The sequence below is a fragment of the Glycine soja genome, chromosome 19 (genome assembly GCF_004193775.1).
Source record: "Glycine soja cultivar W05 chromosome 19, ASM419377v2, whole genome shotgun sequence".
Classification (NCBI taxonomy): domain Eukaryota; kingdom Viridiplantae; phylum Streptophyta; class Magnoliopsida; order Fabales; family Fabaceae; genus Glycine; species Glycine soja.
The window spans coordinates 36033967-36106055 of NC_041020.1; the positions used below are offsets into that span (position 1 = coordinate 36033967).

A 72089-nucleotide genomic window follows, 5' to 3' on the forward strand; every position below is an offset into this window, starting at 1 on the left:
AGTAAGAATAATAACATGAAGAGGTGATAATACTCAATTGAAAACTTGACGAGGAGAGAATAGTTAGTGAAGACCTAAAAAGGTGACAATACTGGCTTATAGCAACTTGTAAAGGTTTGAGAATAATATTGAGTAGCCTAGATAGGCTTGAGAAAAACATTGTAAAAGCCTAAGGATGCTTAAGGAGACAAAATATCCTTTTGTTGTTGGTGTAATTCTTAGTAGAAAATCCTACAAGTGGTAAGGACCGGATATAACCCAAGTTTGAGGGTGAACCAATATAAATTTTCTATGTGTTACATCCTACCTTTGCTTTTTGTACTTATTTGTTGCTTGTGTGATTTGTTTTTGAAAAACCTTTAGTTTGAATATTAAATCTAATTAAAACTAAGTTAAAAACAACTTTCAAGTTGTTTTTACACTTTAGAAGCATCACGACAATATGATAAAACTTAAGATCAAATTGATGATCAACCTCAAAGAAGATGGTGATCAACAAGGATGCAGTGTTTGATGAGTAATCCAAGCTATATCAGAAAGATCAGCTAGTGCCCGTTACAGGTGGAGCTCCTTAGCTCTGTGGAGGTTCAGGTGGACTTACAAAAGTTGCCAAAGATTTCTGAGAGGGCATAACCATGTAGTTTGAGACCTATTCCTAAGACCACTTTTGAATTTGGACCTATGGATTCAGGGGGTCATAAGAGCACACTCTTGTTTGAGATAGAGAACGTCACACTGTCAAACCTATTGTGTGATATGGGTTTGAAGAGTTAGTTACTTTTGCATTTCTCACCGGTTATGGGAATCTGCCTACTTTAATTGACGCTATGAACCTTCAGGAGAAGGACAAATGGATGGGTATCATGGTAGAGAGATGGAGTCTTTGCATAAGAATCATACATGGGAGTTAATTGAGCTACCTTTAGGCAAGAGAACCATAGGTTGCAAATGGGTGTATAAGAGGAAACCTCTGGTAATAAAAAAGGAGAATTTTTCAAGAGTTTCCTATTTGCAAAAGGGTATTCATAGAAGATGGGGATTGATATGATGAGATTTTCTCCCTAGTTGAGACACATTTCTATCAGGGCGACGCTAGCCTTGGTAGCCAGTGAAGACATGCACTTGGAGCAGATGGATGTGAAGACAACTTTTCTTCACGATGACCTAGAGGGGCATATTTACATGAAGCAGAATTTAAGGTTGCACAATGGAAACTGTTGAGAATTCGAAAGGGATAAACACTCGGGAGATCTTCACTAATGGGTCATGAGCAAACCATACAAGTGAACTTGACGTTACACTTCAACTAAAAAAACTTAAGGCATTAGATTTATGGTTTCTTCTCGTATATGTTACTTAACTTGCCCATTCTACCCAATGTGGGACTTTACCTTCACATTTACACTCTGACAATCTTCCTATCATGTGTCAGTCTCTTTCATATGGTAGTCTCTCCCTCAAGCAGAAGTCTTTTTCATCAACGTGTATACAGTGGTGCCCCTTAAAGCTTAATCGTGGTTTCTCCACCAACATATTGTCCGTCATTAGGCCTTTAGAGCTTTAGCCATTGAGACCAAGATGCTCTAGCTAGTACCTTGCACTGTCATTCAACCGTTTCGTGGCCATGGGACATGTCACCTAACCTCCATGTTACTAGGAAGACTTTTGATCTCCATATGTGGATCCATCATCAGGAAGACTTTCGATACAAGGACTGATCCTAATGCTAGGATCCACCGCCAATTCTGTTAATATACTCGTCTAAGTCGATCACCTAGTCAAATCATCACTCTGATATCAATTATCGAGAATTTGAAGGGAGAAAACACTAGGAAGATCTTCACCAATGGGTCACAAACAAATCACATAAGTGAATTTGACACTACACTTCAACTCAAAACCTTAATGCATTAGGTTTGTGGGTCTTTCCACTTATATGTTAGTTAATTTATTCATTTTACTCAATGTGGGACGTAACCTTCACACTTGTACTCCAACATTGATGTATATCAAAACTCAAGTATTAACAAATCTGTTTTGAGAAGTTTTTTTTATAAACCAAATATAATATAGGCAGAATCAACTATTTGGTTCTTTTTTTTTATTTTTTGGTTCAGTTTGATCATTTATCTTTTAAAAAGTTTAATTTGGTCCTTCATCTTAATTTTTTGGTTCAAGTTACTCATTTATCTTTTTAAAAAGTTTATTTGGTCTTTTATTTTATTTTTTGTTCAATTTGACCCTTTATCTTATTTTTTTGTTCAATTTTGTCCTTCAGTCTATTTATGATTGATGTCATTAATCATTTAAAAATGAATTTTTTTTTTGTTCAGTTTTGTCCCTTTCCCCTCTGCTTAATTTAACAAAAAAAATTATTCTTAATGATTAATGATTTTAATCTTAAATAGATCAAAGGATTATACTAAACAAAAAAATAAGATAAATGATCAAAGTAAACTTTTTAAAAGATAAATGACTAAATTAAATCAAAAAAATAAGATAAAATACTAAATTGAACTTTTTAAAAGATAAATGATCTAACTGAACAAAAAATAAAATAAAATAAAGAACCAAATAGGTCATTTGGCCTATAATATATTAAAAAATAAGGCGGTACCAAAATTACCAGAATCAGATACAATAAGACATCACAAAGCTTTCCACTTTCATTTGGGATCAAGGTGGTTACCTCCTCTTTACAAACATACAAGTCATAAATAGAATATAACCACCTCCAATGCATGACCGCCCATTAAGACCACTAAATACATGTTTGGGTAAGCGTCTTAGAAGTACTTCTAGGAGAAAAAATAAATAAAATGAGATTTTCTATAAGCTAATGAACTCTCTCATATAATTTTTCTAAAAGATGAGAGTTAGGACATATACAAATTAGCTAATGAAGAACTAATTTTATCTTATGGAGAAACTAAATTTTTTTCTTCTTATTTTCTTATTTTAGAAGTGTTTCTAAAGAAACTTACCGGAACATGCCCTTTGAGAAGAAATAGCTTCTCATAGTAAACTTAGTTTGTAATTTATTGTTTTACTTCCAAGTTTAAAGAAGGATTGCCTTGCTTCTAACATAATTCTAGTAGCCAAGAAAAAGCTTGAGCAAACAATAGCATAAGGTTGTGTGTGTTTTTGTGCATAACAAAGCAATATTTTTCGAGAGTTAATATTTAATCCCTCTTCTATCGTGACTCTTTGGTCTACCTCAAGCTTGAATTAACATAATGATTTTTACATAAATCTCAAAACATGGGTTCGCAAGGTGCCTTACTTAATACACAGGACGATATATATTACTGTAACTATGCTAGGTTTATAGAAATGTGAAAATTTCATAAATACAAAACAATATCAATATCATGCGGAAGCTAAACAATTAACTATACAAATATACCATACATTTTATATAAGGAAAAATCCAGAATAAATATGAATAATTTTAAATTGTTAAAAAAATTTACTATTTAAATTTTTATTTTATTCTTCCCGGGAATAGTTCCAAGTCTATACATAAAACCAAAAAGATTATTTTCTAGACAACACAGGTGGGAATATCCCTTCCCCTCGTCCTTCACTCTGTATAAATAGCTAGCCTGGTGGGTGTTGTAGTACAATTGTTTGTGACACAAAGGCATATTTGTGTTTAGCAGTGTGACTCAGTGAAGTGTGTGAGTTAGTTATGCCTGGCGGTAGTAGGAACCCTCTTGTTGTTGGGCGTGTTATAGGGGAAGTAATAGATCCCTTTGAAATTTCTATTCCTTTCAGGGTCACCTATGGTAATAGAGAAGTGGGCAATGGTTGTGAGCTTAAACCTTCCCAAGTTGCCAACCAACCCAGAGTGAGTGTTGGTGGAGATGACCTCAGGAACTTCTACACTATGGTAATTAGTTACATGAGTTAGTTATCATATTATATTTACATATATATAGTGCTTTGCTAAACAAAATTCTGTTTAATTTCGTTTCTTCTATCAAAGGTCCTGGTGGATCCTGATGCTCCTAGCCCAAGTAACCCTAATTTCAGGGAGTACCTTCATTGGTGAGTACATACCTTGCATACCGTTAGATGAACCAAATTTACATATAAGAGAGACTTTAATATTACATTATAACTAATACCCTTCCCTCTATGGATTTTCTATAGGTTGGTGACTGATATTCCAGAAACTACAGGGCCTAATTTCGGTGTGTATATATATAGTTAATTTTACCATTCATTTAAAATATTACAAATAACTCCCTTGAATTATAAGTTAATTGTAAAAAGAATATTGAGAATTATGATTATCTTTTTATTAGTCTAACTCGTGTCTATCAAAAAATAAACTGTTAGTATAAATATTATTATGAGTGTATATATAATAAAAATGTGATACATTATACTAACACTTATATATTGATAATATATATTAATTTCTATACTAATAAAATTGTCTATTAATATGATTTGTCATACTTTTAATACAGACTTCCAATATTAATACTAAGGATTTATTTGTTTGTTAGTCAAAGATTATATATACTAACATAGATTAATCCAATGTCGTATCCTATAAGAAAATAACGTTTCTTTTTATAGTAAATTCAAACAAGTTCTATATATTTATTTATCTGCTAGATGTTTAATTAGTTTTAAATTACCCAAACCGGGACAAACATTAAATAGTATAAAAATATTTGCTAAAAAATAACTTAATGGATAATTATTAGTACGTCTAATCATGCTAAAAGTCAGCGTAGCTACGATATACAAGCATTGTTAAGCCTTTTCTTTTTGTTAAAAATTCCCTTGCACGTTATACTTTTCTTTTGAGGCTTTTTCATTGTGTTAAAGTCCCTTTATATTTTTTTCCTAAATAATAACTGAAACTTTCGTTTAGAAGATAGCGGAAATATTACAAGAAATCATATAAAACAAATGGCAAAATACTTAATTTTATAAACTATATTACAAATTAAAGCGTGAAAATGTAAATGAACTTTATAATATTAAAAATATTTGTTTTCTTATACCAAATTAGTTACTTTTGTGATGTCTTTAAAAAAAAGCTACATAACTCTACTGCTATATATCATGTACAAATTAGATTAATATTATAGAGATTTTATATTTGTACAACATTTTTTAACATTAATACTGATTATTATTTTTTATTTATTTCACTTTTTATATTTTGTTCGCATATCACGTCACAAGATCATAAAAAGTGACATGAATATATACAACACCCAAATTATATATTCAATTTGAATCTGCTATTGGTAGTTTGTCGACAAGTTTGCGTTACCACAATCCGATTTTGGAACCTATCACATCATGCGCGAAACACTAGTTTCAAGAAAATCTCTTGTCGTGCAGGGATTGGAGTATAAAAGTATTGGAATCATTTATGTGGCCAACGTTTCTTGATATATACTTGAAATGCAAATAGGGTTTATATGATGATACATAACATCTCATGCAGGAAATTAAAAATGATTCCACGAGGCATCAAATTCTAAATTACATGCGATGAGACAAATGACTACATGTCCCAAAAGATATATAAATATCTAATTCCAATAATAAAAAATATGTCTAACACCAAAATATATGCTAAATTTTGATACACGTTAGTAGTATCTCAGTAGTTTATAAATATATATATATATATATATATATATATATATATATATGCTAATTACGAGTTTGCATGATTTGCACGTACGAAGGTAACGAGGTTGTAAGCTATGAAAGCCCACGACCCACGATGGGGATTCATCGGTTGGTGTTTGTGTTATTCCGTCAACAGTTTAGACAGAGGGTGTATGCTCCTGGATGGCGACAAAATTTCAATACCAGAGAATTTGCTGAACTTTACAACCTTGGATTGCCGGTTGCTGCTGTCTTCTTCAACTGTCAGAGGGAAAGTGGCTCTGGTGGTAGAACATTTTGAAAGCTATCTCTTCTGTTAATGTACCAAAAGTGCATATTTAGTTAATGAATACTACTATATAGCACCCAAATAAGAAAGGTAATCTACATATAATAACACTCATGGGTCACATATGAATATGTAACCGAAGCACTCATGTGTACCGCTTTATGTTTTTATATATGTGTACTTATATCAATATAAATATAGAATATTAAACATTTGACTATTAGATCAATTCCCAGATCCTCCAAGTGGAGCTTTGAGGGTGAGTTTAGTTGTGTTAGGAGAGAAAATGACCGAATGAGAAAGAATACGTAAGAGAAAAGAAGAGAAATAGAATAAAAATAATAAGGATTTGATTGAAATAGAAGAAAATAAAAGAAAAATATTTAAATTAAAGTGATTTGATTGGCAAATAAAGAAGAGAAAGAAGATAAATTAATATTACCGAGCATGAGGTCCACAACTTTTTTGAAAATTTCCCCACTAATCTCTCATACCAAATCATCAAGCTTTTGGAATTTTCCCTCTCTTCCCTTCTCCTCTCCTTTCTCTCCTTCATATCAAACCAATGCTGAGAGTTTGTCAAGTGTCACCAAATGATTGGAAGTATGACTTGTCTTTTATTTAAAAAACATTGTGACACGGATATATATATATATTCAAAAAGTTAAAAAGGATCTAATTCATTTAGGCATTACACCCCTTACTTGATCGTCATAATTGAAAAAGACATTCATGATTCAGTTATATTTAAAAATAAATTAGTAACTTCAAGAACTCTAAATCATCAAGTGAACCAAATCATCTATAATTACATCCCATATATTTTAGATTCCTCTTCATGATATTGTGGAGTATTGCTTGAAGAAGTAAAAAATTGCTATGAACAAATACTAAATCTTCCGCTCTATGTGGTGTCATCTTGATAATTTGAAGATAATTGATAAATGAATAAGTACTCTGATTCCTTTCACAACATGAAGATGAACAAATGTTGTGTTAGTAATTTAAGGTTAATCTTTTGAAGTATTAGAGCATGAACACTATGAACAGGCTACCAAGATTTTGGACTAGTCCTATAAATTAAAGAATCAAGATCATCAAAACCTTATCTTCCATCCAAGAAGTAGAAACTCTATATTCACTTTCTCCTTACATCTAAATCAATAAAAAACCTTATGAAGCATTTAACTCTTTCATGAGTGAGTTCCATGTCTTGATTTGGAGGAACCTGATTACAATTTTTAGTTAGTCATTCATTACTATAATTATATAATATATGTTTATAAATTTATGTAATCCTAAAATAAAATACAAAAAAATTAATCACATTGGAATTATAGAATGAGCTAGACAATGGAGAGGTGTGCTACTCTTAGTGTATCAATAAATTAATATGGAGTTAACTACTTCTTACAAGGTTGATCTTTTACTTTTATATATATAAGGAGGGATCTACTTACTCCAAAAGTAACTCCAAAGAGAGTTACTTCAAATCTTGGCCCTTCATTTTATTTAAATCCAATGGTTCATATTAATTCACTTTAAGTTGTCACATGAGAGCTTCTTCCGGCTTCTTCTAAGATGTTTATTCCTCTGGGCTACGACTCTTCTTCTTCCCATTCTCAGAAATTCTCTGCTACTAAAGGTAATGTCAAAAGGAACATGAAATAGTGAGGAAGGGAGAAAGGAACAAGCATGAGCAACCATGCAACCCAAGGAACACCATTTGCGTTTCAAAAGAGAGAAAGGAACAACTGAACAAGCATATTGAGAATGAATGGGAAAAGGAAGAGTCATTCACGTTACGAGAAGGAAGGACCCTCGTGTCTCATGTGACTAGGAATTAGTGAATCAATATTGACCGTTAGATTTTTTTTTACAAAAAAAAAAATAAAGGATTAGGATTTGGAGTAACTCTACTCTTGAGTAAATGAATCCCTCATATATATATATATATATATATATATATATATATATATATATATATATATATATGGAACAAATTCCTATTTTTTAGTATGAGTGTATTAGCAAACTACACCATTAGTGTATTTTAAGATAATCTCTAGTTATAGCTTGCTAACACACTCATACTAAAAAAAAGAAGTGTGTATGTTAACAAATCTCGCGTGCGTGCGTGCGTGTGTGTGTGTGTGTGTGTGTGTGTGTGTGTGTGTGTGAATACTTTGTATCAGTAATATGGTAAAAAAAATACAAGAAAAAGTCACACTTGTGGGTAATTTCGTGTGTGTGTGTGTGTGTGTGTGTGTGGTGCGTGCGTGCGTGCGTGCGTGCGTGCGTGCGTGCGTGTGTGTGTGTGTGTGTGTGTGTGTGTGTGTGAATACTTTGTATCAGTAATATGGTAAAAAAAAATACAAGAAAAAGTCACACTTGTGGGTAATTTCTTTGATATTGGAAAAGAATACCATAATGCTTTATGACTTCAATCACCAATGACTAACAGAAAAATTAAAGACTTTAATTTTGATAAATTATTAGTTTAAATATTTTTACACTCTTAATATCTTTAATGAATTTTAAAGCAATTATTATGAATGTACTTGCTTAGAGGTATTAGGGTAATTTCCTTCACTCCGATGAGATGTTGCTTCCTCCTTCTACTCCGTGAGCTCCTTCTTCTATGCAGCGAGGCAGGTACCTGCAAAGACACTCTGAAACTCAAGTCAAAGTTCTCCTTAAATATAATAAAAGTGAGTAATAAATGAGTAGAATGAATAGTCTGTGTTATCTTGAGAACCTCACCCTTTATATACACATATTAATGGATCTTGGATCCATGGGCCTTACCTTCAAGGTTATATTATCTTTAAGTAATCTATTTCCTTAATCCTTAATGAGCCTTCTTGTATTATCATAACCGAGGGTGCTTGGTCCTTGGCTGATGAGGTGTTCGACCAAAGCCAACAAGTATCTTGTTATAGGCTAGGATGCTTAAGTATGGTCGGAGAGATATCTGACAATGTCCGAAGGGTAGCTTACTTGGCTTGGAGATCTCACCCTTGCTTGGGGTGGTTAGTTGCCTTGAGGGAGTGCTTGATTCTGGCTAAAAGGGTGTTTAACTGTCCCGGGTCATAGATCGATCCTATGGGTGAATACAAATTAATAATCTTATTATATATATTTATTTATGATTAAATAGTAGTATAACAAATATGTGCACCCTCTATACATTTAAATTAAATTCTATTAATAACACAATTAGAAGGTTGTTTATGTACATAAACAACCTTCTAATTTACCACAGTCGTTGTTAAATGGTTGGCGGTGCTCTGGGGGAAGTTATCTTTTTGCCATGGTTGTGTTGCTTATCACGACCGTTATCAAGTGCAGAGTCTTCAGATTTTCATAAAATCATGCAATTTTCAACTCTATCACTCAATTGAGCAGTTATACTACTGCAATACAAAACTAGTGCCCAAATGTGAGTTCTACCAAGAAAATGCATGTAAATGACACAAAAACTCACAAAAAATATTCCTAAAAAATGGTATTATGCAAAAGCCTTACCTTACCAGAAGGGCTACGTGATGTAATCACGGTCGCGAAAGAAGGGCCACACGATGGTTGTGAGAAAAGGGCAAACAGTGGGCGGCACGGTGGCAGACAATAGGTGTAATTGCTTTGTTATGCGATTGGGTAGACAGTTTTATTGCTTTGTTATGCGATTGGGTAATGCTTTTAGACTATTGAAATGGTAAAAAAAATGAGATGTTACCATAGGATACCTAGGTATGGTTAAACTCTAAAGTTTTTAAGCTAAAGTCTAGAAAGAATAAGGATAATTCAGAGAAAATTCTCTGGTCAAATAATGGTCAACTTATTAATGACCTAGATGTTAATAATCGAATTTTGGTCTAGAAATAGAAATTAGAAGCTTGAAAGAAAATTAGTAATTAATGTAAGTAAAGTTAGATATTAAGTGGGGATAATTAAGGTTGATTAATGGTGATCTAGATTCCATAGAATTATAAAAAGGGTAATTAAGTCATAAGAGTTTAAAGTGGAGGGTATTTTTATTAATGACTATATAACTAGTTTAAAAACAGAATTTTAGTTTAACTAGTTGGTGACTAATTAAAGTGTCTAATTATATGATGTAGAATAATTAAAATAAGTTAGAGTTGTAACACCCTAAAAAATTACAACTCAGATTGACAGAGGAAACTCTGTGTTGTTTCATTTGTGTATGTATGAATTTAATTTCAATAGTTATATGTTTTTAATCATAGAATTTTGTGTTATGTATATGTGTGTGTGTGTGTGTAAGAATTGCATTATGTATTGAGTCGCAGTGTAATTTGTCTCTGTCTGAGTGGACTCAGTGTAAGGTTTACTCTAAGTACACATATCCCAAAAAAGGTTAGAACACTAATCTAGGAAGTTAGCACACTAATCTAGAAGATTAGGATAAGATTTGCTAGTTTTTAGCAAAAGCAATTTTACCATTTTGGCAAAACTCTACTTTATCCTTTTATAGTTAGTTTTTTAAAAGTGCAAGAAGCCATATAAGGCAAGGCTAAGCTCGTGGAGAGCACCTCAAGGGATGTCCAAGCTACCAATTTGTCATATTAATGGTCATTCAAAGTGCTTATAATAAAAAGATAAGGATTAGGCCTTGCAATTCCATTTGTCCAAGCATTTCACCTACAATAAGTGTTGTTTTTTAAAAGCCAAAACCTAGGTCAGTTCTCCCATTTTGCTGAAGCTTTTTGGAGAAAAAGGAGACCATATTTTTCTTCTTCTTTCAAGTTTTACCAAGTGTTCTTAAGTCCTTCTTCCATCAAGCTTAGGTAAGTGACCTCCATTTTCAACTCTAAGCTTGATTTTCACTTCATTTTCTTGCTCTATTCTCACTTGTAGTTTCAAAACCTTATTTTGTACTCTTGAAGGCTGGAAACTTGAATCTAAACTCCCTAATTCTTTCTTCTAAATTTTGTGGAACCTACAAGAGATAAGGGGGGTCTCTCCAACTCTTGAACCATATACTTGTTGTTGAACTTCCTTGAACATGATGTTGCTTTAAAAAAAATTTTGAGCTTGCTTTCATGTCCTGAATCTTTGTGCTGAGCTATTTTCCTTGAATTTTTTATGCCAAAAATGAGTTCTTTGCATGTTAAAACATAGAGTCAACCTTAAATTTCACTTAAATCGGAATTTCCAAATCGCAACTAAAACAAGTTTAAGGACCTTTAGTAAAATGAAAAATTCGTCACGAATTTGGAATGAGAATTACAGAAGTATGGACTCTTTTTTATTGAAGTTTTGACCTAAAAAATGAGTTTGTTAGGTTTGAAAATATAGGGTAACATATAAAATTTTTGAAAATCTGACTTCCGAAACAATGAGCGCTAAAAGTAAGTTAGGAGCAAAACTCTGAAAAATTGAGCAACAAAGCGATTTTAGACAGTAAATAACTTAACTTTGGAATTCGTGCCTCCATATAAATTACCTTAGAATTATTTATGCATGATGATGTATTTACTATCATATTGTTGAGGTAAATGTAAGATGAGATGGTTGATGCATGTTCTAAAATTGTGATAATTCTCTGCTGATAAAATTACTGAAATGTGTGTCTATATTTTATTGTGATCATCTAATGATAAGAGCAGCAAAGTGTGAACTCCAACAATTATATTTATGGCATGCTAATTTATTTCTAGTGTATGTATGTATGTATGTATGTATGTATGTATGCATATTATCATTTTATTCTATAAGTGTTGTGGTTTGGGTTCAGGGGTGTTTGACCCTCAACAAATTGTTTGTTATGATTGAGTAGATAATTATAATTACAACTGTTATGTTATCCAATTTTTTTTGTGGCAAGTGGTTTCTACCGCTTAAGGGATCACGATTGGTTCCCTGAGAGTAGTACGTAGGCTTGAGTCTCATCTCTCTTTCTTGTTTGCTTGTTTGTACGCGTTCGCCGATGATCATGGTATGAGGACTATGCATGCGATATGGTGACAAGATTCAAGAGGCTTGGCAGAGAGTAAAAGAACCAGTGGTTCTATTTCCTTCTATGATAAGGTGAGGTTGCGTTGAGGAAGTGGATGATGGAAAAAAATACACTGGGGTGTAGTGGGCGGAGGGGTTCGAAGAACCTTGGAGAATTAGCGAGTGGTGATCACTCGACATCTGGTGCACTCATTTAGCACGGGTAACTCGCAGACCTCACTTTGCTACTCCTGACAGGCTCTAAGATTATGTTTTTGAGTTGGGAGATGAGGATCGGTGTACGATGTATCCGTATGTAGCAATCGCTCCCGACTGTCATCCACATGATTTTAATAAGCCCATCAAGACCTGGGAGGATTAGTGGCAGTGATTGGGCCTTATTGTGAATTAATTGTAATAGTTACACGCTTAGGATGCGAGAGTATTGTCTGTTTAGATAACCACATGTAGTGGTTACGTAGATTGCATGTTTTAATTTTGTTTTACTATCATTTGTTATTTGTGGCATTCAAGGAGTGTAGGACTCACCCCTAGAACCAACAACTTTTAGCCGAGGCATTTGTGGGCTTAGTGTAGCTCGCAAAGAGAGCGAGTATGGCCCTGCACCGTAACATGGACTACATGTTACACATGCCATACTTGAGTCCATGTAGTGCCAATTGATAGACTGGATACAACGTGCATCGAGTACACCCAGTGGAGGTTACAGAGGACCGAGGTGACCATTCGGACATGTCTTCTGAGGATATGAAGGAGTACTGGGAACTACTGAGACAGTTGGAACTGACAACTGAGGAAGAGAGTGGCGATTCTTTTGAGGACACTTCTTAGTTAGTTCTGTACTTATTGTGTGATAAGTGGTATACTTTGGTCCTAGTTTCTGTATTGTTTTGATGTATTTTGAGAGATATTTTCTCCACATACATGTATTTTGTTATAATAGGAATGAAAAATGTATTTTATTTGTTATCACACTATTATGGGTTGTATCATTTCTTTGTGACACTACAAGTTTTATTTTATTTATGTATGGAAACTGAATTACTCTACATTATATTTGCATTTATTTTAATTCGATGCAACTATTTATCATTTTCAGACTATCGCGTTTTGTTTTAAAAAAAGTGGAGTGTATTTCTGAATTAAATTAAATTTAAGTGTTTTCAAGTAATATTTTGAGTTTAAAATTTGAGGTGTTACAACAGGCTCGAGGGGCAGGCGAAGGGGCAACGACATAGTGAGCTCGAGAGGGGGTAGAACAAAGGCACAAAGGTTCAAGAGGGGGTTTAGAGAGAAAGGGTTAAGAAATTCAAGTGAGCTCAAGTAACAAAGAGAGAGGGTTATTATCAAAGAAACCTGAACATCGGTTTTTTAAAAACCGATGTTGACGGAGCACACACAACATTTATTTTTTTTAAAACTAATGTTGAAATAGAATATTAACATCGGTTTTTTTAAAATCAATGTTAAATGAGTATTAGTAACATTGGTTTTTAAAAAATCGATGTTAAGATTCTCATTTCAACATCGATTTTTTGAAAATTGATGTTAATGATGATATTTTATTTACAAAAATGTCATTGCTCATTTTGTAACTTGGTCATGTTAAATCCTATTTTTGTAGTAGTATGTAGAAATCAATTAATCTACCTTAAAAAAAGAAAAAAAAAAAGGGCTAGGACCCTACTTAAACACATTTTTCTAACACACATTTTTGTATTGATTAAAATATATTAGAAACTACAAAATTAAGAGATAAGTACATTAAAAATGATATCAAGCCCATGAAATTTTGTAAAATTTAATAAATTTTAATAAAAAATGTGTAATTTAAAGAGTGTATTCCTACCAAAATTTTCTTTAAAGTAAGAGCTTCCTTTCTTTCTTCTTAGCTTCCTTTCTAATCTTTTTTTTATTTAGAAATGGTCTCTAATATACTATTTTGAGCACATTCTTTTTATTATGCGATTCTACTAATTTATTTTTTGACCTTATTACAATTAATTTTGATCTAATAATGTATTTTCTTTTACATATATAAATTTTAAAAAAATCATAGGTTTCATAAAAATTCATATATATAAACATATTAATTATTATATCAAAATTAATTGTCACAAAATTTATTATCTAAATTTACATTAGCATTAAATATACATTAGAAATTTTAGTGTTATATATAGCGACGTTAATTATTTTATAACATAATTGATCTATTAGCTCAGTTGTTTAGAGCGTCGTGCTAATACATAAGCCTCATACAGATTGACCAATCCGTGTGAGGCTTACAGATTGCCCAATTCGTATTAGTTTTACAGAAGAGCAAAATAGGAATCATGTTGTTGTACTGGGTGCACTAGCAATTATGTGCACGTAGCAACACCCTAAAAAAAAATGGGTGCACATAGCAGCACCCTAAAAGAAAGTGGGTTGATCAAGTGAAATCAGGTCCATTAAGTAAGCTTTGAATATTGTGCCAAAGTGCATTTTTGTTAATTTTACTGATAATTCATATTGTTTGCCAAATCACTTTTTTATATAGAAATAATATTTTATTTCTTTTGCAGCAGTGATGCAATCCTACCCCCCAAGGGTATTGGATAGAAGACTTCAAGAGGATTGGGCTAGAGCTACTAAAGAAAATCCTAGGGTTCTCATGAACCTCAGGGTAGATTTCTGAGCTCATGGGCCAAGGTTGAATCCACTCTTATTTGTAAATATTAGAATAGGTTTTCCTTCTTTTGGGCCTTGTATTTTGGTCATTCTGGTAGTATAGGTTTTAACCTTGTATTTCATAGCATTTTGAGTAAACTTTGTAGTAAGGACTTTTTTTGTATTTTCATGTATTTTGGCATGGGGTGAACTTAGCTATTGGAGGGGTGTGTGTAGTCCCCCCTCTGGCTTCTAAAAGAATATGCTAAGATGTCTTTGGTATTCTTTCATAAGCTAGAAGGGGGACTACACACACCCCTCCAATAGCTAAGTTCACCCCATGCCAAAATACATGAAAATACCAAAAAAAAAAAGTCCCTCAAAATGCCCTAAAATACAAGGTTAAAACCTAAACTACTAGAATGGTCAAAATACAAGGCCCAAAAGAAGGAAAACCTATTCTAATATTTACAAATAAGAGTGGATCCAACCTTGGCTCATGGGCTTAGAAATCTATCCTGAGGTTCATTAGAACCCTAGGACTTTCTTTAGCCGCTCTAGCCCAATCCTCTTGGAGTCTTCTATCCAATATCCTTGGGGGTAGGATTGCATTTTGAGTAGTATTTGTAGTAGGGACTTTTTTGTATTTTCATGTATTTTGGCATGGAGTGAGCTTAGCTATTGGGTGTGTGTAGTTCCCCCCTCTAGCTTCTCAAGGAATATGCTAAGATGACTTTGGCATATTCTTAGAACATTTCTTTGGCATATTCTTGTGGCATATTCATTTTCCATGTGCTAGAGTCACACCTTCCATTCTTGTGGCATCTAAAGGGAATATGTTAAGATGTCTTTGGCATATTTTTGGAATATGCTAATATGCCTTTGGCATATCCTTGGAATATTCCTCTTAGATTCACATGAAATGAAAGTGAATTTCATTTAGTTAGTGACCTAGGCTATAAATAGAAATATTTGTAACACTTGTTACAACTTTGATGAATGTGAAACTTATGAGACACACTTCAAAGTTCAACTTCTCTCCCTTTTTTTCTCTTTCAATTTCGTGCCCCCCTCTTTCTCTCTCATTCTCCTCCTCCATTGAAGCTTCCTCTCAAAGCTTCTTATCCAAGACACTCTTGGTGGTGAAGCTCCTTCTTCCATGGCTTATTCCCTAGTGGATGGCACCTCCGCTCACCTCTTCTCCTTTATCTTTCGCAGCAACTCCATGGTTGAAAATCACCATTGAAGGACCTCATTGAAGTTCAAAGATTCAGCTTCCATAGAAGCTTCTCAAGCAAGCTTTCATCAAGCTTGATGAGGCATCTTAGCATATTCCTCCTTCCATGGCTTATTCCTTTGTCATATTCTTGAAATATGCCAAAGAAATATTTCAAGAATATGTCAAAGGCATCTTAACATATTCCTTGAGGAGCTGGAGGGGGGAACTACACATACCCCTCCAATAGCTAAGCTCACCCCCATGCCAAAATAACAAAAAAAAGTCCCTACTACAAAGACTACTCAAAATGCCTTAAAATACAAGGTTAAAACCCTATACTACTAGAATGGCCAAAATACAAGGCCCAAAAGAAGGAAAACATATTCTAATATTTACAAATAAGAGTGGACCCAACCTTGGCCCATGGGCTCAGAAATTTACCCTGAGGTTCATGAGAACCCTAAGGCCTTCTTTAACAGTTCTAGCTCAATTCTCTTGGAGTCTTCTATCCAATACCCTTGGGGGGTAGAATTACATCAAGTAGGGAATATCTTTTGCACCTCATAACAACCTCCAATTATTTTGTTGTGCAAGTACATGCATAAGTACATATATAGTTATAGGACCTACAAATAAATGAATATATGCATGAATAAAAATTAATCAAGTTTGAATTTCTGACACTATTATAATATATATAAATCCCGTGTTAAAACAACTCTATTTTTTTAGTGAATATTTCGGATTAATTTGATTTTCATTTCTAGAGTACAAAAGTGATAAATATGAAAGTTTAGGCTTTGTAATTTGATGAAGACAATGCTTGGGTATTGGAATTGAGGTCACTTTACATCATCATTATTTGAGAATTTTAGAAGGCCATGTAACACAATTCTTTCCAGGAAATGCATTTTATTCAAAAATGTATTCCGCTTAGTGGTGGTCTTCACATTTCGAGTAGATCAGAAAATTAAATAAAATGAAGCCCATCTTAAAATTTCACTTGTGAACCAAAGTCAATCGGAAAAGCAAGAGATTCAAAACTTTGATTAAAAGGAAGAGGTGACGAAAGTCAAGAAAGATTCTGCTAGAAGATACGAAAACTATTTCTCTTTTTTATTTTCTGATCAAAGTCCTGCTCAAATAATTGGCTTCCATATTCAAGATCTACTCGAAATGTGATGTAAATGGTTCTTCTCTCTATCCTTCGTAAACAAAATGCAAGCATGATAATCCATAGAAGGGTACCGAAGTAGATGTTGCATGTGGTGCAAATAGGGATTTTGTGATACTTGTGACGAATCTTTAGTCTAGTTAGGTTTTCATTTTGATCAGCAGTTCTGAGGTGTTATACTTACTTTTCATATGTTAAGAACCTATTTGATAAACGAGAGAGTATAAGAATATGATAAGAACATTAAAAAGTATGATATATATATATATATATATATATATATATATATATATATATAAGTTTTAATGATCATTTCAAATGTTTGGTGCACACCACATAAATAATATGCAATGATCATAGTAACAATGATGACAATGATAATGATGGTGATTATGGTGGTTACAATTGTAACATTATAGTTTTTCTTATTTGTGTGACCAGGTGTTTAATTAAAATACAAGAGGAAATAAAATTTAAATTTATGTTATTTAAATGAACTTTCATTGTTTTGTGTATTTTGGTGATCTTTTATGATTATTGGGCTTGATTTTGTTGGCACGTGTAGGAAGGATTGTGTATAGGAAAATGGCCTAGATGGGTAGTAAAAGCCTAAACACAATCCAAAAACCTTTTCCAAATCTCTTATATGTTGAAGCTTCTCTTCTCCTTCTCATTTTTTGATTTTCTTCTTTTTGACCCAAGCTTCTCTCCCTCAATAGAACTAAGAGAGTAGAGTTATACACAATTAGAAGTCTTTCTTCTTGTCTTGAGCTTCTTTGGGTGCTTATTGTATTGGTAGACCTCTCTTCTCCCTTCTTTTTACCTTTTTGTTCATTTTTCTCTACCCACCAAGAAGCTAGTGAATGGGTTTCATCTAAAATTTTGATTAATGAATCAAAATTTGATTAGACTTGTTTTGGTGTTAATTAGATACTCCTCTAGTTGGAGCTACAACTAGAGTTAGAAAAGAACTCTCTTGGATCACCAAATCCCTCCTTTAAAATTCTTTCTCAAGAAAGTTGCAAAATTTTAGGGTAATTAAGGGAAGCTTTAATTAGTTTTGATGTTTTGATTGTGCGTTTTATACTTAGAATGATGTTGTTTGGCATGGAATAACCTATATTTGTTATGTAAGATGTGAAATTTGAATTTTAGTTGGTTTGGAAGCCATAAGGGAAACTATGCAAATTTTTCAAAAATTCTACAAAACCCACATGGCTTAAGCTATAGGTATTCTAGCTTCAACGATGGTAGTGTTAGAGATAGGGGAAGTAACATGAAGACTAAAGCTTGAAGCTTGGAGAAAAGCTTGAAGCTTGGAGAAAAGCTTGAAGATGTTTTGTCGTTTATATGCCCAACTCCTTTGAGTGACATTTGTTTTGGTTGTTATATTGAATGTTCATCTTAGTCCATATCATATATTTTATGCATCATGTATCATCATGAATGAGTGAGAAGAAAGTTTTTGAAGTTAGAAAAGTTCTTCAGAAGGTAAAACTTTCTGTTTTAATCGATTATAACCTTATCGTAATCAATTACACAAGTTGTCTTAAGCTTGTAGAGTTATGTCTCGTATTGGTTTAATCGATTATAGCCTTATCGTAATCGATTATGCAATTGTTTTTGAGACAATGACTAATTTATTCATGAGTCTCTGCTTTTATCGATTACCATGAGATATAATTGATTACTTCTCTTTCTATAAGTGTTTCAGAAGTGAACAAGGACACTTTAATCAATTACTTTGAGTATCTAATCGATTACATTATTCTTGAGCTATTTCCAAGTTTAGGAAAGAACAGTTTAATCGATTAAAAAGATAATTTAATCAATTACTTCATTGAATTAATCGATTACCTTGTAGATTTAATTGATTGCAGGTGGTTATAATTGTTTTCTCTATAAATAACCAACTTGTGTTCTCTTCGAGAAAAAAACAACAAAATAAGCTTCTGATTGAACCAAGATCATGTGTTGTTATTAGTTAAAGAAAGAAGAAAAGAAAAGTGCTTAGAAACAGTAACCCACAACTTCAATGAATGTGAAGATCTTTAGTGATAAGTGAGTTGTGTTACTTTCTTGAGTACAAGAAGTCACCTTACTTAGTCATGCAAGGTTTTGCGGAAAGGATTGATCAGGTTGTATCTATCTTTACTCTTGGTTTTTTGTGTATGATCTTACACAAGTGTTTCTAGTTTAGGCTAAGGATAGGTTTCTCCTAGGCTCTTATTCACAGAGGATCCTAGTGTTGGGTGCCTAAGTCTCTTTTTTCAAGGTGAGAACTATAGATTGCTTGTAAGGATTCTATATGCATAATGAAAATCTAATTTGAGTTTTGGATTAGATAACTGGATTAGTTTTTCTAGTGATAGAGAATGAACCGGTATAAAAAGGTTGTGTACTTCTTCTCTTGATCTTATATTTCTTTCTCATTCTGGTCTTAATCAATTTACAAAAGGTTCAAGAAAACATCTTTTTGAAAGAAAGAACTTTAACAAGGATCTTGTGTAAATGGTGGATTGATTCAGTATTTATTGAGTTCGGGTTATGAAAGTTTTTGTAACTCTGGTTTTAAAACTTCGTTTTGTTTTAAAAACTAATTCACCCTTTCCCCCCTCTCTTGGTTTGTGAGTACCATCCTCTTTTTCAAGTAGTTGACAAAAGGCAAAATGGTTTTTGTCAACACTGGAGCTTAAGTGAGGATATGTGTGGCCTAAGCGATGACTCGCAGCTTGAGCGATGATGGTTATGACTTAAGCGATGTAGGTGACAAAATTTGAAATTGCCTTTGTCTGCATTAATGCTTAAGCAATAGAATGTATAGCTTAAGCGATGACCGATAGCTTCAACGAGAAATGTTATGTCTTAAGCGAGGGTAGAGTTGACGTCAGGATAATCACTAGGAGCAAAGTGGCTTAAGCGATAATGGATGCGGCTTAAGCGATGATACTCTTCAAAATGCTATTTTAAGTGGTTTTCAAACTAATTCCAACTATTACATGCGATGATGGTTATGATGTTGTATATTACATGCGAAAATCTTAGGTATTTTTAAATGACTATAATAGATTTATGGATTGTATTAGTACAATAAACATGTAACGACAAAGGTCAATTATTAAAGCCAAGTTCATAATTAAGTATTCATGCTCTTTGAATACTTGATTCACTACTTTTCATAACGAATTTCTTGATTGGTAATTATTAAATTATACAAATGTCCTCTTTCTCGAAATCCATTTGCACCCACGGATCTCGGTTCCCCGTCTCCAACAATCATCATCCAAGGACCAACTAATAGCATACGCGCAAAACTCAAGGCTAGGTCTTAGTTCACATGTAATTACTACACATGACAGTAAATGACAATGAACATAATCACACATAGATGGACAAGTTCTCTCCTTTAGAGGTATGACTCATTTTCTAGAAACATTTATAGCAAAATCACATTAAAGAGCATTTATCACAATTTCATTAATAACATTTATTAATATATCAACATTTTAGCTCATAAAATACTAAAAATAGCATTTCAACTCATAAATTTATCATAATTAACGGTAACACTTCCCATCACATATAATCCAATATAAAAATTCCATAGACCCAAATTCACTATCACTAAAAATCATCATTTTGAAAACTCCAAAGATACTTAAAAAACATATAAATTCAAAATCTTGTGCAGAACTAACCTCAACATATATTTTTTGGAGACTGTTTTAGTAACATGAGTTACATAATAAAATATTACAAAGAATTTTTATTAACATTTTTACTAACTGTTAAAAAAAAAATATTACTCAAGATCATATATATATATATATATATATATATATATATATATATATATATATATATATATATATATATATATATATATATATATATATATATATCACATTTTGAAGGAGATTAATGTATATACCACGAAATAGAACTTACATAAGGATTTTAAAAAGGTTTGCTTAAGGATAGGGAGGAGAATAAGATTCTATGAAATGGAGATTTGTAGTTCACAAAAACTAGGAAGACAAGGTATTCTAAAGAATGAAAGAGACGTGCAAAAGTTCATAAATTCTCATTTAAATTCTGTCTTTCCTTCCGAATATGGACACAGAGATTAAGTCGCTTTCCGGACTTACATTTAAGGGGAATATTTTTGCTGTGATTTGGTTTTAATTAGGAAAAGAATACGGTATTGTAATGAGTTTTGAAAATGAAGAAAAAAAATGAGTTTTGAAAGAAACCATTAACTATTGTAATTTCTAAATGTAATGAATGAAATTTTTAAACTGAAATTTTAAAGGGAATTAGTACCAACACCGTTTTGTAAATGCACTTAGTCGCTACCACAGAGAATTAGTAGCTACATCTTTCTTCTCCTCTAGCTACTCTTTCTTTCTTCCTTTTTTTTTTTTATCTTTTCTTAATACTTCGCAACCGTGTTGTAAAATGTCCCCTGACATGTAAATAAGAAAGAGCAGAAAAAGACCTTTTCTAATTAGCATAAAGGTGACTAGATATATATATATATATATATATATATATATATATATATATATATATATATATATATATATATATATATATATATATATATATATATATATTGGAAATATCAATATTTGACTGTTCGATGTAAAATGACCACAAAAAATTGTTAATAGCTGCACATTTTTGAAAAATAAAAAAGAAAGAATAGTAGCACTTTTTGGAAAATAAAATTTATGACTAGAATTAAGTATACCTTAATATATAAGAGCTAAGTCCAAAATTATCTTTTTTATACAAATTTAAATTAAAATATCATTGGGGGAAAACTCTCTAATATGTTTTTTTAATACTCTCTTTTATTAGTTAAAAGTTTTAAAATAATCAAATAAAATTTATTAAATAGAGAGTGGTCCATATTAATTCATAATTAATGATAAATTTCAACTAATAATAAAAATAAAAAATGATTATTACTAATAATGTTAAAAGTTTTATACCATTATCTAATCATAACTCACTATGTAAGATAAGTTTATTGACTTTTATAATAATTATTTTAAAAATCATATTAACAACGAATTATAATTGGACAACAATGTAAAAGTGTTAAATTATTAGTATATAATCATTAAAATCTAATAAAAATATGTTTTTTATGAGTTTAATATTTATACATTAACAGTATAAAATAATTTTATGTATTGTTATCTAATCATAATTTATTATTTAAATTATTTTAAAATAATTACTTTAAAAAGTCAATAAATTTAATATATGATGGATTGTGATTAGATTAGGTGTATAAATTTTTAGTATATAATCATTTTTCTCTATTTTTATTTATGTCTATAGCTTAATTGACCATGCACCAAGGGAAAGAAAAGTGGTACTAGTAGACCACACATTTAGTTTATCGGAAAAAAGAAAACAATTCATTGTACGATATAAAGAATCGACCAATCGAGGACAACTGATCAGGGTAAAAAAATGAAGATCGAATCTATTGATGCGATAGAAGCAAAAGAAGATGCTAAGGAGGAAAATATATATATATAGGGATATGATGATACGATGTATAGTATACATAATTAATTGCAGAACACCAAACACAAACAATATAGTATCTAACATAAAGCATGGCACGGGAGAACCCTCTTGTTATTGGGGGTGTGATTGGGGATGTTCTCAATCCTTTTACAATCTCCGTTTCTTTTACTATTTCAATCAATAATAGGGCGATTAGCAATGGCTTGGAACTGAGGCCCTCTCAAGTTGTTAATCGCCCTAGAGTCACTGTTGGTGGTGAAGACCTAAGGACCTTCTACACACTGGTAAGTAGTAGTGGAAATTAACTAGCTATATATAGTGGATACTTGAAGTCTTAATTAACAAATAAGCAGTAGTGGAAATTAACTAGTGAAATTAACAGCTAGTTGCATGCTATTTACATAAAAATTTATGGTTGAATATCAGGTTATGGTGGATGCAGATGCACCTAGCCCTAGCAACCCTGTCTTGAGGGAATACCTTCACTGGTGAGTTATCTTGATATGCTTCTTTTTTTGGTATTTTTGTTTATCATTCAATGTTAGTTGTTAGTTTTTGTTCGTGAAAGTATTCAAATCCATTACCTTCTCCCCCTTTCTTTCCTTTCATCATCAAGTTAACCATATAATCTCTCTTAATTTGTTTCTTTCTCTGAATTTCTATCTGTTTTTGGTAGAAGCACGGGTGAAATTCTAAAATTAGCAAAAAATATTGATGTTAATTTGTATTTAAAGTCTATATATAGCTGTAGAGCCTAAACCTAAATAAGTATATAAATGCTGCTCAAATTTTATAAATTTTTTGTGACTTGCTTACTAATATATATTCGTTTGTTATCAATCTTCTCTCTTTAACATTGGCAGGATGGTGACAGATATTCCAGCTACCACAAATGCAAGCTTTGATAAGTACAAATATTCTATGTGCTGTTCATAAGCTTGTATGTGAGTTGTTCTTCAAGCAAGTGTTAAAATGGGTATTGATGTTTCTATCAATTTGAACTTCACCTGCTGCATGCATATCAATTGATGAGGAAGGGTTAGTATTATTATTAATCCCTCGATCGTTAAGTTATTCATTTTAAATTCAGTCCCATTCACGACTTTATATTAATTTAATTCCCGTTGATCAAAGCTTAGAGATTAAGGTGTCAATTTAGAAGACATTCATTGGAACAACTAATAAGAAATTCATTCAAGGTTAAAAAAAGTAGACTACAATTTTTGCAACTATTCTAATGATGATTAAACTTATGTTATATAAACACTTAATTAATTAAGTTGTTTATTCAAATATATCTTTAACCCTCGATCGTGAGAAGAATTTGAGCTGAGGCAAATTATAACTATTAAAGAGCTAACTGATTAACGGAAGTAAATTGGATGAATGAATGATATATTATAAAAAAATTATTTTATTGGAAAGTAAATCAGAGTAAGGATAAACATACAGTGAAGGACTTAAATATATCTTTTTCTGTCAACAAAACTATTATTTCTATAATTACTCTGCAACTATGTGCCTTTTTATTTTTATTTTTTGGCAAAACCCCGGTATCATGTACAGTTAAACCATTGTGCATATCGGTTCAGAAATGTAATTGTCAAAAAAAGAAAAGAAAAAGTCTGCGTGATGCATGTATGTTAAGCTCGACCCCTCGTAATGAGACGAAATGTATAAAGATTAAACAAACTGATACGTTTTAAATATATAGTTTGTCAAACAGTATGCACAATTGCACATGACCATGAGTTTATCCATTTTCACACTTTTAATAAGCATTTCGGCTAAATTTCAAATCTATGAATATGGCAGGTTAGGAAAATAACATTTTTATTTTTTTTATAAATCACACATATAGCAATTACTTTTTTTGTTAATTATAGTCTCTTATATAATTTAGAATGTGTAAGTGAACACAAGAACAATAATCCCATTGTGCTTTGTGTGTGGGTAGGTTTTTATTTTTTTTTTCATCATTGAACTAATTAACGGTATTGATCTTCAACCAAAAGGAACAAATTATTATATCCTTGCAAAATTAGAAATTATCAAAAGGAATTTTGTCTCTTCTAACAATAAGAAAATTTCATACACTGTTGAAAATTAAAATCTAATTCAATATGTCTAGGAGACTCGCTAGTTATCTGAACAACTATATATTGGACTTTGTAGGTTGTGTGTATATATATAAGATTTTGCATTAACTTATTATTTTCTTATGTACAATAATCATTTTTTTTACAGAATCTAGAATATATATATAGCAACTCAACTATTTCATAAATTTATACTTATTTAAAATATTCTATTTTCACACAAGATGGACATAATAATTACTTATAACATTTTATACGCCAGTTTAACCAATCATTATTTTCTATATATAATTTCTTGCAAACATATATCTTCCATTTCTAATTATGCTGCTTATTCACTTTGTAGCACAGATTGCATTTTAATGTTTATCTATACGGTGACATAAACATTGGACATATTTATGCAGGGAGAGAGGTTGTGTTTTATGAGAGCCCGAACCCTTCAGCAGGGATTCATCGACTTGTGTTCATATTATTCCAGCAACTGGGCAGAGACACTGTCATCACCCCAGAATGGCGCCATAATTTCAATTCCAGAAACTTTGCTGAAATTAATAACCTTGCACCTGTTGCAGCAGCTTATGCCAACTGCCAAAGAGAGCGTGGTTGCGGTGGAAGGAGATATTAACAAGTTCAATGAAGATTTTTTTGGATGCCTCTACTCTAGCTTATACTTAGAGAAATAAAGAGAAAAGTGAGAGAAAATAGAATTTAATGTCTATGCCCTTTGATCTGATGATATAAAATAATCATTATCTAATCACAAATTATTATTTAAATTATTTTAAGATAATTATTTAAAAGTTAATAAATTTATCATATATGATAAGTTGTAATTGAGTGATGTTGTAATTGAGTGATGGTATAATTCTTTTTCTTAGTAATAAAATAGTATCACACCACTATCAAATAAGTTAGAAGAGTTACGGAGAAAAAGAAGAAATTAGTATTAGAAGTAAATAAAATCTCTCATTTTTTTTAATAATAATTTAGAGAGAAGGGTGTCATCTTTCAAGGCTAGAGCATTCAGAAACTTCTTCAACAGATTATTTGAAATAACGCTTGCTTCAATAAATTGTTGGAAGCGCCCACGTTCACGTTCCAAATCTTTTATTATTTTGGAACATTTAGTTATTTTGAATCTGGTCCATTTCTCGTCCACATTCAACCCATATCTTTGCAACCACCTTCAGTAACAAATCACATACCCATCATTTATCTCATCTCACGTTCTGATAACAAGTTGAGAGCTCTGTGATTGACAGACTCTATAAATAGGATCGGGTGCTCTCAGTTGTATCACCAAACCCACTTCTCTATTCAGAAAAAAAATGCACCATCTATTCAGAGTGAGTAAGGGTCTGGAAGAACAAAACTCAAAACTATCTTTCAGGTTTGTGTGTGCGTCGCTTCCCGTTCAATTTGCAATGGCTGAAGATACGCTCGTAATATTTAATTTCCACTGTTTGATCTCAATATGCTATTTAATTGATTTGCATGTTTAGATCAGTATATATATATATATATATATATATATATATATATATATATATATATATATATTTGGTATCAGAGCCACATAATACCTCTGCCTTGCCTTTATTATGTTTTGTTCAATTAAAGAAGAAACATGAACATTCAGCGTTAAGCAAAATTTTTTTTTTTAAATATTAAAATTTTGTGGCTGAATTTAATATTTAAATATTAAAAGTTTGAACCTCTTTGAGAAAGCGTAAAAGGGAAGCGAAGCTAACTTTTACATATTAAATAATCTGATACGCTGAGAGGATGAAGATCTACATGCGCATGTTTACTGATGTGAAATTGTTAATATATATTGTTTTCTGAAAATTCTAAACAAAGCATGACTTGATCTGGTGGTTGATGTGGTTAGTATTACCTTTCTGTTGTTGGGTTCGAATCTCATTGCTACCTTTTGTTGCTTGTTTTCCTTTTAATTAATTAAAAGGAATGTATAAATGAAATGAAAACACCTTGGGCTGGACTTGAACCCTTGCCCTGCAACATGAAAGGACTCCCTTTGCCGCTAAGCTACTACAATTTAATTGTTTATTAATTGCAGTTCAGGTGTATTTATAACTTCTAAAGGATAAATCATTTATGCACAAACGGTTTAAAATTGTGTGTCTCTAAGTTATGCTGAACATGCAATATTATGTTAAATACTGATATGCATTGGATTTAATCCTTTAAAGTTTATTACATGTTGAATGAATATACGTGCAATGTTATTTTGAATTGGTATACATGTAATTTTTATGATTCAATATTGAGCACATTTGCATTATTAAGTATGTTTATGCAATGATTATTTTTGAATGTTAAGTGATTAATATAATTTTATTAAATTAGAGAATAGCCACAGCATCTTTAATTGAGTAAAATTATATGCTAAATTTATAATCACATTAGAAATATTAATTGTGATTAATCATATGTAATGTGATGAAATCTACCCACAGGAATTTTGTTATATTTGTATGATTAATTAGGATAAAATATTAAATTATATTTCTTAATTTACCCACAGGAATTAAGAAAAAGAACATGATTTAATAGTTTTATCATAAAGTTGCATGATGAATCTAATTGAGTAGGACTTTTTAGCCCACAGGCAAGTTTTGTGTCACTAGATTCATATATTGAGACATGATTTGCATTGACAAAACATGGCATTTGTTTAGTCTCAAATTTTCTTAATGAGCATGTGTGTTTGTTTGCAGTTTCACAATCTATGAATATTTCTTGTGACCTTCCCATTTTGAAAGGTGATAATTATAAGGTTTGGAAGGAAAGAGTTCTCCTTCATTTGGGCTGGATGGATATTGACTATGCTATAAGGAAGGATGAGCCACTGGCTATTACTGAAACTAGCGAACCTAATGCTGTTGATCTTTATGAAAAGTGGGAGAGATCTAATCGTCTCTCCGTTATGTTCATAAAAACCAACATATCCGCTAGTATCCAGGGTTCAGTTGACCAGCATGATAAGGTCAGAGATCTATTGAAAGCCATTGATGAACAGTTTACGACCTCTGAGAAGTCGCTTGCTAGCACACTCATTATGCAATTCTCTTCCATTAAGCTTACTGGAACGAGGGGTGTGCGTGAAGATATCATGCGCTTAAGGGACATAGTGGCTCAGTTGAAAACCCTGGAAGTTACCATGTCTGAATCCTTCCTGGTACATTTCATTTTGTGCACCCTACCTCAACAGTATACACCCTTCAAAATTTCCTACAACACACATAAGGATAAATGGTCTATTAATGAATTGATGACCATGTGTGTTCAAGAAGAGGAGAGATTGATAATGGAAGAGGGTGAGAAGGTAAATTTGACTACTTCTACTTCTGGAAAGGATAGGAAGAAGTCTGTAGGCACCAATAAAGGAAAGATTCTGACTCAACCAACAATTAAAAAGGAGTCAAAGTGTTTCTTCTGTAAAAAGAAAGGACACATGAAGAAGGACTGCCCCAAATTTAAAAGTTGGTTTGAGAAGAAAGGTACACCATTTGCCTTTGTTTGTTATGAATCTAATATGATTAATGTGAATCATAATACATGGTGGATTGACTCTGGTTCTACAATCCATGTTTCTAATACCTTGCAGGGTATGGAAAGCCTAAGGAAGCCAGTGGGAAGTGAGCAGTGCATCTACTCAAGGAGTGGGATGAGCTCACATGTAGAGGCCATTGGAACGTGCATCTTAGTTTTAAGTAGTGACTTTAAATTACATTTGGAGAAAGTTTTTTATGTTCCTAGTTTCTGTAAAAACTTAATTTCTGTTTCTAAACTTGCACCTTTGGGATTTTATTTTAATTTTACAGACTTTGGTTTTAATTTACCAAATAAATCTGAAATTATTGGTTGTGGTCAATTGGTTGATGGTCTTTATTCGATTGAATTGAAAAACGATGCTACTTCTATGCATGTTTCTATTGGGTTAAAACGATGTAATGTGAATGAAGAATCCTCTATGTTGTGGCACCGGAGATTAGGACATATCTCTATTGAGAGAATCAAGCAATTAGTAAATGAAGGAGTACTTAGTACTTTGGATTTCGCTGATTTTGAGACTTGTGTAGATTGCATTAAGGGTAAGAAAACTAACAAGTCTAAAAAGGGTGCAAAGAGGAGTTCTAATTTATTGGAAATCATACATACAGACATATGTTGTCCAGACATGGATGCAAATAGTCCGAAATACTTCATAACCTTTATAGATGATTATTCACGATATATGTATCTCTACTTACTTCATTCTAAGAATGAAGCTTTAGATGCCTTTAAAGTTTTTAAGGCTGAAGTTGAGAAACAATGTGGAAAACAAATTAAGATCATGAGATCAGATAGAGGTGGGGAGTACTATGGTAGATACACAGAGGATGGACAAGCACCAGGTTCATTTGCAAAATTTCTTCAAGAACATGGGATTGTTGCCCAATACACTATGTCTGGTTCTCCGGATCAGAATGGTGTGACAGAACGAAGAAATCGAACCTTATTAGACATGGTGAGAAGCATGAGGAGTAATGTAAAGCTTCCTCAATTCTTGTGGATTGATGCTCTTAAGACGGCTGCGTATATATTAAATCGAGTTCCAACCAAGGCTGTCTCAAGGACACCTTTTGAGTTATTCAAGGGTTGGAAACCAAGTTTGTGACATATACGCGTTTGGGGATGCCCGTCTGAAGTAAGAATTTATAATCCACAAGAGAAGAAACTAGACCCTAAGACTATTACTGGGTATTTCATTGGATATGCTGAAAGGTCTAAAGGGTATAGGTTCTATTGTCCATCCCACAACACTAGGATTGTGGAATCAAGGAATACAAAGTTTCTTGAAAATGACTTGATTAGTGGGAGTGATCAATTTCAGAACATTTCTTCTGAAAGGGATCACTATGAAGCTGAACCTTCTGGGACAAGTAATAGGTTGGTAGTCATTCTCACCCCTCAAGTTAAAATGGGTGTTAGACAACCAGTGATTGAAGTTCCACAAGCTGTTGAAAGTGATCATGTAGATCAAGTTGTTTGTGAGGAACAACATGATGATACTAAACAAACTGGTGAAGAACCATTTGAACAAGTTCCTCAGCAAGATGACCAAACAACATTAAGAAGATCTACTAGAATAAAAAAGACAGCAATTCCTAGTGATTATGTAGTGTACCTACAAGAATCTGACTACAATATTGGAGCCGAAAATGATCCTGAGACGTTTTCACAAGCCATGAGTTCTAAGGAATCAAATTTGTGGTATAATGCTATGAGGGATGAGATGGATTCTATGGCATCTAACCAAGTTTGGGATCTCGTTGAGTTGCCTGTTGATGTAAAAGCCATCGGATGTAGATGGGTCTTCAAAACAAAGAAAGACTCAGAAGGCAACATTGAGAGACATAAGGCAAGACTTGTTGCTAAAAGATTCACTCAAAGAGAAGGAATCGATTACAGAGAGACATTTTCCCCTGTATCTAAGAAAGATTCAAGTAATTTTGGCATTAGTAGCTCATTTTGATCTTGAGCTGCATTAAATGGATGTGAAAACGACGTTCCTGAATGGTGATCTAGAAGAAGAGGTTTACATGAAACAACCTGAGGGATTCTTATCTAGTGTTGGTGAGCACTTAGTCTGCAAGCTTAATAAGTCCATCTATGGATTGAAACAAGCCTCCCGCCAGTGGTATTTAAAATTTCATGAGGTCATTTCTTCATTCAGCTTTGAAGAGAATGTCATGGATCACTGTATATACCAGAAGGTCAGTAGGAGTAAGATTTGTTTCCTTGTATTATACGTAGATGATATTCTGCTTGCGACTAATGATAAGGGTATGCTATATGAGGTGAAACAATTTCTCTCAAAGAACTTTGATATGAAGGATATGGGAGACGCATCTTATGTCATAGGCATAAAGATCCATAGAGAAAGATCTCGAGGCATTTTAGGCTTGTCTCAAGAAACCTATATCAACAAAGTTTTAGAGAGATTTAATATGAAAGATTGTTCACCAAGTGTAGCTCCCATTGTGAAGGGTGACAAACTTGCTTTGAGTCAATGCCCCAAAAATGATTTTGAGCGGGAACACATGAAAAATATTCCATATGCTTCAGCAGTTGGAAGCCTTATGTATGCTCAGGTTTGCACTATACCTGATATTGCATTCGCTGTTGGAGTTTTGGGAAGATATCAAAGTAATCCAGGTATTGACCACTGGAAAGCTGCAAAGAAAGTGATGAGATATCTTCAAGGAACAAAGGATTACATGCTCATGTACATACAAACTGATTGTCTGGAAGTGATTGGCTACTCCGACTCAGAATTTGCTGGTTGCGTTGATTCACGAAGATCAACATCTGGTTATATTTTTATGTTAGCCAGTGGAGCTGTATCTTGGAGAAGTGCCAAACAAACCTTGACTGCTACTTCCACTATAGAGGCTGAGTTCGTTTCGTGTTTTGAGGCTACCTCGCATGGTGTATGGTTGAAGAGTTTCATATCTGGCCTTAGAGTTGTGGACTCTATTTCTAGGCCATTAAAGTTGTATTGTGACAACTTTGCTGCGGTGTTTATGGCTAAAAATAACAAAAGTGGAAGTCGAAGTAAGCACGTCGACATTAAGTACTTAGCCATAAGAGAACGTGTTAAAGAAAAGAAAGTGGTCATTGAACACGTCAACACTGAGTTAATGATTGCTGATCCTTTAACTAAAGGCATGCCACCAAAGAATTTTAAGGATCATGTAGTACGAATGGGACTTGGTTCCATGATGTAATTTCATTGTACGTACATTTGTTATTTTCAATGAAACTCTTATTCAGTTAGATATTTTCTCATATGGTTTTGAGCACATATTTATTTATTTCAAGAAAAATCATTCGGTTTAGATATAGAATAAACATATGGTTTATTCATTAAGTTGAGAGCTAGTGTTGAGAGACTTGATATATTGTGGTACATGGAAGATACTACTCATCATCAGAGGACCTATCGCCATAACTCATATATTATGTTTCTTGTTACGGTTGATGTTGGGTTAAATGGACCAAGCGGGAGAATGTTGGAAGCGCCCACGTTCACGTTCCAAATCTTTTGTTATATTTTATTTTATTATTTTGGAACATTTAGTTATTTTGAATCTGGTCCATTTTCCATCCACATTCAACCCATATCTTTGCAAATATATTTGCAACCACCTTCAGTAACAAATACCCATCATTTATCTCACGTACTGATAACTTCTTATCTCACGTGCTAATAACTTCCTATCTCACGTTCTGATAACAAGTTGAGAGCTCTGTGATGGACAGACTCTATAAATAGGATGGGGTGCTCTCAGTTTTGTATCACCAAACTCACTTCTCTATTCAGAAAAAAATACACCATCTATTCAGAGTCAGTAAGGGTCTGGAAGAACAAAACTGTCTTTCAGGTTCGTGTGTGCGCCGCTTCCCGTTCAATTTGCAATGACTGGAGGTACACTCGTAATATTTAATTTCCGCTGTTTGATCTGAATATGCTATTTAATTGATTTGTATGTTTAGATCAGTATATATATATATATATATATATATATATATATATATATATATATATATATATATATATATATATATATATATATTTACATAAATTACATAGAATATTATTAATAACACTTGACCCTTTCAACTTTATGATGTCTTTTTCTTTTCTAGCTATCCTTGTTTTATATGCATAAACTTTAACGTGTTTTATAAATAAAAAATAAAACATTTCGCTTTATTTTGTTATGAAATACATACAGTTTTCAGGTGAATCAATGAAAAGGTGTTTCTTACAACTATCTTCACGTTTAGATATTTGCTTTGCTATTGTTTGTATTTTAAAATAATTTTTATTTTAACAATTGTTTACGCAACTGAGTTAGGAGTAGTTATCAGGTAAATTCTCTGCAAATAAATAATTTAATTTTTTTAATATTAAATGTAAAATTTATTTAAAAAATTAATACTATTTCTCTTTAAATCAAATATATGTTGGCTACTAGAGTAATAACAGTAATAATAGAATAATACCTCGCAACTAAAACAAGAGATGAGAAAAATAAAAATGAACACACAATATTTTAACTTAAAAAATTTTCAACTCATAAGGGAAAAATTATGGATAAGACTAGAGAAATCTTTTAATTAAGTGGAAGAAAATTACATTGTCTTTTTAATTATAAGCAGAGAACAACTCTCTTATAATATCTCATTCAAGGACTCTCTAAGAATGGATATACAATTGTAGTATGATAATCTGATGAGCAAAATGGCTTGTTATTTATAGGCAAAGATAGCAACAAGTGCATTAAATGTCATGGAATAATTTCTACCCTTCCAACTAATTTTACAGGCCTAGTTATGTAGAGGTAAAATATTCAGTCCTTTTTCACTTGCATGCCACAAAAGTAGCTTGTCTACGACTTCATAATCTCCCACTTAAAGTTATTTTTGTGAGCTTTCAAATTTCTCTTTACCTTGTCATTGCTTATGTTTTTGATAGGTCAAACGAGGATCGACACCATGCACACTTGTTTGCATTGATTGGTTTTGTCATAACATCTACTAGATTATCTGCATATTTACACTTCTTTCCTCTATTACTTCTCTATACTACTAGAAAATAGGTTTTTAATATTGATTTTTTTCAACTTTCAACATTGATTTTTAACTGATGTTGAAATCACTGGCGTTAACAAACTCAATGTTAACATCGATTTTCACAAAACCGATGTTAACATACAGTACATAACATCGATTTTTAGAAAAATCGATGTAATATAATAAGCAATAAACAAAAAAATGTAAAATATGAAAAAAAAAATTATATCGCTTTTTTAAAAAATCGATGTTGTGATACATAAATCAACATCGATTTTTAGAAAAACTGATGTTGTCGTACACCTGACAACATCAGTATTCTTGAAAATCAGTGTTGTCGTGTAACCAGAATATCGGTTTTTCCATAAATCAATGTTGTGAGTGGACCACAACATCGGTTTTCCTGAAAAACAGATGTTGTTAAGCATAGGAAAATTGATGTTGTCAGGCATAAAACAACATCGGTTTTTCAGAAAATCGATGTTGTATTTTGTAATTTTTTTTAATATCCTGTTTATTTTTTTAATATTACTCAAACCTGCAAATTAAAAAATAGACTAATCCAGGTAGTTTCACAGTACAAATTTTTATATTATTAATGAATAATTACTATCAATTATAAGAAATATTTAAAGAAAACAATGATGTCAATACATAAAATCATTTATTGAAACCAAATCTAATTAAACTATGTATACAATTGTAAAATTCCTTAAACACTTAGTGTTTCATTTTTAACTTTGAGATGAAATCTTGCCCACTAAATGTGAATTGTCTGTAATCTCTATGGTTCCAATGGTCTTAGATCAGTAAAATACTACATGATATAATAAAACATAACTTAATCAGTATAAATAATAACAAGTATAACAAATGAAATTAGTTTTGAAGTAAACAATTGTCATTTCTCAATTATCCTTGAAACCTCCTAGGACAATGCATCACTTAATAGCCGCACTCAGTGCTTTCTCTTTGCTTATTACACTAAATTCAATAAGATATTGAAAGTTAATCGAAAATCCATTAACGCAGTAATAAAATATAATTTTTAAGACATCAACCATTGTTTAAATGACTTACTTTAACTGGAATCCATTTAACAGTACCCTTGGATTTACTTCCTTGAATATCATTAAATCACTTCAAAGCACTGGTTAAGAGAAGCATTCATGCATATTGTACAATTAAAATATTAATCTTACAAAAGATAAAGTAAATGTCTTACAAATTATAACTGACCTGTTAATAATTCCTTTCAAGTAGTTGTCGGGTTTCTTGTGCAAGGAACAAAATCAAACAACAACATTGTCCTTAGGACATATAACGACTAGTTGCCAATGTACACTGCATTGGAGAATATTAAGTTGTTATAGTACATAAATTATTTAAATTAATTTGTTTAGTTTTACTTACACATTCAAGTAGGCTCTTAGGTAGACATCTCTCTGTGAATTATGCATTCATTTCTTAATATAATCCTCATATTCAAATTATGATTGCCCAAATTTATGTGTGAATTGTAGCTCAAGCAATCCATACACAGAGGCATTCATTGATCGCAGACTTAACTCATTCGTATGCCTATTATTGTTAAAATAAAGTAAATTATGCATCAATTTAAAATAATTAGTTATGTAATTGATTGTAATATAAAGTGACTTATAGAATCTACATTTGTATAACAAATATGTTGAGACATTGACCACCGCGCTATTTCAAAAAGATCGTTTATAACTTCTAAATATGAGTTATTTTGATGATAAAAATATGTTAAAAATATCTTTAAAAATATTGATTTAGCAATTATCTTTGGCTTAAATATTAAGATTTGATATTCTTCTTATTTATGGCTTGCAGATATGAAAATGAGGGATTAAAAGAGAAAAAGATCGAGAAAATATCAAAAAAATATCAATTAGGAAGATTTTTAGCATTAGGCCCAAGTCCACTCCAACAACTATAAAAGGAGAGTCAAGCCAAAAGGAGACACACAACAGACAACCCACACTCTGGGTCTATCCCTTACGGAAAACCCTCTCTCTTTATTCATCCATCATCTTCTTCCATTCATCCATCATCTTCTTCCATCCACCTCAACCCCTTGTAAAAGTCTCTCATGACAATGAGTGGTTAAACCCCTAGTTAGGGTCTGGCAGGCCTAAAAGTCAAGCAATGTATGATGTACTCACTATTTATCAATGCAAAGGTGTTTTCTATTCTATTATCTTTTCTGCTTTTATCTTACATTATTCATCTTTATATTCTGTCAGGGGTTAGACACTCGGGAGAGGGTAACTTCTAAATAAGATTTAAAAAAGGTATGCATGCATTGGTTTTAGGGGTTAGACACTCGAAAGAGTGTAACTTCTAATAGAACAAAAAGAAAGAACTTCATAGGAAAATCATTGCTAGACATAGAATGATTATTTTATGCCCATGCATTCTTGCAAACATCTATAATTCATACTTCATGCATTTTATTTGTTGAGTCTTTGCAAAGGAATTTCGAAGATAGATAAATAAAATAGGCTTGTTATCGTGAGGAATCAGGGGTAAGTAATTGAACAGATGTGGGTAGAATAGAATCACCTAGATTGATAAAGAAAAATCATAAACTCATACATCCTAGGCAAACAAGGCAAGTCAGGTCCCAACATTATCACGTTCTGATTTTATTTCTTTTATCTTCTATTTTTATCTTTTATTTTTCTTATCTTATCTTATCTTTTCTTATTTTTATCTTAATCTTTTATTTTTTATCTTTTACTTTTATTTTCTTATTTTCTATCTTTGTCTTTATCTCTATCTTTATAATCTTTTAATCTAAATCTTTTATTTTTTTTCTTTTATTTTGATCTTTAAATATTTATCTTATCTCTTATATTCTCTTATCTTTATTTTAAATTATTTATCTATTGCTTTTAAATTGGATTTGCATTAATCTAAGTAAAAACAAAGTTCCTATGGATTCGACACTCGAACTTTCGAGTACTTTACTACTTGTGACAATTTGGTACACTTGCCAACGAGTTAACAATCGTCATGCTTTATGTACAAGGGGACGTCATCATTATACACCCCAAACACAGTTAAATCTCATGACACTTGCATAGGCTTAAGGAAAAGCTGCAAGATCTTTAATGTCATCTGGTATAGGGGGTCGTCATCAGGTTTCGGCCTATCTACAGATTTCGCCGGTCTCCTAGTTACCTGTTTATCCTACACAATTAATAAACATAAGTCAATGACAGTCAACACTTTATTTGTAACAAATCTTTTTTTAATAATCACAAATTCAACAAAATGAAATACTTGTTTTGAAAAAGGTTGTACAAGATGTGTCAGCCAAGCAAGGAAGGTGTTAATGGTTTGCCCCACTAGCTAAACCTCTTGAATGGGTACAGGGATGCAAACATCAACATCTCGAACTACTCAACACCGACTTTCACTTGATCATTGCCCAAAGGGATGTTATGGATGGTTGTTGATCCCTCATAAATTCTTCCCAGGACAATCAGTGCAATTGGTTAAAGAATTATAAAGAAAAAAATTATTGTAAAAATATAAGAAAACGAAAAAAAATAGCAAAATTCAAAAAATCATTGATATTTATTTCATTTGCGACATTGGACTCTCCACACCTTTCCTAAACGGATCATATTAGGTATTTATGTTACCAATGTAGTAGGTGGTAAGGAGGAAATTCATAGTTATGAGTTATGTCCCACAAACACAAACTAAAACAACTGAATATATCACTATTGAAGTCCATATCTCTATTATCAAATCATATGTTTCAACCAACATTGTTTTTATATCATTATTTAAACCAACACTGTTTTTATTTGTTCATATGTTTCAACCACAACCTTTTTTTTATTCAATGTGAAGGATCAAATACAATCTTGTATTTTTTCATAGCTAACTACTACAATGTGGAATAGTTATAACATAGAGTTTTCAATGGAAAAAGGAAGGAAAAGATTACTATTAATTCTCACTAAATACCATAGAGTTATAGCACAAAGCTTTCAATAGAAGCACCAAAACTCAGAAAGAAAAAAATGGTAAGAGAAAGATAGTGTTGCCAAAATCCAATGTAGTTAACCAAAATCCAATAAATAAAACTTAATTACAAGTTACTAAACATGGAAGAAAGGGAACCCTAACATAGCATTGAAATTGAAGTTACCAAAGGTAAGAGAAAGACATACCTCGTCACCGAGGCCGACACCGAGATTGATCATTCTCCTTTCGTACACTTGTCGTCGCCGCGAAGAGTGATCACTGAGAGCTAAAGCATGACTAAGACCAAGAGTGGCTGCGAGTGGGAGTGAGAGTTGTCGCGAGCTTCAAACCGAGAGAAAGTACGAGCGTTGAGACGAAGGAGATTGAGAGTACGAGTACGAGTGCGACAGAGGAGACTGAGAGTACGAGTACGAGTTGCAGCACCACGTGAAACACCCTTTTTTGTAAAATAAATTAAAAAGGGTTTTATTTAAAAATAAATAGTTTTAGAAAAATAATGAAGTTTTTGTAATTAAATAAATAAGAAGAAATAGTTTTATTAATTAAAATAATGTTTTTAAGGTAAATAAAATAAATATGTGTTTTTTTAGGAAATGAAAAAAAAAGATGTTTTATTTATTCATTTGATAAAGAGTAAAATAGAGTTCATTTTAATAAAATAAAGAAAAATAGAGTAAATAATAAGCTAAGAATACCCTAACTATAAATAGAGACATATTAAGTCATTTTTTACATTTACAACATGTCTCTCCACTCTCTCCACTCTCTTCCTCTCAAATTCATTTTCTCCTTCTCCCTCTACCAAAACCCTCTCTTTTTCTTGCATATACTCAAACTAGTTCCAGTAAAACTTGATCTTGGACTCGTTTATCGTTGGATCATCGTGAAATTTGAACACCAGGTTTGGAACCTACCTTTGCACATCCTCACCATTGTAATTTTGAAATAATATCTATGGTGAGAGAAATATTCCTCGCACAGAGCTTTCTTTTTTTTGCACACACCTAAATTTGTCCTAGTAAAATTACAATCTTGGATTCATTAACCGTTGGATCGTAGTGAAATTTGAACACTAGGTTCGAAACTCATTTTTGCACACCCCTACCGTTGAGATTTGTGAAATAGTGTGTGTGATTAGATAAATATCCCTCACATAGAGACAATGAAATGGAAGCTTCAATCCATTCTCCTTCTCTCTAACGGTTGGAAACCCTAGCAGAGCAACTAGAGAAAAAGCTTAAGAAATCTTAGGGAACCACTAGAGATGTTGCTATCACTGTCAGACTACACATGTGAGACCGCTTAGAGGTAAGGGATGATTTTATCACACTTGAGGTTAGAATGAACATGTGTAGGATCCTTAGAGGATTAAATTGGGATTTATTTTTGGATGTTTATTGAATTATAATTCTTCTTTTACGATTTTAATTACAATATTGTTGTGCTTGAAGGACCAATTGATGTTTTGATGCGAATTGGTTGATAAAATTGAGTGCTCTTGGTGTTTACGTGTTTTTGACCTATGATTTTAATTCCTTTGATTTTGACATGATTATGTGAAATTGTTTGAGGGGTTTTACTCACCATGTTGTGAGAAACATATTTGTATAATTTGTTTGTGTTGGACAAGATTTACTAGATTAGCATGATAAATTGTTATATTGGGATCATGAAATTGTGCTTGAAATTGTGTTTAAGTGATAAATTAAATATGTGATGAATTTTGAGATACATGTGTATTGAGATATTATATGTATTGAGTTGTGAGCTATGAACTGTGCAATCACACAATTGTAAGTCCCTTTAAGGGTGACGAGTTTATGCGCGATAAGTATTGTGATGGAAACCATTGTGGGAACCCGACAAGTTTAATCACTTTAAGACACGACAAGATTAAATTATTTTGAGAATAATTGAGGAGTTGTGTGTTTTGTACAGTTCATAGATAGAGTCTGCATGCTAAAATATTTTTTGGGTTGGACCTGAATCAAGAGGGAGAGGCCCTGACGAACTCTTCAAAGTCTAGGCCTTGGGGGTAAATACACCTGGTTTGAGTACTCCTCTGAGCATGTGTCGATCTCACATGGTTGGAGCATTCTCGCAAAACAGCGTGACCCTGACTGGTCTTCCTATGATTTTACCTAGTGAGAGTGACCTAACTTACCAGTGTGTGGTCTATCTTGTCATGTACTTCTAAGCGCCCGACGAGATTTTTCACTGACATGGTACCACATTATATATAGGATTGAGTCTTAGTGTATTTGTTGCATAATGCCTATGTAATGACTATTGTGACTCGTTACGTGATAGTGGATAATGAATTATGTGAGTGTGAGACATTGTGTTGTACTTGAGATGTGTTGTTCTGAACACGTGATTAATGTGAAGGTGTGATTGTGTGATTAAATCCTTGGGACAAGTGATGTTACACAATGAGTGGTAAGATGAAACAAATTGTGCTAAGTTGAGTTTGTTATACTTATATTAAATATATTTGATTTTGTTTATCTCTATCTGTTTAGGAATGTGATAACTCACTCCATGTGTGCTGCTTGTATTTGGATCCTGTGATGATCTCAAACCTTATGTTCATGGGAACAGATGGTTAGGTGGATGACTTTGAAGAACCTCGTGTTAGAGGATGTTGGGACACAATGCTCTGATAAGATGTGACATTTGGGGCATGAGTTTTTATTTCAATTGCATGATGTTCTGAACATGTTTTTTTTTTTTACTTTATTTTATTTCACTACTTAACTTGAGTTCTTTTGTAAACTTGGACGACCTTGTTTTGAGACAGATATGTTTTTAATAAGTTTTATTTGGTAATAATGAAGCAAATATGATCATTTTACCCATGTGAATTTGTTTACGAGATTTGAATAAAATTGGTTTAATTAAATTTCATTTTTTTATATGTTTTTCTTATTTATGCATATGTCGGGATAAAGGATGTCACACCACAGAAGTGACAAGGTCAGGGTGAGAGTAAGGAGACTGAGAGTGGACGCGAGAAGATAACCAAATTCAATTTTATATATATATACACACACGCGCGCACGCGAAAAACAATGTTGATTTTTATGAAAATCAATGTTAACATCAAAACAATAACATTAGTTTTTGAAAAATTGATGTTAATGATGCATGTTAACATCATTTTTTTAATGATGTTAATGAAATAATTTTATTTACTATTATATCACCATCTTTTTGTTAATATCGATTTTATCGAAATGTAAAAGGTCTTTTTTCTAGTAGTGCTAGTAAAATGGTATTGAACAGCTATGTGCTTTGTCCTAGATTGAAAAGCTGGATTCTCTGTAATGTGCAAGGTGTAACATCTTTTGAGGTGTTAGGTTATAATTTGCTATAGCATGTTTGCGTATATGTGCTTCGTTGATGGTTTGGTGTGTTTATGGAAAGTATTTAATTTTTTATATAGTATAGTTATTATTGATGTTGTTAGCCAGCAAATAGTATAATAAGGCTTATGAATAAAGAACAATATCTTACGTCAAGTACCCGCAATTAGTGATTTTATAATCACTAATATCTATAATGAAGACTAAAATATTTTGGGACTCGTTTAGAGTCAAAGTAATCAATTAAAGAACATAATTTCTATCTCCTAAAATGATTCAAATTCTAAAATTATTATATTGAGATCTTTGTGCAATCTCAATAAAATCTAAATTTTATTCTTATTTTCCTAGTATATCCAAATTAAATTTCCAGCCCTCAATTATTGCTATAGCAATTCCTATTGTTGTTCTATTAATTTCATTCTCTAAAATGATTGCTATATCTATTCCTAATATTTTTAAACTACTACCTTGGTATCCAAATTTAAATTGTGATCATAAAAATTACATCTTACTCTTTTTTATTCAATTAAATATATACCAATTTCATTCTTATTACCCTAAATTTCTAATTCAATCCCACATAAGGGTGGGAATAGGTCAGACCAGACTTTGAAAGGTTTGAACCTAGTCTACGATGAATTTTTGAGGCTTGAGCTTGGTTTATAGTCTATCAAAGACTTTTATTTTATTTTTGTTCGGCCTGACCTTTTTAAAAGTCTAATCTGGCCTGATAGCCTTTTTAAAAGTCTTCTTTATATTAAATCTATAATATTCATTTCCTATGGATTAGGAACGTAATAGAAAAAGTTAAAGGAAGAGAAAACCAATAAAAATGATGAGGAATATAAAGGGGCACATGACTCATCTATAATTAAAGTATTACTTGATTATAGGAATATAAGTTATGGAGCGAGTGTAATCAAAGTCTGATATTTTTTAAAAAAAATTAATTATCCAAAAAATAATATAAGTATATATATATATAGGCCAGTTTATCAGACTTATAAGACTTTCTAATAAGTCAAAATCTGATCTATTTAATTTAATAGATTTTTAAAAAAATCTAAACCTAATTTTTTAATTAAATAAACCAATTCAGACCACAAATTTTACGTAAACCAGTCTTGTAAGGCGGTCTGCCCTAATCCCACGTACCACACCCTTCCCCTAATTCTCTCTCTGTTTCTTTAATAAAACTTTTCTTTCTTAAAGCCTTATATACTCCCACAATTAACAATTACCCATTTCCTTATAGCACGTGATATTCCCCTTTTGTAAATCAGCAACCAGTACACCCCACACAACACTTATCACTTACGATCCTAAACACCAAGCTTCCCTCACGAGTTTGATGGCTTAGCACCACTCTCTTTTCCTTAATTTCTTTCGTCGCAGTGGATGTTGTCGACACCCACAGCAACAAAAATCATCATCACCTTGTGTTCTTGTCTCTTAGCCATGGACCCTTTAACACCAAAAGCTTGATCTTTCTTCCCGTTACTCAAGGTAAGACCACGTTCATAATTTCTCCACCAAAATCTGATTTTTCCTTCTTGCATGTAGAAAATAATTGTGGTCTCACCTCTAGAATCTCAAGTACGAATTCTTTCTAGGTTACCAAGCACATCCTTTATTCCATTTTATTTTGGTAGTTTTAAATTTAAATTTCCTAATCAGAAATTCGGTTCTCTTAGTGCTCTTTAATTTGACAGTATTTTTGTCCTTATGTTTCCATATAGTGTTTTATGTCGATTAAGGGTTAGAGAGAAAGTTCTATACGCAGAGGACATCGTCTTATCGTACTCTTGGAAGTCCCTGGAAAATCTCAGGTAAGGGAGGGAGTGAGAGCTAATGTACGTTTTGGTGTACGAAGAGGGTTAGGAGTTCCCCGCTCTTAACTCTTTTGGGGTTTTATTGTCGAAGAGTCGAATTACGACTCGCTGTAAGACGCATATACTCGCTGCCATGGTTATATATAGTAATTAATCATGACACTGAGAGAATGATGTTGCTCTCTCGCTGTCTGGCAAACCCCAACTCAAAGCAATTGATCGAATTGCTTAAAGAGCACTTTTTGAATTATGTCATGTGATGATTATGTAATTTATGATTATGGTGATCAATGTAGATGGTTACACTGCCTTTTGAAATCTGATTCATAATGCCTTAATCGATTTAAATGCTTAACGGAATGAGTTGTGATTTGCTAAGTAGAGAATGTAGGGATGAGTTATAAATAAACTTTATGCTAAGTATTATTGATGATTATGCTTCAATTACATAAATTGTGGCCATTGAAACTTTGTGTGTGTAATTGCTTTGAATTACGCAATTTGTATTGATGTAATTGTTTCCAATTAAGAGAAATATACTCAATCAAGTGCTGATTATATTGTGAGAGAATGCAATTGTATAGTTAAATTGTGACTGGTGAGTTGTGAATGGTGTTTGAGAGATGCTTACATTATGTATATGGTTGCTCTAAGTGAATTGAATTGTGGTGCAAAACAGGATGTGTATGGAAGTGCAATTAATTGGTGTGAGTTCTAGATTGACATATGCTTTTAGTGTGTTTATTAGGTGACTTGTAGATTCTGAGTTTCTGATTTTAAACAAGTAAACTACACTACATTTAATGCTATATGCTAGAATTGTGAGACAGCACCACCCTTGTGTTATGGTTTGAACAGTATTTTCCACAGGTCTTTGTTTTTTATGCCCTTTTGGTAGTGTTGCAGATTTGTTTGTCCTCTTCGTAATGCTTTTGGTCCCATGTCATTTCAAATTTTGTATGATTTTTAGTGATTTTCACACTGCAGACTGCCCTGTTGATTTTGATTCTACGAAGCTGTGAGATAAAAAATAATAAACTGCATTGTTTGGCATGTATTGATGCTTGCTATGTATTTTTAGTGAGAAATAGACTTGATAAGGATCTTGAGGATTTGGAATCGGTGGATTTTCATTTTAAGGTAATTGATTATGAATTTTATAAGATGAGTATGGGATGGAATAAAATTATGTAGTTTGTTCTTCTTTGGAGATGAAATGAGACTTGATTTGAGGAAGTTGTGGTAGTTGAAAAATTATAGAAAATATTCCAGTGCTTTCTTGATACTTTGAGAGGTTCTCTGTAAATTCTTAGTCCTAATGAGTTTTCGGTTTTTGAGATTTTTCTCACCCAACTGCCTTTTATTGGTCTAAATTGTTTTCAAGCTAATGTATGGTTCTTAATTGTAGCTTTTGGTTTTAGAAAATTTTATACTTAGTTCCTTCAATACTTCCTATCTACATCTATATCTAAATTTATATGAACTTATAATCATATTACTTAGTATAATTTAAATCCAAAATCCTTTACTTTTAAAATTCGTATTTGATGTTTTAACTAGTCCTAAACACTTCTTTTTTTGAAGGCTTATGATTTTGCTTTATGGGTGAGATAAAGACTTGTCAAATGAAAATGGAAAGATTTACAAATGAGGGGCAAGTGTTTTCTTGGAAAATTTATTCCATATGCCTCATCTCTAATGTGAAGAGAAAGAAATTGAAATAAACCATGCATCACTGCATCCCAGGACTTACTGGCACACTCCAGGCTTAGTGTCACCCAGACTTGGTGATATCCCAAGCTAAGTGCTACTTCAAGTTTCTGGGATATTCCATGGCTTAGTGCCAAGGGTGTCATATAAATACTATTGGGGTACCCCATGTATGACATTATAAATGGAAGAGTAGTAATGACTAACATAGGAACATGCATCACACTCATATAGGATGACTAACTTTATGGGTTGGTGATTGTTTGATATATGGGGATTGTAATGATTTCAAATTGTGTGATGACTAGTGTAAGTACAAATACTTTGATTGAGATATATGTTTCTATCTGATATTGACTGTTGGCATACTTGTTTGTTATATATAAAATGTATTTTGTTAGTCATAAAATATGATGTGCAACTCAATAGGTGTATATATGTGTTAAAGAACTTAGGTGTTATCTGTATGCTTATTCTCCCGCCTTTATCGTATTTTACTACAAAGTCTCATTCCTCCTTGTTTGTGTTTTCTTGATTTTGCTTGGTTTTAAGCATTGAACAGGTGAGAAGGATCATAGGAAGGCCACAGTGGTAGGGCAGATGGTTGTTAATTAAACACAACAACCGAGGGTTGTGTGCTATTATATGTTTTGCTTGTGTTATGTTTTGTTTTGTATAGTGTATTTGTGGGAGCTAATGGCCTAGGCCTATTTCCTATTCCCCTTGTTGTAAATATTTGTGACTTGTTATAGTGGGTATTCTCATCCCTTCTTTTTTTGAAAAACTTATGTCTCCCAAATTTGTATAGTTGATGTTCTTAGTACCCACGAATAGTGAAATGTTATGTACTTGAACTTTGTCCTACCATATTCTTTCTTATAATGGATATATCCTACTCTATATGGTCTTCAATCAGTATCCAAGATTTTGAGTGATCTAATGGCTTTGGCCTTCTGCTAGCCTTATTACGTTCTACTTGAATAGTATAAACTGTTACTAACAACTAGATATACTTGAACCATTATTCGTATTCTATTGTTCAAATTACTCAAATTCTTATTCGACACAAGGCACTTTGACTGTCACAATACACAGTAGTCTTATGCTGTAGTAGACAAAGACACAGCAAGCTGTAATTTGGATAACCTGCTCACTGACCCTCCTTCCAAGTGTAAACACATAGTCAATAGTAGATTTTCTCTTATCAAGATCAGCTGCATACTGAATCAACATAGCTCCTAACAATAAATTCTGATCTTTCAAAACATAATGCAACACCTGAGGTTCCATTGATGTATCTAAAGATCCTCTTAACAACATTCCAGATCTCTTTACCAAGATCTGCCATGAACCTACTAACCGCTCTCACTGCTTGTGCAATGCCTGGTCTAGTACAAATCATGGTGTACATAAGGCTTCCCACCAGTACAAGAATAAAGTGTAGATATGCAGAAGATTCACACTAAAGATAACCTAGTAGATGTTATGGTGAATCCCATGAATGCAAACAAGTTTGAATGGAGTCAATCCTCATTTGGCCTATCAAAAACGTAAGCAGCAAGGAAATGACAAGGTAGAGAGGAATTTGGAAGCTCACAAAAGTAGCTTCAAGTGGGAGATTGTGAAGTTGTGGACAGTAAAGCAACTTTAAGTAAAAAAGGAACGGCTGAATATTTTGCCTCTACATAGCTAGGACTGTGAAATTAATTGGAAGGGTAGAAATTGTGCCATGGCATTTAATGCATACGTTGCCATCTTTGCCTATAAATAGCTAGTCGTTTTGCTCATCAATTGTGGTATCCATTCTTAGAGAAAGTTCTTTGAGTGAGAGTTGTATTCTCCTATTATAAGAGAGAGTGTGTAATTGTTCTCTCCTTATATTTAGAGAGAGGTTGCAATTTTCTTCTATTTAGTGAAAATATTTCTCTAGTCATGCATGTGATTTTTTCTTTATCAGTTGAGGGTTTTCCACTTTAAAATATTTTAGGTCCATTCTTACTCTTCTCTTATCTTCAATTTTCACACAATATTTACTCCCATTAAACTTCTCTATGTTGTACTTTGTTGCCATGATTTCACATAACTTCCACCGTTTATGGTACCACCTACTGTACAGAGACGGTGACTGTGAACTAGTACACCAAGTAAGCTTCCAGGAAAGAGAGGTGGGTCACCAGCAGCACACTTAAATACCAAATTTTTCCTTAGTCAGAACTTTCCCAGACATGCACTTTCATACTACCTCACTATATATCCAGGAACAAGAATAATTCTTTTTTGATGTGAAAGATCAAACTAATTGCAACCATTGAGCATATTAAAAATTTTCTCCGGCACTAGATCAGCATGCCAACGTTTATTGCAGTAGAACAATATCAAAACCTATTGGCTCTAATACTACTATTGAATACCAAAGTAACAAAATAATATCTCGTAGCTAAAATAAGAGATGAGAAAAATAGGAATGGACGCACAATATTTTAACATAGAAAACCCTCAATGGATAAGGGACAAAGCACGAACAAAACTAGAGAAATATTTTCACTTAATGGAAGAAAATTACAATCTCTCTAAATATATATATATATATATATATATATATATATATATATATAACAATTACACACTTTCTCTTGTAATAAGAAAATACAACTCCACTAAAAGAACTCTCTCTAAGAATGGATTCTACTTGTAATGGGATAATCTAATGAGCAAAATGGGTTGTTATTTATAGGCAAAGATTGCAACGTGTGCATTAAATGCCTTGACACAATTTCTACCCTTCCAACAAATTTTACAAGCCTAGGAGCTATGTAGAGGTAAAATATTCAGCCATTTCTTTTTTACTTGCATGCCACAAAAGTGGCTTTACTGTCCACGACTTCACAATATACGTGCATATGGATTTAATTTCCATGGAAACAATGGTGCTTAAAAAGTAAATGAAAGTACAATTTGTTTGTAAGGATTAAAAAGTTATCTTATCTTATAATAAAAATACAAGTTTGAATCTCACAAAAAATATGTGAAAATCTATAAATATTTCTCAAAAAATATTTTTGAACATTAAAACATGTCTTAACTTCGATGTGCTTATGAAGAAATTTAACTCAATTGAACTTTTATAAATCGACTAAAGCAAGTGTCTTTAAAATGATATATGGTAGGAGGGAAAATATATATAGTTGAGAACCACGAATTTTGTGTATCAATGCAAGAAATGGTTAAAATATATTTAGTTAGCTCTAAACATTTTTTGAAATTTAAACATGTTTCTTGAAAATAAACAAATTCCCGTACTTAGTTTCAATAGAACATTTTAAAATAGATATACGTATTTTTTTCTAAAATTATTCTTTGGGTTAAATAACTTTAATATATACACGTTTTCCTTAATCTTATGTATCCTTGAGAGTAATGAAAAATCAAAGTTAAGTAGTCTTATAGGTAAAAAATTGGATTGATTCATATTAATTAAAATATTATTAATATGAGAAAATATGAAAGAAAGTCATTATCTTTTAAAGAAAAAAGTAGATATAATTATGTGATCATAACTCAAGTGTTCTTTAAAATATAAGGTTCTTATAATACCCAAATAGTAAATACTAAATACTAAATAAATCAAAAATTGTATCAACAAGTCATTAGTCCGAATGATACTGAATTTGATCTTAAGGTCTCATATTCGAGTTTTGTGGATGCGAAAAATACCTTTGTGAGGAGAGACTCCATTAAACCTGTCAAAGTTCTCCAATAAATATTAGTCATTAATAAAACTAATACATACTCTGCATCAATATCATAGCGATACAAAAAAAAACACATAATTATCCCTAACAACTTATTTTTTATAATTTGGAAAAGTTAAGAATTATTACATCATCTTTTTTTTATTGCTCAATATATGTTATTAGTTTTTGTTAGAATGTTAGTAGGATGATTCAAACTCACAATCTCTATCTCTCTCTTCTCCCTTCAACTCTTAGGATATGTTCGATTTAGAGGATGTAAATGGAAAAGATGAAAATAGAAGTTTTTTTTTAATTAAAGGGACATGTAGGAGGTGTCGAACTCACGAAATTTATTTTCTATTTCTCTTTTCTCCCCTTAACTAAACACGGCCTTAAATGTCTTTCTTCTCAATTATTAAGTCAATCGTATAACTCACATTATTAAGTCATTATGACTTGAACATTTTGTAAAACACAAGCTTATGTGAATAATTACATAAAAAGTAAAGTCGAAATGGTTATTACTATTAACCTTTTTTTAGAAAATATTTAGAATGTGCTTGTTTTACATATTAAAAGTTGATTCCTTAAAATGTAAATACGGGAATGATATATTCTCATGTTTGTTGTAAGCTTTGAAAAATTATTCTTGGATATTATTGATTCTAAACAATATTAGTATTTTTGTGGGAATAGGGAGAGTTATTTCCTAAAATAACATTAACTTCTTTTTTATTTAAATTATTTTAAATTTTAAAAGATGTTTCCAAAAATATTAAATGCAATTAAACACATTTTCAAATATATCCAAAAATAACATTTTTAGTTATAATATTCTTAAAAATATAACATGATTGTAAAATTTTAATAAGATATTAATAGATTTTTTTTTTTGAGAATTAAGTTTAAGAATAAAAATGTATAGGATGAAACCTCCACATTGATAAAAAAAAATAAAAATAAAAATAAAGACGTAATTGGAGGAACCTCCTCACTGGAAAAATAACAATTGCTAATTGACCATTATGGTTTCTTATCTTAATTTTTTTGTTTACTTTGATTCCTTCTTCTTTTAAAAAATTTATTTTAATTTTTTATCTTTTTAAATTAAATATTTAAAATAATTTTTCCATCAATTTAAAGTTAACACTGTTGATAATATTCACTAACAAATATTTTTTCTCATATTTCCCTCTTCCTCTTCCTCTTCCTCTCACTCCGGCGGTTTTGGCCACCATAGTGGGGGACTCTTCTGTGAAGGCCGTCAACCACTATTTTTCAAGCCATCTCAAAGATCATAGGATGAAAGAAATAGCCCACTCCAAAGCTTCCCCTTTGAGGACATCGTAGCATACCTTGTGAATGTTTGATGTCTTGGTTCACACAAACTGATCATATATACAAATTTCTGATACACATACACCAACTAGTAAGTTGCATCAGAGAGTTTCTAAAATAGACATTCACGTTGAATTTCATAAAGCCTTCACATGGAGCAGTCCAGCGGTGCTCTTGAGATTGAGGAACAGCAGAATTCGTCCTCTGACGCTTTTGCCTGAGGCCATCCCCTGCAATTTCTGAAGTAACATGAAGCATAATTTTAGAAAAGCTCCCACACTGGTCATTAAGAGATTCCACTGTCCACCCCCCCCCCCCCCCCCCCCCCATTTTTTTAAAAATTATCTATATGTTTGTGGATATTTAGAATGTGTTTGGTATACAGGAGAAAAATAAGATAGATGAAATAAAAAAGATGAGAAATAAAATGAAAATTAAAAATATTTAGTTATTTTAAGAAAAATAGAATAGAGAGATTAGTATAAATAGGTGAGAAATAATACAATACAATGAGTCATAATATTTTTAAAATTATTTTCACCTTATTATTTTAAGAATTTCTATTTTCCTTTGTTTTGAGAAAAATTAGAGGAAAAAATCTATGAATTTAGATGAAACTATCGAATAGCTAGTAATTTATAAATATTTTTTGTTTAGTTCTTATTTTGGCTCCCTCAATATTTTTGCTCAAAGTTCCATCAATGAGTAGATGGACATTCAATCCCTTTGTTTTGAAACCTAATCCTCTAAAATAAGGTCAGGGACATCAACACCAAAAAGTTCAGAGACAAGATGAGTATCCCAAGCTTTTTGATCCTAAAGAGCAAATCACTAGGATGCAATTATTTCTTAACCACGGTTCATCCCATACATTAATGTTGGAACCTGACCCAATACACCACCTATGCCCTTCTTTAGCAAAACTAGGGGTGAGTAAGCCGGCCAGTCTGTCCTGCGTAAGACTCACCCGCATAAGCTTATATTGACAGTGGACCGGGTCAGCCTATTCCGCATTCTTACACGGACCAAATAAATTGGTCCGTCCCTGTCCCACGGACCCGCGGTTCAAACAGACCGGTCCGCGGGCCTAGTTTTAAAGAAATTTCAATTTCAATAAAAATGTAACACAATCAAATTAAATTCAACACAAATGTAAATAAAATCTCAACAATCAATTAATAACATCAATAAAATAAACAATGTCTTAACAAAAAAAAAATCCAAGCAACAAATCTAAAATATGAAACTTAAACATCTCCAACAACAAATGATTTCATATTTGAAGTAGTTTGAGTCTTCTCCATCTCCACATCTTCATCTTCTTTTCCTAAAACTCAAAATAATAATAAATATTAGAATAAACTCAAGTTAAGTGATTAAAAGACAACAATTATTACATATTATTTACCTTACATATCAAATCCTAGAAACCAATTTTGAGTACATATCAAGGCTTGCACGTTGTCAACAAGAAGCCTAGTTCAATATTAGCATTATTTTCATTTTGCAATTTCTATCCTTTTGGTGTTGTCATGCTCAAACTAAAATTTTGAAATTATTAATAGATTCCATCTCTCATGCTCTAATTGTATGTTGATATAATATAATTAATTAATGCGACAAAAATGTCAAATACCAAAACAAAAACGTGTGAAAAATACAAAAAAATTGGCTTTTGTTTCTTAAGCGCTATGGAAAAATTGAATCAAGCATTTAGCCCCGACAAAAATCAACCATTCAGCCCCAACAAAAATAGGATAAAAACAAATTCTAGAGAGAGAAGAGATATACTTTGCGTGGTGGCGTGGTGGTGGGTTGAGGCAGTGCTGTTGCGATGAGTCGCGTTCTGTTTTCCTTGAAAGGAAAAGAGTCGTGTGACGGCACGCGTGCATGAATGCGTGGTGGAGAAGAATCGTGAGGAGAAAAAGTGTTCTTAACCTACTGCAACCACAAGTCTGTGAAGAGAAGAAGAAAGAAAAGTTTAAAGTGAAAGAGACAAAATCAAACCTAATATAACTGGGTCACACAAATCAAACCTAATGCGGGCAACCCGCGGGCCAAACCTGCGTAGTCCACGGGTTAAGCGGGGCGGGCCAAAAAACATGACATAACCATGGACTGTTTAAAAAAATTGGTCTGTTACCCACGCAGACCGCGGGCCAGTCCATGGACTTAGGCTCGTTTACCCACCTCTAAGCAAAACCTGAGAAGCAATGCTCCGCCAAACCTAAGACGGGTGCTATGACTCGTCATTGCACAGATGTACACACCATTTCAATTTCGGACTTGGGGTAGCTTCAAATAAAGATTTTCAAAATTTTAATGAATTAAAATGTATACAAATTTAATTAATTAAATTCCTTTTTAAAGAAGTTAGATCCTAACGTAGTCAACTCATCCATAACTAAGTACCATGGTTACCCGATCTTTTTTACATAAATTACAGGTTAAATTACTCATTTGGTCCCTATAGTTTCACCATTCATATCTTTTTGGTTTTTTTAGTTCCTATAGTTTACATTTTAATTCTCTTTTAATACTTATAGTTTAAAAGTGGTGTTTTTAATCTTTTGTATTTTAATTCTCTTTTAGTTCCTTTAGTTTGAAAGTGATCTTTTTAGTCCTTATCATTTGTATTTTAATTACCTTTTAGTCTTTACTAAAAAATATAAAAATAATTAGTTACAAATTAGTTATAAATTATCAACTATTTTTTTATTACAAATTATCTTACGATAAATTAGTTACGAATTATTTACTAATATTTTTGTATTTAATTGTAATTGATAATATTATTGATATTTTGATGGTAAAGACTAAAATAGAATTAAAATATAAAGTATAGGAACTAAAAAGAATACTTTTAAACTATAGGAACTAAAAGAAAATTAAAATGGAAATTATAAGGACTAAAAAAACCACTACAAGAAAAGAGAATTAAAATGTAAACTATAGGGATTAAAAAAGAATTAAAATGTATACTATAAGACTAAAAAAATCACTTTCAAACTATAAGAACTAAAAAAATATGAATCCTAAAACTATAGGATCAACTAAGTAATTAAACCTAAATTAAAATAACCATCTTAAGCAAAAGAGTTGTTAAGAGTTGTTTTTCTACGAAAGTGTTTTTAACTTTTTATTAAATAGAATTGTTTATAGGAGTTATCATTTTTCATTTATCCTTACCTATATATTTAATTTTCTTAATTGCTTATCTTTTTCAACCTTTCCTTTCATCTTTATTTTATTTTAAATTAAATTTTAATATTTTTTAGAAAAGAAATTATCAAACAATTTAAAATAATCTTATATCACAATATAAACTATACGTCATAAATTTAAAATATAATCTATTTATATGTTCACAAATATTTATTTATTATAAATTATAATTATAATATAATTTATACATTCAAAAATAATTGTTACTATAAATTTTAATTATATAAAATATTTAAACGATAATTTATAATTAAATGATATTATAAAATTATTTTATACCATCAATGCATAAATATTAAACTCTTTAAACACTTGTATTTTTTAATAAATTTTAATCAATAATAAAAAAATGTTTAGAGAATTTGTCACTAACATTTCTCAACCTATTAGTAAAAGAAGAAAATAAATTAATTATTTTAGTGAAATAAATTAAAATTATATATCTCAACCAAATATCCGAATAACATATAGATGACATTATTGATTACTTTATAATGATAATTGTGTCCCCTCTTGTAAGAGATAGTAAAAGCAACAAAATTCTAGACTTAGGGAAACGTGTGTGGGGGGGGGGGGGGGGGGGGGGGGGCAACCTAGTACCATAGACGAAGAGTCTTTATTGCACTTAAATCAAAACTTAACAAGAAAATCACCATCGTAAAACTGGAGTTGACTGTTTTCAGTATCAGTTGTACCAATTAAAATCATTCTGGACTCCCCTAAGAGAACCAAATCAAAAATATAAATGACTGAAGTTTTGCAGTTCCATATCATCTTCAACCTAGAAACAACTGAGATAAAAAGTTTAAATATTGTAAAAACCCAATCAACTGGTCTTTGGATCAGGCATTGGAAAGAGGCCAGCACTTGCACCTCTTGGTGGTGCAAAACCCAAGAACTTCTGCAAATTTGTTCTGATGCTAATGGAACACAAGAAGTACAGAAATGCCATGGAACAATCAGTGGGGTCATTACCCTGCAACCCTCGATGGCTCATCTTCATAATAAGCCCAAAAGGTTTGAAGGGCAATTTGGCAACAACCTTGCCTTCGAAGAGTGAATTCAGCAACCCAAAGACCACAAAGAGAACCAGAGCCACCACACCCCCAGACTTGAACTTGAAGAGAGACAGGTCACGGCTAGATTCTTTGAGGCTTGTCTCAACACGGTCAATTTTTTTGGTCTTGGACTTCTTGATGTTGATTTTATTGCTGTCAGTCTTCATGGTCTCAAGTTTCTTGGAGGCTTTGTCAATGGAGGACCTAAGGTTTTTGTAAGAATTGGTCCGATAGATAAGAACCCATGAGATAGCCTCACAGACAATAGCTGTGCAGAAGGAGATACCCACTACACTGAGGCCATCTGAGTACTTGAAATCAGAGAAGGGATATGCCATGGAAAGACCGTTACAAAAAAACGACGAGAAAATGGGAAGGCAAAATTGGATCTTGATCGGAATTGTTTAAACGTCCAAAGCCTGTATAAATAAGAAAACATTTAATCACACATTATATAACTCCTCATTAAAAGAACAGAACAATAAATAGGGCAAATTACATTCACCTTCTCCAAAAAAATGCTTAATTTACACTGACCTCCCTCCTCTTTTGAAAATAGCACTTCCCTCTACTTCATATGTTATGCTTTAGTTTGTTTTAGTGTGAACAAGCCTCTTAGGCATATTTTCTCTATCTCGGTAACTCAAAGCATCAGTAGCAGCTAGTTTTAAATACTTATTATCAACTTTGAGACTTTAGAAGTTGGAATGAAGATTTTTTTAAGTAAAATCCGGAAGATAGCAGTAGGAGTTTCTAAAGTTTTAAAATTTGATAATAGGATGTTCAAAATTAGCTAGAGGTGGTACCAAAAGTTACACAGGAAAAATGTTCCTGTGGCTCACTCTACTAACCACAAGGGGTTTGTTTACATTAAAATGGACTAAAGTGTAGCACATTCCATCTTTTAGGGATGGGGATTGTAATTTTTTTAAATTATAGAAAGGACAACGTAATTTAAGCATCTCTTGCGGAAAGGCAATGTTATTTACCCAATGAATAATAACCTTCAACCATTTAAGCCAAAAAAAAGTAAAGAAAAATAGCAGCATTGTATGTAGCATACTATTAGTCCATACCATGTAGTTTAACATAAGCTTGAAACGTCAATTAAAGAAACATCAATTATCTCCAACTAACATAACTAATGTATCACAGATTAGCATGAACCTAATTTCCATATTGGTTAGAAATTTGAACAATTATTGTCCATCAACACCACAAACCATAACGATAAAAGCCTTTGACAATTAAAAAAAATTAAAAAATTAAAATAAAAAGCAGCAGCAACTTAGCATGTAGCTAGTTAGTTCTTATAATGTAGTATAACATAAGCTTGAAAAAATAAAAATAAAATTATGGAAATACCAACTATCTCCAAATTACTGAACAATTTATCACAGATTAACCTGAATCTAATTCATTTCAATATCTCTTTATGTTTGAACAAGGCTTAATTGCACTTTTAGTTGCTTTAAATGGAGCAATTTTGGTCCCCCCAAGTTTTTTACAAGCCATTTATGTCCCTCAATTTTTTATAATTAACTAAATTTGGTCTTTCTGTTAGTTTTCTTTCATCAAAAACCTTCAAATTATCATTTTCTAACTATATATTTAGGGGTTTATGATGGATTCGGGATATGAAATAATTTTAGAAGTTTAGAAGCAAGAAATTTAGTGAAAAAAATGACAAAATTTGAAGGATTTAGTAGAATGTGAAGAGGAGAAAATTTGAGTTTTTTTATTTTGGGTGAAATGTGATGTTTTTTGGTTGGTGAATTTTGAGCACAAGGTTTAAAACAATTTAATGGATTAAATTTCGTAAGGATTTTGCATAAAAGAATGACAATTTGATAGTTTTAGGTAGAAGAAATTTGGTAGAGATAATTTTAAAAATAGTGGGATGTAAACTTAATTAGCTCAGAAAAACTTCTGAGACCAATAAGCAATCATCAAAGAGCTAGGCTAACAAGCTCAGGCTTCTTGCAGTCAATCAATGTGCTTATTATAGAACTTATAAAGACTAAGTGCAGAAACAAAAAGCTAAAACAGAACAATTTTCTTTGAAAATAAGAGCCAAAGAATGTATCCATATGTAGCTACTTTTATCAAATCTTCATGCTACTGTTTAACAAAACGGACAGCAAGAGGATGTGTCTTGTGCAAAAAGAACCAATAGTGAATTGGGACTTGTCATTACTATTTTGCAGTTAAATATTAAATGTTCAAGTCAAGAATTTGAGTTTTCTAAGATACAAATCGATCAAATTCATTCAATTCCCTAATCATTAATCAAGAACAAACTTAAGTGTTCTACAACAAAATAACAGGATTGTTTTACCAGACCAATTATAACCGCTTCCCTTCAAGTCTCAGTTTTCAATATAAAAGCCTGAAAATTCAGAAAATACGAAAATGATGTAAAGTCACATCACATAGAAGCAACAAACATTATATAATCTAAAACAAAACAGATCACAAGATACTCCAAGTAACCAGATTCCCAGAATCCATTCCCTCAATTTCAACGGAAAAAAGTCGTTGAACTTTAGAGTTTCAATAGTAAATTCATTCTTGAACATATAAAGAAATTAGCAGTCCTGCAGAACAAACTAACACATAACTACAGTGATTATTGAAATCTCAGTTTTCACTATTTAAGAATGCATACTCCTCAATTCATCAGAAAGTAAGAAATGTCACACAAGTTCAGAATAACAACATAGCACGAATAAAATCGGCATCATAAAGCGAGAAAAGAAAACAAGCAATGGACCAAAGTTGACAATCTTCTAAATCTCAGTAGTCAACATAATCAACCTACCAAAAATCAAACATAAAACAATAAATAACTCACCCTACTTCATTAACTAGCAAAAAAATCAAATCGTGTTACCCCCTTTTCGGCTCAGTAAAAAAACTCTCAACTATTTAACATTTTTTTATCAACTCAAGTAAGTAAGTTTGCATCTACTTATCATCAAGATAGCAATATAGCATAGTGAGCAAACATTTGAACACAATTTGAGAGAAATTTTTAAAATAAAATAAAATAAAATTCTTCATTCAGAATATAACTCAAAGTACCATATTTTTTAAGGAGACCCAAAAAAGAGAACAAAAAATTGGAGAAAAATAATAATGATAAATCGAGTCTTTTATTTTTCACCAATTGGCCCGCGCAAATCCGAACTAGATCCGTCGCGAACCGACGGAAAACAACCAAAGAAAAAGAAAAAAAAAACGAGGGTTTTCTGAAACGCCTGAATAGTGTGGCTCCAATTACGGATCTAAATTAAAAAGCAAAAGACACACATATAGCATCGCATATTCGATCTGCGTTTTCAAGTTGGATCTGTTGTTTGCGTTAAAATTCTGAATTAAACTTCTCTTTCACCTATCTAACAGCCTTCTCGGACTCAATTCGAAGTCGAACACGGTGGCTGGGCTCGCCGGTCGCGGTGGTGGTGCTCGCTGGTCTCGTCGCTATAAAATCAAATTAAATTAAAATCATAATAATGAAACTGTCACAACTCAAAAGGCTTCGTCGATCGTCACATTTGAATCCTTGAACTGTTCGGCCCATTAAACCCATTTCTCAAATTGGGCCTACAACTCATTACCCAAACTTTTGCCCTCCCATTTATATTATTCACACCACCATAGTTATTCACTCTCGCACCACTCTTTTTTTTATTTGGTACGACACCACCCTTTTTTTTCCTTCAATTTTAAACAAAATATCTAAGGCAGACAGACATTACCTCTATTTGTATATTTTTACTTTTATGCCAGTGTTTTGTAACAATTTAAATTGTTTAATTAAAAAATTGAATTTTTTAATTTATAAAACAGAAAATCAGTCAAGAAAAACAAATTATACAACTTAATAAAGTGCTAGTATTTTGGCTTTATGTATTGTATACTATAAATGCTTATTTTCTATAACTAAAATTTATAATAAATAAATATTTTTGAATTTATAAATTATAATATAATATGCAAACATTTTTTAACATTGAAATTATATTTTAGATTTATAACAAACAATATATATTATGATATAAGTTATTTTAAATTAGCATTTTAACTTGTACAATACGAACATAAATGTTTATTTTATATAGCTAAATTTATAATAAATTAGTATTTTTAATGTACAAGTAAAATTTAACAAAAAATATTTTTAAACATGTACATTATACTTTAGATTTATGGTAAACAATTTATGTTGTAATACAAAGTTATTTTTATCTATAAATCGATATACCTTTAATGTTAAAATTCAATTTAGAAAATAAAAGATAAATCGAAAAACACAAGTGGTTAAAAAATCAAATATATAGATAAATTAATGAAAAAGGATAAATTGAAAAAATAAGTATTTAAAAAATCAAATATATAGATAAAAGTTTAAGATTGTTTATAAATAATTTTTTGGTGCTTCAAAACAATAATTTTTTGAGTTTTTGAATTTAAAACTAAAATTAAAATATATTTGACTGAAATAAAAATAAAATATAACTAAATACTCAATATGTGTGGAGAAGACATATTATGTTCAAGAATAAAATTAAAAGACCGAATTGTCTAATTAAATATATGACATTAAAAAAGATATGAAAAAATAGAAAAAACACAAATGTAGGTTATGATATCTATACATATAGATGTTATATATTTATATATCTATAAATAGATATATAGATATAGATTACACAATGAAGTACCATTATTTCAAAAAAAAATTATATGAACTCTCTATTCATAATTTTTCACTAATACAAAAAATAGTTGAAAAAAATGAGGCAGGAATGACAATTTTACCATATCCATGAGAGTCAAAACTAATATAGAGAGTCAAAAGGCAAAACTACTTTTTTGCTTGCCTGTGGTATTGGTGTCCGTGAGTACACATAAGGTGAGTATTTTCCTTCCAACACGATTAATTTCATAACCAAGGGCTAACTAGGATTCAAACCTTGGACCACATGGTTAGGAAATACAAGTCACTACCACTTTGTCAACCATTGTTGAGAGTAATAAGACTAGGATCAAATGAACCCATATGATTAGGATAAGATATTAACGCATGAGAATTAACATAGTAGGATCGACCCTGAGCTTGGTTAATAAGTGCAATGGCCTAGGGCTCTTAACCGAGGGGGGGGGGGATTTATCTTTGATATTTGAAGAAAAGATTATGATTTCACACCTGGCTTTTTAGCTTCTACAATTTAATATCCAATTGACTAATTACAAATTCCATCTTTCTAACTTTACAACATGTTTGTGCAATCAATTTTCACCTAAACCATGAAGAATCCTTCACTTTTTTCTAAGTTTATGGTAACGAAAATAGTATTTTATATTTAAAGACATGAAATTGGATTGCGATTTACAATTTACGAACACAAATCATATATTCATAATTCATATACTCATTGGATGTCTGCCTCACCACTCTCTACTCACTCTGTGCTCATTGCTAGTGTGATTGGCTGACTCTTGATCCAAAATTGAACTTTCTAAATTTCCTTCAGCAATTTCAAGTGCAAGACCACGAGACACTTTAGCACTTTGCTTTTATATTGGTATGTGCATCAAATTTTTCTATTATCTTTTGTTACTTTGCTATTTATTTTATTTTTAAAAATAATGTTTATAAGTTATTTATAGGATAATTGTTCATGTTGAAATTTAATTGTTTAGAGTATAATATTAGTTTCAAATAAAGATTAAGAAAAGTAGAAAATGTGGCTAGCAATGGTGGAAAGAAAACAACCACAAAAAAATGGATGTTGACTTGCCCAGGTGTTGATAATTTGGTGTTTAAGAGTGAATGAACCTTTGTGTGATGTAATGGGAATTGACACAAAATATTATTAGTATTAGCTAATTATATAAGACAACCACTACCACTAATTCAAAAACGTAAGTATTATAAAAATTATAGGGTTCTTTTTTTAATTTCTCTCAGGTGCAATTGTTTTTTTTTTTTTGCATTAATTGACTTTCATTTATCTTTTATAAGATGCTACCTAAAAAGAATTTATCTGTAAGTGAAAAAAGAAAAAAAAATAAAGAAAACCAGCAGAATAGTTAATAAAATCACAACAAGGAGCTATTGATAAATTCATTTTTAAAGGGGTATGTTCTCAAGAAAACTTAAATTAATCAAATGAAATCCTGCATAATGAAAATCATGTAGGTGAGAATGGTGAATTTAATGATTCAAGTGAGCCTAATGACGTGTCAAATGAATCTAATATTGAAAATCTTGGTAATATTGATGAGGAACAATCAATTCCTCCTTTAAATATTTATGATCCTAGAAATTGGGATAATCTTGATAACCAAACAAGAGACATTTTAGTTGAAAAGGGACCTATTAGAGAAATTAATCTTGTTTTTCCTTTAGATAACACTTTTAGGCATTTTTCATATGCTTGTTAGTCTAGAAAGCTGAGCAATGGTGATGCTAGTGATAGGAAATTGTTGGTTTATTCTAAACATGTTGATAAAGTATATTATTTTTATTCAAATCTAATAAGAAGAAAAGTTTGTTAGCAAATGAGGGCTTAAGAGATTGGCAACATATTAGAAAGAGACTTAAAAATCATGAGAATAATTTTGAACATATGAATAACATGAATACTTAGAATGAATTGAGAGTAAGATTGAATAAAAATCAAACAATTGATAAAAAATTTGCAACAAGAGGTTATGAAAGAGAAAAAACGTTGGAGACAAGTTTTAGTTAGAATATTTTCAACTGTGAAATGTCTTACTAAACATAATTTGGCTTTTCGAGGATCAAATGAAAAATTATATCAAAATAATAGTGGTAATTTTTTAGGATTGATTGAAATGAGTGCAAAATTTGATTTGATAATGCAAGACAATGTTAGACGCATTCAAAATCGTGAAATTCATTATCATTATCTTGGGCATAAAATTCAAAATGAGATGATCACTCTTTTGGCCTAGAGTGTTATAAGTTCCATTATAATGGTCATAAAAGTGGCAAAATACTTTTTTATAATTTTTAATTACACCCCTGATATGAGTCATAAAGAACAAATGACTCTGCTAATAGTGCGATGCGTAAATATGTCAAATAATAAAATAAAAATTGAGGAATACTTTTTAGAGTTTTTAAAAGTAGATGACACATCTGGATTTAGATTTTTTTAATGAGTTACAAATTATGTTGAAGTCTCTTGATCTTAATGTTGATGATGTGAAGGGTCATTGTTGTGATAATGGTTCTAATATGAAAGGAAAGTCTCCAGGAGTTCAAAAATGGTTTCTTGAGATAAACTCGAGAGCATTATATATTCCATGTGCTTGTCATAGTCTTAATATAACTCTTATTGATATGACACATTCGTGTGTTAAAGCTATTTCTTTTTTTGGAGTTGTTCAACGCATATATTTATTATTTTTGAGTTCTACAAAAAGATAGAAAATTTTGCTTGATAATGTTCTTGGATTAAGAGTAAAATCTTTGTGCAATTAATACTTGTTGGGAGGGTCGAATTAAAAGTGTTAAAGCTATTAGATTTCCAAGTCCCCAGATAGGATTGGATTTGTTGGAATTACAAAAATCTTGTGATGATGCCAAGTCAAAGAGTGAAGCACATAGTTTGGTTCATTCACTTGAGAGTTTTGAGTTTTTACTTGGTATGGTTATTTGGTATGACATCTTATTTTCGATTAATATGGTGAGCAAGAAACTACAATCTAAGTCTATGTGTATTGACACTGCCATTAAACAATTAGAAAATGTATTGTTGCATTCTGAAAAATATAGAGATGAAAGCTTCACATCTAGTATGGATGTTGAGCCTATACTTCTAACAAAATGTTGTGTTATTAGAAAAAATAATTTGACGAGAATAATTAGTACACATATATTTTTTCCGCTTATACTTCTAGTCGATTGATGAATCATTTAGAATTAATTATTTTTTAGTTGTTGTGGATATGACAATGAGAAATTAAAAATATTTGAAAGTGCTTTTTGAATTTTTGTTTGATTCAAAGAAGTTAAAGTCATTAAATGATAATGAATTGCAAAAATATTGTGCTAATGTTCACTCTACCTTTTCTCATGGTGATTTATCATATGTTGATTTAGATGATTTTTTTTTCTCTAAATTGAAAGTATTAAAAATATGAGTTAATCTTAGCCATTGAAATTCTTGAGTTTGTCAAAGTTGCATATTGTTATCCAAAATTTTAAATTGCTTATAAAATTTTATTAACTGTTTCTGTAACTATAGTATCAGCTGAAAGAAATTTTTCAAAATTAAAACTAATAGAAACTTACTTGTGGTCAACAATATCACAAGAAAGATTGAGTGGTTTAACAATTTTATCTATTGGGAATGATATGTTAAAAAATATTGATGTTATGTTTGTCATTAAGAATTTTGCTACTTGAAATGCTTGAAGAAATCACTCTTTATGATAATTTATGTATTTTATTTTGTAGATGATAGGTGAGGCAAAAATTTTACAAATAGAGAAAATATTTTGCTAATGATAAATAGGAGTTGATTGAAAAAAAAAGGTAATGCATATTTTTAAAATTTGTTAAAACTTTGTAGATTGACATTTTTAATATCCATTGGATGACTTCATGGGTTTCTCGTTAGGGTATAACCCATACACATGGCGGAGCGTATTTTCCTCTAAAATGGTCTTGAAAGAAGGCAGTAGGTGGCGAATTGGTGATGGTTCAAATATCAACATTTGGCACGGTCCTTGGTTGAGGAAAGAGAGCAGTTACTATCCTACATCACCTATTAGTGTGGGTTTTGAAAATCTGAAGGCAGTGGACATTATTCAACATGACACGAAAATTAAAGCTGGAACATGGACCTTGTGAATTAATTATTCAACCTGGAGGGTGCAGAATCAGTAACGAATACTCCTCTTATTCCTCAAATTCTCGAAGATAAACTGATCTGGGCACACACTATGGATGGATCATGTTTATTAAAGAGTGCATGCCATTTAATTATGCAGAAAATCTTGAACCTGGATCACTTGGCAATGAATGATGAGTGGCAGTTGCTATGGAACCTGAAAATTCCTCCAAGAGTGAAAATGACGCTATGGAGGGCCTGCTAGAATTGTCTCCCTAGCTACAAGAGCAAACCTGAGAACTCGTGGTGTTGAATGCCCCATAACATGTCTTTACTGTGAGACAGATGTGGAGACAACATGCATAGTCTGTCTACGTGCCCTTTCGGTATTTCAAGCTGGAACAACATTGAACTGGGTCAAAAAATTCTCCAGCTTGGTCATCAGGTAGAATCATTTGCTGAGCTTTTCTAACTTTTGAAGAACATAGATTCGAGAACTCGAGCTCGTGTGTCGATGTTGTTTTGGAGCTTGTGGAGGAGAAGGAATGAAAAGGTGTGGGATGATAAACTGCTTCCAGATTTCATGGTTATTCATCATGGAGATCATGGGTGCCTCGTTCTTTGAGCAGAATCAATGTACTGCTATTAGCGCTTGTATAAGAGACAACACTGGTACATTTTTGGTAGCCAAATCAGAATGGAAGAATTCGTGTCTTAAAGTGCTTGAGGGAGAATCTTGGGCTTTGTGGTCAGCTCTCACTCTTGTGAATGACTTGTACCTCAGCAACATCTACTTTGAATCAGATTGCAAGATCTTTGTGGATAAAATCAATGGCAAAGGTAAAGATGTATCAAAAGCGGGTGTCCTCATTTCCTAGTGTAGGAAGTTGCTACTTAATAATCAAACCTTTCATCAAGGTTTTGTCACAAGATAAAGATAGTGTTGCTCATAGCTTTAGGGTAGCCCCATCTCATTCTTGTCTTCAGTAGTATCATATCCCCTTTCCTTTTGTTGATTTTATTTTTAATGAAAAAAAAGTTTAATGGTGATGCAATTATAATTAATCATTAGTATAATTTTTAATATAATTATTATAAAAATAAATAAATTTCATACACAATATTTTGTAAATCATACATAATAACTTATAATTAACTAATAACATAAAATTATTTTATAATATCAAATTATCAATGCATATTAAGCACAAAAAAAGTTACCAATGCATATAATTTTTCTCTTTATTTAAACACACTAAATAACCTATGTCATTGAAATGTTGAACCAGCCTGCAGCTGGTGGTGAATCTTGGCCATTTTTTTTTACCAATGCTCCGTCCTTATCTTCTAAAACGTTAGGTGATTGAGATTGGTACAGATTTGATATTCAATTGCTTTTTTTAGATGATACATATTTTTTCACTAAATGTAATTCTTTTACGAATAAGATTATTACAAATGATAAAATTATTTCTTTAAATAATTATTTAAACTTATATTTTTAATAATATACAAATTTATATATTGTAAACTTAATATTCTCTAGAAATATATGGGGTACTATTAAGTTATTTTAGAAGTAATTATTGGTGGTTACTTCTTTAAGAAATTTTTATATATATACTAAAATTTATTAAGCTAACCATTAAATTAAAACTTCTTATGAAGTAAAGGATTTTTTTTGTCAGTTCTTATGAATTAAGTGTGATGTTTCTTTTACATAAAAATGGCAGATGCTTTTCTAAATGTAAAGTCCATTATAATTATTAAATGATACGTTATGTTAAAAAAACTATAATAAACGTTTACCATGATAATAAAACCTTCACAATAGATCAATAGTAAAATATATAATTAAAAAAAATCTTTTAAATTCAATTGCTGCATTTCCTTTGTCATATCTTTGTCTTTATTTTATCCTTTTGTCATTATCATTACACATGATTAATGAATTTGTGTAGTTATATAGTATTTAGTCAAAAAAATGTTAAATAAAGTGAAAAATAAAAAAATATTTAATAGGAATTCAACTCATGATGTTTTATTCAAAAAAAATAATAAACTACTTAAGCACTTGTTTTATTTAATTAATTTTACAAACACTAGTTTGTATATATCATTAATAAAAATTATTAATTTTTATGAATTATAAAATTTATAAATTTAGAACTATTTAATATATAAATGTTTTTTAATTTTATTTTATATATTTTTATTTTACCAATTTATAATTAAATTTCATAAATCATTATATAAATTATTCACATAAATTATTTTATAAATTTATTTTAATATACTAATTGTTTTTACTCTAATTATATAAATAATATAAACTCGTCAATTAATATATAAATTATACAAATTGCATAAATTTATTTTAATATGTAAATTATTTTTATTTTAATTATATAAATTGATAAAATTTTAATATGTAACTTTTTTAGGAAACTTACATGTTAATATTTTTGTTTTAACTATAAAAAGTTATTTAATAAATAAGTTATTTAATATCAATTATATAAATCAAGAAAATTACATGTAAACTATTTATATAAATTATTTTATTTAAATTTATAAAAATTATGTAAATTTATTTTTATATATAAATAATCCAAATTTTTATTTTAATTATAAAAAGAAATATATTTTTAATTTTAAATTATTTAAATATTATTTTAAATTTACTTAATTTTTATAAATCACATAAAATATTTTTTGAAATAATCTATATGTTAGTTTATGTAATTTTTTTTAAAATTATTATAAAGTAAGAACAAATTTTCATGTACAATATTTTATTAATTTATAATAAAATAAAATTTTATAATAAAAATAAATACTTGTAAAATTAAATATGTTTAATATTTAATTTATAAATATTTATAATTCAAAAAAATTAATAACTTTTGATTAATAATACATGTAAAAGTTAGGATGATAATGGTTTATTGTTTTATTTTTTGGTAAAATAGCATGAGGTATTCTATCAATATTTTTTTTATTATATTTTATTTAATTTATTATCACATAACTATCATGTCAATAATTTACATAAATATCAGTTCATCATCAATATATGACATTAAAGTTAATATTTGATTTTGGACTATCAATCAAAGATAAAAATTATTTTTTCTTAAAAGTACAAAGACTAAATATCTTAATTTATAAATAAAGGACTAAAATCATAGATTTAAAATTATAGAAAATCAAAATTACAATTTAACCTATTTTCTTATATAACAATTTTTCGAAAAAATCAATTACAAAAACAGAAAATCAGTAAAAAAGATGAAAAAGAAAAGTCAGCCATAAAGAATTGGTCTACTATTTTTTAAGTAAGTAAACACTAATGAACGATGTATTGGATTGAAATGTTGAACCACGTGCTTCAGATTGGTGTGCTTATCTTGACCCTTTTCCGTCCATAAATTCTACTAAAACATATTAAAGATGATTGGGATAAGTAACCGATTATTTCATTACTTTTAAGCCATTGATTTACATAAAAAAAAATAGATACATGGTTGTGATTCCCTGAAGATTAGCAACTTATTCATTGGGTTACTTGATTAATTTATGAATACATTAAAATTTTCTTATAAGTTAAAATTAATTTATATAGAAATTAAAATTATTTTTTGGAGAAATTAAATGAGAGAATGTTAATAAATTGACTTATGATTCGTTTTACATTATGAGACAAATTTGATTCATTTTATATTTCAGATAACACTTTAGTAGTGTATAAGCTGCTTTGATCACATAATAATTAGTATGAAGTTTATGAGGATTAATCCGATTGATATATTGATTGAGGAAATTGTAGATTTGTATAACAAATCATTATGGATTTGTTGTTGAGATTTTTTCCCAATGGTAAGTAACATGATTTAGAAGATTATTGAGTATGATAATGACAGTTGAGGTCATTATGATTAGAACCTTGAAGTCACGATTGTCTTATGCACGAAATAGATTGTTCGAAAATTTAAATTAATAATTAATATTTAAAAATCAATTATATTTTAAGAATTTTAGGATGATTTCTTAAAAAATAGAATTTTAGGACCAACAAAAAAAGAAAAAATATTTTAAAAATCAAAATTAATATTTTCATATAAAGCTTTTGAGAATTCATTAGTATAAAATTAGTAAAAACTTTATAAATCTTACAATGGTGATTAAATTATACTGATTACCATGTTTCATGAAATTACATAAACTCTTATTTTTTTTTATTCCTTCGTTAACCCCTAGTTGTTTTCAATTTGTAAGTTTCTATATTACTATTTTTATTTTATTTAATTGAATTAGTTTATGAAGTATTCTTTTGACGATATTAGTTTATGAATTATGAACACTACTAAGTCCTAACTAACACATGTTGATTTTTTATTTTTTTTTATTCAGTAACATGTGTTGATTCTAATATAGCTGTCCTATTAAACTCAATTAAAATACAGATTCTTTTTATAGAAGGAGCGAAGGACGAAATTGACAAACCACATTAGATAAGAAGCATCAAATTAATCATTTAATCATTAATTGTTTTTTTATTTTATTTGATTTGATTTTTTTAAGACAAGAACAACAACAAAACCGGGGTGTGTGTGACCTGTTATCGCAGGTTGTTTTGGGGTGTGAGACCTTATCTGCTTACGCACACACCATGTTGGACTGCACCTACCTCTGATTAGGTGAGTCATCACTCCGATTCTCTTCAAACCAAAGATCCATGCTTTCTTAATTCTCACCCCCCTCACTCCTTCAAACAACACCCTTTTTTATTTCTTTCTCCTCTGTTTCTCTCTCTCTGCTGTGCATTCTGGTGGCATCACAGAGAGAGACACAGTTGAGTGAGCCACCACCTTCTCCAATTCTTCTACTTTCTCTCCAATTCTTCAAAAGGGTTGTCTCCAATTCTTCAAAAGGGTGAAACTTTGAAGGAGTAAAGATGGTTGGTGCTATAAAAGCAGCGATTGGAGACGCAGTGTTGACTTTCATGTGGGTGTTCTGTTCCTCTGTGTTGGGAATTGCTTCTGGGTACATAACCAATGCCCTTAACCTTCAACACATCACCTACAATGGGTTCCCTTACGCTTCTTTTCTTGTCACCACCACCCTCGTTTTTGTTCTTGTTTTTCTTTTCACCATCATCGGCAATGTTCTTGGTGGGGCCAGCTTCAACCCAACCGGCACCGCTTCCTTCTACGCTGTTGGTCTTGGTTCGGATACGCTCTTCTCAATGGCGCTTCGGTTCCCTGCGCAGGTTTGTTGCTTCCCTTTTGTGGCCAAAAGGGTCTTTTTTTTCTTCCCTTTTTGTTCTCTCTTTTCTCTGTGTTGTATTGCTTTTAAATGAAGCTTTTTTGCTCTGTCTTTTTGGCCTTTCTTTTTTCTTTTTGATCTTTTGAGGATGTTTGTGGTGGGTGGATTATAAGAAGATGAAACTTAGATACAGGTTGTGTTTTATGCCATGTCTGGTTTGGGTGGACAGAAAGGAAGTTTTGAAATTTGAATTGGAGAGAAAGTGAAAAGAAGGAAAATTTTGTGCCCTTATTTTTGTTCATTCCCTGTTTTCACTTTCTGTTTTTAGTCTTAATTTACAAAACAGTTGCCTTGTTTTCAATCTGTTTCATGTACAAATCTTTGAAAATAAAGTAGTAATCTTGTAAATTAAAAGTGATAACAGGGAATAAAAGAACAGTAAACATGCACTTGAATTTTTGTTTTTTGAATTAATTTTATTTTTTTCTTTTCACTTTCTCCCTAACTAAACAGCAATATACATGTTATTCGGCTTTTTCTTTTCTCTTTATTTTGTTTCCTCCTATCCAAACATACTATTAGTACTGTTTTCCGATCAGAATTGAAGTTTTATTTGTAGTCGGCCCAATAAGGATTTGCATTAGAGGTTTAACATAAGTTATTGAAGCAAAATTTCAATTTTGATGGGAGAATAGCACCAAACATGCAGTTAGTGTTATTCTCTCATTAGAATTGAATTTTCATTTTAGTAATCTGCCTGATAAGGATTTGGATTAAAGGTTCATTATTGGTTAATAAAGGTGAAAATTCAATTTTGACAGAAAAGTAGCACCAAAAATGCCTTAGAAACTGCTTCTAAGTTTTATTCTGATATGAATTGTGCAAGGAATTTTTGATGGATGGTTGAGTTGTGAACAGGCAGCTGGTGCTGCGGGTGGTGCAATGGCAATTATGGAAGTGATTCCTGCGAAGTACAGGCACATGATTGGGGGGCCTTCTTTGAAAGTGGATTTGCACACCGGGGCTGTCGCTGAAGGGGTGTTGACCTTTGTGATTACCTTTGCTGTTCTCCTCATCTTCCTCAGGGGCCCTCGTAGTGACTTGTTGAAGACTTGGTTACTGGCCACGGCAACTGTAGTTTTGGTCATGGTTGGATCTGCCTACACTGGGCCTGCCATGAATCCTGCTAATGTGAGTGATTACCTTTTTTAGCATTAGTATTTTTGTTTTTTGTGCATGAATTGTATGCGTTTCTTGCATTTGTCTTTTGCATTTTCACTATGGTGATTTGAAATAAGTTAGATGTTGAGATTGTTCAGACATTTTAGTCCATGGGACTTTAAAAGTCATTCATTTTAGTCCGTTTCTACTTTATTTTCTGTTGTTGCTTTGTAACAAATACTATAGGACTAAAGTGAATGACGTGGTTTTTAAAATCTCAGCTGCTAAAACGCTTGACTTGTACAATTTCAAGGACTAATCTGAGGTTTACTCAATTATCATCATTTCTTGTCTTCTTTTTCAGTTAAATCTTTTTTAACAATTTCTGCCTAGGATTTGTTGTTCTTCTAATCATTCTGGAATTTAACTTTTCTCCCTGGCCTTTGATTATGAGAAATATGCTTTGTTTTTGTAGTTTTATTCTACTATTGAATATGTCAATCATATGTATGCTGCAGCTATTCTTCTCGCCTCTTTGCCCCATACTTATTATGTTATTTAATGATGTCAAATCCTGTTGAACGTCTGCATAGTCCCTACAGTTTTGGTGTTCTATAAATAAAACAAAGTACTTACAGAAGATAATGCTACTGACATTATATATTAACTTTTTATCTTGCTCTCTTATGTGACATGCATTTTATATTTCTCAACATTCCTGGATTAAGACCAAGTTCAATAATAAATTTTATGGTTTACAAGCTTGCTTATTTCTTTTTAATTGTTGTGAAGGTTGTAAGCACAAAAAAGTGGGAGACATAATGGAAATTGATAGAAAACAGAGACTTAATTGCTGTCTCTTCTATTCCTACTGTTTCTCTTTGTATTTTTGTTTTCTTCTATGTGCCTAATATGTCAAACTCTGTTAAATAATGTATCAAGTTGTGTCAAATGCAAATTTACAACATGGCTGAATATTATGAGCCAAAGAACTATAATCATACTCATAGTCGTCAATCGCAAGCTATAGCACCACTATAGTGGCATTGTGGCTATGGGCAGCTCAAGGAAGCTCATTACATTGCAGCTCACTGTCATGCCTACAGAGGCCAGAACCACAGCTGCTATATCAGCCACCGTTGCAACTGAATGGAAAACCCCTTTTTTGGCCCCTTGAATGAGGTTGTTTCGTGCTCAGGAGCTGTTTAAGGGGGGCAGTCTTAGAAATGCACCCCCTTTTATTTCATCAGAACACAAACCCTATTTTCCCATTCTCACTCCTTTGAAGACTAAATCATTCACTACTCCCGGTATTTTCTCTCTTCGATGCAAACCACCTGACCCTGGGCTCTCAGCTGCATTCCTGCCAATCCAAATCTATAGAATCATATGATTTTTATCTCCATTGCTTTGTATGATAGATTTGAGATACCTAAACTGGGTGACATGTGGTATGGTATAATTCCCAATATTCACCTTCAAGGCAGTGCTAGCTTGCATTCCATAGTATCTGTTTTACTTGTGCTCAAACAGAAATTTTATTTCCATATAATCTTTAGCAGAAGGCATGCGTTGAGGCACTGGCTCTTGGATATGTCGAGTAAGAACATCCTAATCAAGGAAAAAAGATATGGGTTGTTAACCCTTGGTGTGAACCTATAGTTACAAGGAAATCTTTTGTGGCCATTCTTGTCCTGTTATATGAATCTTTTTGTGTCCTAATATGAGAAACATGAACACGCCTCTTCTCTAGGTCCCATGGAATTACTTCTTAGAACCTTGTCATAGGCCATTTTAGGGCAATGAAAACCATGTGTAGATCTTTTTGCTTCCATTGACACCTCTCTATCAAACCTTGCATTGCCAAAGGTATATATACCAGCCAAGCAAACAACCAAATCGTTTCTCTGAAATGTGAATCTCTTATCTTGATCTCCATTTTGTTACTCTCTCTTGTAGTTTCATAGTGTGGCTAATAGTCTTAATCCCTTTGTAGTTAGTACAATTCTGTACGTTCCCTTTTCTTAGACCTTATAATCCTGTTAAACAACTTTGTGAGCTTATTTATACCTTTCTCCCCTTGGCATTTCCATACTTCAATAGGTATATTATCTAGTTCAGTCACTTTTCCACTGTCCATCCTCTTTAGTGTTTCTTTTACCTCAAATTCCCAAATTCTATGATAGATAGATATATAATTTTGGTCCTCCACTGTAATTTTAATCAAAGAGCCCATTAAAGTTGCATTTCCTTCATCAACTTGTAAAATCACCTTTCCATCATTCCTAAGTATCTTGTTCTGTGACCAACACTATACACTCTTTGGCCTTGTGCAAAATTTATGAACCATTTCTCAATTTGTGTCATCATTCCATATTTCATATATTTCTTACATGATTGCAATATTTCTCTGGTGATAACTTGTGTACCATTATTCCTACTGCAATTCCTCCTCCATTATAGTTTAGCACTAATTTGGCTTACTCATCCATTATAGTTTGGCTCCTAATAGAACCCTTTTAAAGTGAAAGACAATGAGATCACGGATTTGAAATCTGTTGGCCATTGTATGCTAAAAGTAGATTCAAATGGGATTCACTCCTGTTGACAATTCTATCAAGACAAAGTATGAACATCCTTTTCTTTTCCTGCCTATGTGCAGCTGTGTTTATCGGTTTCTCAGCATCAACAGCTTCCTTAAAATATCATGAACTTATATCATTTAATATGAGTGTTATGATCGTCATGATTGATCTGCACTTGAAACGGGATCACATGCCTCCTTGTCACAACAAAAGGATTACATGCTGATCTATGTTAAATAAAATAGTAATCTAGTTACACAAATATTCAGCCAAATTGCATTTTTTAAATTTTGAGTCAATATAATGGAAGTACTTGTTGATGTATGCTGTAATTCAGTTAGTTAGTTAGGAGTTAGTTAGTTTGACAGCTATGAAGGTTGTTGTAGTTACATGTGCAGTTTATATAAAATAGTAGTGATCATGAATGAGAAATAAGAGAGTGCAGAAGTTTTAATTCAGAATTCTAAGTTTCCTCTATTTTCAAAATCAATTTTTTCATCTTCTCTTATTCTCTAACATAGAGTGAGTAAGTGCATAGTATGAGTGTGAGTGAAGAACTTTATTTGTTCCAACAAACAGTGAAGAACTTTATTTGTTCTAACAAACTGGTATTCAGAGCTGAGGTTCAAGATCCTTGGATACCGAAAC

The 72089-nt window shown here is 31.4% G+C and overlaps 3 protein-coding genes, 1 long non-coding RNA gene and 1 pseudogene across 8 annotated transcripts in view; 4 read left to right on the forward strand and 1 right to left on the reverse strand.

The window, feature by feature from the left end:
• Nucleotides 1–3636: 3636 nt before the first annotated feature.
• Nucleotides 3637–6084, forward strand: LOC114398235 (protein FLOWERING LOCUS T-like). Its single transcript, XM_028360413.1, has 4 exons — nt 3637–3892; nt 3989–4050; nt 4156–4196; nt 5724–6084. The coding sequence occupies exons 1-4, from the start codon at nt 3692–3694 to the stop codon at nt 5945–5947; spliced, it is 528 nt and encodes a 175-aa protein (XP_028216214.1). The 5' UTR covers nt 3637–3691; the 3' UTR covers nt 5948–6084.
• Nucleotides 6085–22563: 16479 nt separating this feature from the next.
• Nucleotides 22564–25354, forward strand: LOC114399961 (protein FLOWERING LOCUS T-like). The gene is made up of 4 exons (XM_028362188.1): nt 22564–22793; nt 22936–22997; nt 23373–23413; nt 25016–25354. The coding sequence occupies exons 1-4, from the start codon at nt 22599–22601 to the stop codon at nt 25234–25236; spliced, it is 519 nt and encodes a 172-aa protein (XP_028217989.1). The 5' UTR covers nt 22564–22598; the 3' UTR covers nt 25237–25354.
• A 16539-nt stretch (nt 25355–41893) lies between these two features.
• On the forward strand, nt 41894–45117 carry LOC114400714. The gene is made up of 3 exons (XR_003663998.1): nt 41894–42163; nt 42397–42486; nt 44752–45117. It is a non-coding gene; the product is annotated as an uncharacterized LOC114400714 (long non-coding RNA).
• A 7976-nt stretch (nt 45118–53093) lies between these two features.
• On the reverse strand, nt 53094–57086 carry LOC114400265 (annotated as a pseudogene). 4 transcript variants are annotated; one of them, XR_003663921.1, is made up of 3 exons: nt 56949–57086; nt 55898–55943; nt 53094–53973 (listed from the first exon to the last, which is right to left on the reverse strand). The product of XR_003663921.1 is annotated as a calcium load-activated calcium channel pseudogene, transcript variant X2 (transcript). The 4 variants fall into 4 exon arrangements; XR_003663920.1 differs by having other exon boundaries at nt 55893–55943; XR_003663922.1 differs by lacking the exon at nt 55898–55943 and having other exon boundaries at nt 56949–57082.
• A 9974-nt stretch (nt 57087–67060) lies between these two features.
• The window catches only part of LOC114400473 (aquaporin SIP1-2-like), a 10415-nt gene continuing 5386 nt past the window's right edge, over nt 67061–72089 (forward strand). The window contains exons 1-2 of the mRNA XM_028362937.1: nt 67061–67699; nt 68614–68886. Coding sequence (XP_028218738.1) covers nt 67385–67699; nt 68614–68886 — 588 coding nt within the window. The 5' untranslated portion in view covers nt 67061–67384. The remainder of the gene's footprint in view (nt 67700–68613; nt 68887–72089) is intronic.

Bases quoted from the DNA above. Each gene is read 5' to 3' on its own strand.
- LOC114398235 (XM_028360413.1), top strand. From the start codon at position 3,692: ATGCCTGGCGGTAGTAGGAACCCTCTTGTTGTTGGGCGTGTTATAGGG. The intron at 3,893-3,988 runs GTAATTAGTTAC...CTTCTATCAAAG, and splicing joins TCAGGAACTTCTACACTATG to GTCCTGGTGGATCCTGATGC. The intron at 4,051-4,155 runs GTGAGTACATAC...GATTTTCTATAG, and splicing joins TTCAGGGAGTACCTTCATTG to GTTGGTGACTGATATTCCAG.
- LOC114399961 (XM_028362188.1), top strand. From the start codon at position 22,599: ATGGCACGGGAGAACCCTCTTGTTATTGGGGGTGTGATTGGGGATGTT. The intron at 22,998-23,372 runs GTGAGTTATCTT...TAACATTGGCAG, and splicing joins TTGAGGGAATACCTTCACTG to GATGGTGACAGATATTCCAG. The intron at 23,414-25,015 runs ATAAGTACAAAT...ATATTTATGCAG, and splicing joins TACCACAAATGCAAGCTTTG to GGAGAGAGGTTGTGTTTTAT.